The 51,410-nt window shown below is 40.5% G+C and overlaps 1 protein-coding gene across 1 annotated transcript; it reads left to right on the top strand.

Annotated features, from left to right (window-relative positions):
* Nucleotides 1-8,803: 8,803 nt before the first annotated feature.
* Nucleotides 8,804-49,583, top strand: CMTM8 (CKLF like MARVEL transmembrane domain containing 8). Its single transcript, XM_069860157.1, has 4 exons — nucleotides 8,804-9,003; nucleotides 40,666-40,839; nucleotides 44,844-44,960; nucleotides 47,698-49,583. Exons 1-4 carry the CDS (start codon nucleotides 8,836-8,838, stop codon nucleotides 47,779-47,781), a joined length of 543 nt encoding a protein of 180 aa, XP_069716258.1. The 5' UTR covers nucleotides 8,804-8,835; the 3' UTR covers nucleotides 47,782-49,583.
* Nucleotides 49,584-51,410: the final 1,827 nt, after the last annotated feature.

The following is a 51,410-nucleotide window of genomic DNA, read 5'->3' on the forward strand; positions in this document are numbered from 1 at the left end:
AAGACCATATATTTGATATATTTAGTAACTACTTTTTTGTTAACAATTATCTAGGTCTAGGAGACATTCTTTTTATTATATAGATATGTCTGTGTATCTATGTGTGTGTGTATCTGTACATATATTTATGTATATGTATATAAAAATATTTCTATATATACATATATTTATCTTTGTGTGTATATATATATATATAAAACCAGGTTTCTAATGTGCTGAGGAGATGAAGATTAAGCTGTCACACTACCTGACTTCATCTTCCTTCACAGTGTTTTAACGTATTGGTCAATTCCAGCTGAACGTCACAAAGAAAAAGAATACCAAAAGATGTCAAATTCTTGTAAATGCCAGGAAAATGTACTGAGGATAATGTCTTAGTAGAAAAAAAAAAAAGCGCTAAACAGAGTAGACTGACCTTACAAATACCCCCCACTGCAGTGAGTACTTCCAATGGAGTCTGAACATTCTCGAACATTAAGGTGAGCCAATCTCAAAGATCATGGGTAACAAAGCTTTTTAATTGTGGGGCTGATGGGGACAGCTGTGTTGTAACAGATCTCGTGTCAGAATTGTCTCATCCTTAGCACCACGCCAGACATTCACAAATATATGATAGACTTAATTCACCTCAGTATTAGTAATTAGAGTCACATCCATCTCAGAGCATCTTCTACTTACTCCAAATCTAATACTGCAAACCGCAGGGCTTTGCCAGTTCACATAATTTAAACATTTAGGTAATGAGGTTGCCCTCAGTAGAAAGGCTGTATTTTAGCTTCACTATGAGCATTTAGTAAAATCCCTCTTGGTGTGTTTTTTCTCATGGTTCAAAGAGCTTAGATAGCCCAAGTCCTATCAGCTCTTCTCCCAGTCTCCTAAAATCCCTGAATGAAAACCTTCCTTTCTTCTGAAATTCTCTTTTCCCTCACTGATCTAGCAAAGAAGCATTATCCACGCTCAGTAGCTAGTTAGTAGGGGGATAAATGACTTGACAGGATAAGCTTCTTCAAGACATGTCATAAATGGGATAAACCTTTGTTCTGAGGAAATCCCAGTCCCTCCCAAAGGCAGCCCATCACCCACCCCCTCACTGCTCCACAGACTGATACCACGCACCATTCTCACACAGCCCAAAGCCTGCAACTTTCAAAGTAAAGCAGGTGGAAATATTTAACAAAATTTGGCTTTCTGATTCCTTTAAAAATTCCAGCAAGTTTTGCTAGACAGGCAACAGAGAACACACTCTGTTCCCTGTAAATACATGCAGCCATAATAAGAAAAAATCTCCTATTTATTTTCCATTTCTCTTGCAAAAGTTGTTTTCAGGGACCTACAACAGAAGAATGCACTAAGTGTCTTGCACCACTGCAGCTATTTTTTCCATGCACTGATATAAGACATAACAGCTATCAGCAGCTTTGCATGCTGGTTTTGTGCATATCTGTAACACTGGTGGTATGAAAGCATCCAATAATTATTTGTAGTCATAAGCACTGTTTTCTATATTCTAAAGCACTGGTGCCGGCACCTCCATGTCCTGCTTTGAATTGAACCTGACTGTTTTGTGCTGGGAAGGTCTGTTTCTTCGGTTTTGTTTTGTTCAGGGCTAAGATTGTTCTATGAATACAAATAATGGGGTCATTGTGTTCTTTGTGTTTGTTGCAGTCTTTTGGCACGGGTCTGTTTGCAAAGACGTATTGCTGATTTGAAAATACTGATACCATATCACCCAGTTACCTGTAGATTTCAGACCATTATGTGGTTTAATGTGTTCCTCTGATAACATTTTGCTCTCCTTCTGTTGATGGATAGATGTCAAACGTTTCTATCCCATGCTAAGAGAATGGCTGTGCAAACCAGGACAAAGAGTGGCAAAACACCTGCCTTCAATTCTCTACCTTCTCCTTCCACTCCTGTGCTCTCCAAGACTTACGTCAGTGCCCTGTCAGGCTCCCAGCTCTCCTTTCCTGCACATCAGCCACTACAACAGAGCATGTATGCTCTGGTAGCTTACCTCAGCCATCTGCTGCCTTTCTCAGCAGATCCTGCAGGCAGCCCACTGGCCTTTTTTCTTTCTCTGGATGGGGATTTTCCACCCTGAAACCTTGCAGCCCACCTGCATAAAACCAATTCTCCCCGTACAGCACTTTCATTACCCAACCAGTGGCCAGAGACAGCCCAGCCAGTGAGATCTGTGAGATGCTTTATCCTGATGCCGCTCTGAGTGAGGTGCTGGGCATTGGTACTGCACGTACATTGTACAGCTGGGTGATTAGAGCATAAAGAAGATCGTAGCTTTGTGGAATTAATTGGAATTAACTTCCATGTTTCTCAAATCACTTGAGATATCTTTTGTCATGTTCTACATATACAGACAACAAAATTTAGCAATGTCAGCTTGGTAAAGAGTATATTTTAAACAAATCCATAGTTTTGAATTATAGCTTTAAAATGGAGAGTCTACTGCTTTATTTAATAAATTATTCAAATAGCGAATTGGGCTGTATTAAAAACTTTCAAACAACAAAGAGGTTTTTTTCAGTGTGAATTTGTCCATCTTCAGCTTTCAGCTATGGTATATGGTTAGGTTTTTGCCTGCCGGTTACTGTATGCCTTCTTTGTGCATATATGAGCAACAAGTAAAGTCACATCCTAATAATTTATCATAATCTAAGGTGCACTTTAGGTCTCGGGCATCTTTCAGGGTGTTGTATGAACCACACCATAGGTTAGTAAAGCCTGCAAGCACCAACAATCTGATGGCAGAAGTGATGAGGTGGCTATAAACTCATCACAGGTGGATGATGCTGCGATGAAACCATGGTGGAATTGTTCAGTTTTTCATTCATTATCTAAAAACATAGACAGCATTGACAATTGTTGAAGGTGTTTTCCTCCAGCTGTTTTGCATTGTGCTTGGGTTCTGTATAAACATTATCTGCTGGGATTTACATAAACACTTAGGCAAGCACCATCCTCAAGGCATAGAAACATACATGTCTTCAGTGGAAATGTTTGCATTCTCAAGTACTGCACGTTAGTATGTGTTTGTACCATAGAAATATTTAAAAGTCTCCAGAGGACTGGTGACCCCAGTGGAAGTATTTATGAATCTGCCTCAAGGACAGCCTGTTTGGTTACGCTCAGGGAAAGAATAAGATCCTTCCTCACATAACATGACACTGGACACTTGAATATTCAGGTGACTCGTGATTTGTAGGTGAGAAGGCATGGCCACCAGCTGCACTTGGAGCTGTGCTTGCATGCTCACAGTAGAGAAAGACAGCTGAGAAGCAGCCTGTGAAATACCATCTGGGCATATCCTTGTATATGCATTACAGATTTGAGGTCCCTGACCTCAAAACACAATAACCAAAACTCCCATTCTGAGAAGATTTGTACATAGATTTCACACTTCTCGCTATGAAGTCTTAATATGACTAGATGTGCTCTTTGCCTTGAAGTTAAGCATACGTGTATAGCCTGCAGGGCTGGTGTTCTAAGTACAAATCCGCTCTGGAGCAAGTAAGCAATTTTTCCTCAGCACAGTATCTAAGACACGTTTGTGTTTCAGGTCTGGGAGGAATTTTTAGATTCCCAGAGCAGATAAAACAGCTGGTGAAAGGCTAATGCACAGAAAATACATGGCTTACATACTTAGTGATTTCTTTTCTTAGCACAGTGTCTATCACCGAACAGTTTACTTAGTGTCACAATAATGGGTTTCAAAACAGAAAAAAAAAACCCAACCAATCTTAAAGCCAGTATGTTTCTGTTCATAGCATGAAGTTAATTCTCTGAATGGTGGCGCATATGTTCTAAGACAGCTTTTGGGCAGGTAAAACGTCTGTGTGCCAGGCCTTTTTCCACAGAACTAAAGTAAATGTTCTGTAAAGAAGGAAATATTTGTGAGAAAAGAAGTACAGAACATATACAGCTAAATTTTGCATTCTCCAGCATTAGGGGAGTAACTTATCTATCTTATTAGCAAATTCCACACTCTGTCATTACTTGAACTGTAGTTTCAATTGGTATTGATTTTATGTTTGTTAATTTTGAGGTGCCCAAGCTGCAAAACCAAACAAGCCTCATGTTCAGTAAACCCACATACAAACACAGATCCACAGATTTGCAGAATAACAGCCATTTTGAAAGTATGGGCATCTCTATTCTCTCTCTGTTGCAGCAACATTAGAAGATCCGAGTATCTCAACCAGAAAAACCATCTTTACTTTGCAAAACACCAGTTCACACTGAGTCACTCACCTTGATTTATCATCAGGCATGTCTACAGCTCATGTCACTACCCAAGTACAAATCAAGTATTTCTAGTTTGGGTTAGTATAAATCACCTTTTCTGTACAGCTGTAAGCTGCCAAAGAGTAATATATGTTATTAATTATTTACTTATATGCATTTGTTGCTCAAAGCCTACACTTCGCTGATTTCAAAAAGCTTTAAGCAAATATTCCAAACATTTTGTGATTTAATGCTAGCTAAAAATACTTCATCCTCAGATCAGCACATTGGGATGTCAAGGGTTACAATAGTTGTCCTGGACATCCGACATGAATTCTTCTTCCTTATGTATGAGCTGGGTTCCACGGAAAGTACAATTCCTTTCTTGCCCTTTTCAGAATAAGTTCCTTTAGCTTTCCTTAGCTGATAGGATGTTTAAAAACAGTAAGTTTTTGTTGTTGACCACAATCTGCTGATGACCAGTGAAAAATCTCAACCATTTTTCCTTTTATATGTTTACTTGTTTTACTTATCTCAAAAATACGTCTGAATACTTTGACATTTGAAAATTCTAGGATTTGGGAGGGGGAAAAGGAAGCTGTAGTTCAAAAAGAGAAAAACAGTTCAGGAAATTCCAGTCAGCTCTGCTCCTTGGGCCTGTGAGCCTACTTTAATTAGTGCTTCCAGTTGTCCAGACTGTTGCCAAGAAGGTAGTTTCAGAGAGCTTGATCAGTAACTTCAAATATGCTGATATCCCAGGATTTGAGAACCAAACCAGTTTAAATGGAAGAATCTGTTAATTAGATATCGAGACATTCAGGAAAAAGTCTCTTACTTAGAAACTTGGTGATACTTGTTTCAGCCATTCTGCTTTTACTCAAACAGTCACATTGAAAGGCTTCACCAAACTGTGTATTTTTTTTCTAATCGCAATTTACTTCTGATAGCAGTTGACAGAGGTAACAATCTTGACCGGTGTTTAAAAGCACCAGCAATCCTTCCCTTGAAAGGTTAATTTAAAATACAGAAAATGGGCCACCTTCTTCTCTCTTGGTAGTTCTGTAATAAAAGGTTGATTGTTCAAGCAGCAGCATTCAATTATTTTGCTTCTGATGCTATCTACATGTAAAAAAGTCTAGCTAAGCTCAGATGGTCCCTGCAGGCTTTCCCATTCTATCCTTAAGAGCAAGGATGGAAAACAAAAAACTAAAGCCTCGACTAACATTCAAAACCTGGGATGCTCAAATGATAGATGTGCTGACCAAAAGCAATGAAATTTACTGCTCAGATTGTCATGGTTGAAAGAGAAACAGCACTGATATCCAAAAGATTAGGGAGTGAAATAAATACAGAGCTTTACCATTATGCATCAAAGCTGCAACCACTGAATAACACCCTGGAAACAGGGTGAGAATATATATCCAATGTAAAATAAATCAGCTCTCAAAGGGAAAGTAATGTGAAACCATTTTGAAATTTGTATTCATTTTGCCCTTAGCATGAATTTTAGCCCTATATTTATTCACTGATGTTGTAGTTGGGAAACTTTGAAAAGACGAGAGCCTTTCAGAAGAGAAAATCAATGTTGTTACAATGGATCCCCGCTAACAGCAACAGGGGCACCTCAAAGCAGCTCTGGCATTGGAAGGAAGGTTGGCAGTGCTGCACAATCAGATAAAGCAGTTTTTATTCACAAGCCAGTTGAAGCAGGTCTCTAACCAGACCAGGGCACAGATGTGTCCTTTTCCTTTAAAATCATAACTCTTATTTAAGAGAAAGGGATAAAACAGGAAGAGAACCAGTACGGAAATGCTGGTAATTCTACAAGAAACATTTTTTTTTTGCCAGAAAGTGTAAAATTCATTGTTTGCAATCAAGATGTTGTTTTAAAAGGTCTGTGTGTGGTTTGCTAGTGGCTTCTTTTTTTTTTTCCTCATGAAGAAGGATATCTGCAAATCGTATGACACCCACTGACTGGGGTGGACGAGGTGCTAAGGGGCATGGTTTAGTGTTTGATAGGAACGGTTGGACTCGATGATCCGGTGGGTCTCTTCCAACCTGGTTATTCTATGATTCCATGATTCTATCTCATTCTGATGACCTGCACCTCATGTCTGCAAAACTCTGCCACGTTTTTTCTGCCATCTTAAACAAAAAAGTCACCCATGCCTGTGAGTATGAGGAGGCTCCACAAAGCCTGAGCCAAGACACACGTTCCAAGAAGCTCATGCAGCCTGTGCTGTGACTCACGCTGTGGTCAGAGGCACAATCATGCAAGAGAATCAGCTCCTCTGGGTAGCTCAACTTTCCCATATTTCTAGGAGAAATTCTCCCACCTTCCTCCCCCAGCTCCAGCTGATTCAATCCTGTGCTGAAAGGTAACACCACAAAATCCATCCTTTGTTAGCCAGCAGGAGAGCAGCAGTAAACAATTTGAGGACAATAGCCACCAGACATATGGAAAACACTTCATTTTTACTGAGCTACCACATGCAAATCTTTGCTAACAAGAATTCCTGAATGTTAAAAAACCACCAACCCATAACATGCTTGTTTGTTGTTGAAATGAGCATCCATTTTTGTGGAATGGAAGATCACTTTAGAAGCTCTTAAATGACCGGAAATGATTGTTTTCAAAAGGTGATACTTTAGGCTGAAAAAGTATAAAAAGATAGGTTAGGGAACAGCTTGACACTGTCAGGTAGAAGTCCAATAATGACCTCACACTTTCCACTTCCAGCAACTTTCACAGAATCACAGAATCTCTTAGGTTGAAAAAGACCTTTAAGGTCATCGAGTCCAACCATTAAGCTAACACTGCCAAGTCCACCACTAAAACATGATCCATAAAACTACATCTATTTTTCTTTTAAACAGCTTTTTCATAGAATCATAGAATAACCAGGTTGGAAGAGACCCACCAGATCATCGAGTCCAACCATTCGGTTGTTAGGCAGATCCCAGATGAACCCCAATTTCCAGCTCTGGCTGTGGTACCTCCTAGCCTCTTCGTCCCTGCCCACAGCACTTTGTGATGGGTCCTCCCGCACTAGTGTGCCACAGATGAGCAATGGCAGGGGACAATGACCATGTGTCTCCTGTCAACAACTGCTGTTCACAGAGCCAGGGGCAACAGTCTAGATGGATGACGATGGCAGGTGACAGGTTGGACTCCCCAGCTGTGCTCACCCACGAGGCTATGGCATGGTATCAGGAATAGTGTGGCCAGCAGGACCAGAGAAGTCATCCTTCCCCTGTACTCAGCACTGGTGAGGTCGCACCTCAAATACCATGTTCAGTTTGGGGGTGCCTTATTACAAAAAGGACATTGAGGCACTGGAGCGTGTCCAGAAAAGGGTAACAAAGCTGATGAAGGGACTGGAAAACAAGTCTTATGAGTACCAGCTGAGGGAGTTGGGATTGTTTAGCCTAGAGAAATGAGGCTGAGGGGACTCCTTATTGCTGTCTACAGCTACCTAAAAGGACATTGTAGGGAGAAAGCTGTTAGTTTCTTCTCCCAAGTAACAAGTTATAGGATGCAAGGAAACGCCCTCAAGTTGTACCGGGGAGGTTCAGATTACATATTAGGAAAAATTTCTTCACTGAAAGAGTTATCAGGCATTGGAATAGGTCACCCAGGGAAGTGGTTGAGTCACCATCCCTAGAGGTCTATAAAAGACAGGTAGATGAGGTGCTCAGAAATATGGTTGAGCAGTGGACAGGTACAGTTCAGCTCAATGATCCCAAAGGTCTTTTCCAACCAAACAATTCTACAGTTCCCTGTGGGTTTTTTCCACACAGGGGGAGCTGCAGGAGGGCTGGGCGCTCCAATTCCACTCACACGTCAGGGACGGCTGTTGGAGGGCTGGGTGCCCTGCTCCCAATCCCACCCCGGGGGGCAGTTGCGGGAGGGCTGGGTACCACAGTCCCAGCGTGGGGGCAGCTGCAGGAGGGCTGTTTGCCCCAATCCCACCCCAGGGGCACCTGAGGGAGGGCTGTTTGCCCCAATCCCACCCTGGGGGCACCTGAGGGAGGGCTGTTTGCCCCAATCCCACCCCGGGGACACCTGAGGGAGGGCTGTTTGCCCCAATCCCACCCCGGGGACACCTGAGGGAGAGCTGTTTGCCCCAATCCCACCCCCAGAGGCACCTGAGGGAGGGCTGTTTGCCCCAATCCCACCCCCAGAGGCACCTGAGGGAGGGCTGTTTGCCCCAATCCCACGTCAGGGGCAGCTGAGGGGGGGGCTGTTTGCCCCTGTCCCACCCTAGAAGCAGCTTCGGGAGGGCTGTTTGCCCCAATCCCACCCCCAGAGGCACCTGAGGGAGGGCTCTTTGCCCCAATCCCACTCCAGGGGCAGCTGAGGGAGGGCTGTTTGCCCCAGTCCCACCCTAGAAGCAGCTTTGGGAGGGCTCTTTGCCCCGTTCCCACCCCGGGAGCAGCTGAGGGAGGGCTGCCGGGATTCCGGGCGGGCGGCACGGCCCCGGAGCCGCCTCTCTCCGCCGGGACCACCCAGAGCCCCGTCTCCCCCGGCTCTCCCCGCCCTCCCCCTGCCCCTGGCGGGCTCGGCGCGGGCCGGTAGCGCGGGGCAGCCCCGCGATGGAGCCGCCGGGGCAGCCCCCGGAGCAGCCGCCGCGCCCGCGCTCCCACACGGTCACCACCACCAGCAGCTCCTTCACCGCCAACCTCTCGAGCAGCTCCAGCACCCTCGCCTACGACAGGGAGTTCCTGAGGACCCTGCCCGGGCTCCTCATGGTGACCGAGATCGTGAGTGACCGCGGGAAAGCGACGGGCTGGGGGGGCGAGGAGGGGCGGGGGGGGGTTGGATTAGAGCTGATGTAAAGCTTCATCTGACTACTTGTATTTACAGAATGTCCTTCTGAGAGCGCGTTTTCTTTTAAACGGTGCCTTTTCCAGACACTGTTCGTTCTTTGGAGTTGATAGCGTCTTGTGTGAAGTGTGATCTGTGCTGAACTTCTCTGGTTTTCTCTGTAAGCACCTCAGTTTGCAGCCGTTCTCTACCTCAAACGCACGGTCAGGCAGAGCTGGAGCCAGCTCCAAACTAGCAAGAGATTTGCCTGTTGTGAAGTTCATAATAACATTAAAATTAGACCTTGGAAAGTAACAGAATGTGTGTAAGATCTCTGGGGCATTCTATAAGGCCAATGGTATCTTGGCTTGTATCAGAAACGGCGTGACCAGCAGGTCCAGGGAGGTTATTCTCCCTCTGCACTTGGCACTGGTGAGACCGCTCCTCGAATACTGTGTTCAGTTCTGGGCCCCTCACCACAAGAAGGATGTTGAGGCTCTGGAGCGAGTCCAGAGAAGAGTAACAAAGCTGGTGAAGGGGCTGGAGAACAGGCCTTATGAGGAGCGGCTGAGAGAGCTGGGGTTGTTTAGCCTGGAGGAGGCTGAGGGGAGACCTCATTGCTCTCTACAACTACCTGAAAGGAGGTTGTAGAGAGGAGGGTGCTGGCCTCTTGTCCCAAGTGACAGGGGACAGGACAAGAGGGAATGGCCTCAAGCTCCACCAGGGGAGGTTTAAGCTGGACATTAGGAAAAAATTCTTCACAGAAAGGGTCATTGGGCACTGGAACAGGCTGCCCAGGGAGGTGGTTGAGTCACCTTCCCTGGAGGTGTTTAAGGCACAGGTGGACGAGGTGCTAAGGGGCATGGTTTAGTGATTGATAGGAATGGTTGGACTCGATGATCCGGTGGGTCTCTTCCAACCTGTTTATTCTATGATTCTATGATACACATCCACGTGAGTGGGAAATATATTCTGTACCCAGCTCTGGTCTCGCTGCGTGTGATTGATGGAGATTGCTCCCTTGTGTTGCCCAGGCCTCATAAATGATGCTCGCTTTCTGAAACGAGTCTTAGAGAGTTTATTTGCTCATATCACTCAGTTGATCACCTTGTGTGGCTTCCATGGGTCCGTACCGGCAGGTGAAGCAGCAGGAAAGGATGGCTTGGAAACAAGAGCAGCTCCGCCTTGGAAACTATCCACACGTGCCAAAGTGATACAGGGCACACATGGTTCTTTCAGTTCTCCCGTGGGATTTGCAGCATCATCAGCTCTCATAGCAGAATAATGAGTTTTGGCACATCAGGGACTGATTTTTGGAGGCATTTCTTTAACTACAGTGGTACTATAGGTTTATCATAGAATCATAGATGGAATCATAGAATCATCAGGTTGGAAGAGACCCACTGGATCATCGAGTCCAACCGTTCCTATCAAACAAGAATGGTTTGGGTTGGAAGGGACCTTAAAGACCATCCAGTTCCAACCCCCCTGCCCTGGGCAGGGACATCTCCCACCACACCAGGTGGCTCAAGGCCCCATCCAACCTGGCCTTGAACACCTCCAGGGATGGGGCAGCCACAGCTTCCCTGGGCAACCTGTGCCAGTGCCTCACTACGCTCATAGTGAAGAATTTCTTTCTAATGTCTAATCCACATCTTCCCCCTTCCAATTTAAAGCCATTGTATTTTATAGTGCACAAATGATGATAACATGACAGTTAATTAGGCAGCTTGTCTTTATTTTGTAGGTAAATTAAGTCATTTCCTTATGCTTCTAGCTAGTAGCTACATTGTGCAGAGCAGGGTATGAGCTAACATCTCTGGGGTTTGGTAGTGTTCTTATTTTTTGCAGGTATTTGATAAGGTGTAAACAAATGTCTAGAGGGTGAGGCGGTCTGAGCTTCAGTCTCAGTGCGAGCAGTGAACACGCAACACTGGGATGTTGAGCAATAGAAACTCACCATCTACACTTCAAAATAGTGTGTTTAAGTGTGCTCATCTACACTTCAAAACAGCATGTTTAAGTGTGCTCATCTACACTGTAGTTAAGTAGGGGCAACCAGCTCTTAAGTTCCTTTGGTTTTGCTTTTTGCTTTGGTGGTGCTGTAAGGATTAACTTATCTGACTAGATTAATTTTCAAGGCTTGAAAACATTGTGCTTCACCAAAGCAGTGGAATGACTGTTGGTTTTGCTAACTTCAAAGTGAAAATAACCAAGTGAAGCTTGAGGCTTACATGAGCTGGCAATGTGTACTTGCAGCCCAGAAGGCTAAATGTATCCTGGGCTGCATCAGAAGTGTGACAGCAGGTTGAGGGACGTGATTCTTACCCCTCTACTTTGCTCTCGTGACACCTCACCTGAAGTACTGCATTGTGTTCTGGAGTCCTCAAGAAAGGAAGGACATGGATCTCTTAGAGTGAGTCTAGAGGAGGGCCATGGAGATGATCAGAGGGCTGGGGCACCTCCCGTATGAGGACAGGCTGAGAGAGTTGGGGTTGTGCAGGTTTGAGAAGAGAACGCTCCAGGGAAATCTTAGAGCAGCCTTCCAGTACTTAAAGGGAGACCTACAGGAAAGCTTGGGAGGGTCTTTTTATCAGGGAGTGCAGTGACAGGACAAGGGGTAACAGTTTTAAGCTGAAAGAGGGAGATTTAAATTAGATATTAGGAAGAAATTTTTTACTGTGAGGGTGGTGAGGCACTGGAACAGGCTGCCCAGGGAAGTCATGAATGCAGCATCCCTGGAAGTGTTCAAGGCCAGGTTGGATGAGGCTTTGAGCAACCTGATCTAGTGGAAAGCATCCCCCTTCATGGCAGGGTGTTTGGAACTGGATGGTCTTTAAGGTCCCTTCTGACTCAAACCATTCTATGATTCTGTGACTTCTGGCAGGAACAGTGCCATTGGGTTGGCTGATGATGTGGGCGAATAGTGGTGAGGGTGTAAAGTCAGAGCCCACTACAAGCTGGTACCTTATATGCCAGCATAGTTGGTAGTTCTGGTGATCTTTAGTAGATAGGTGATCGTAGCCTTGATTGAGTTGTTAAATACAGGGCATGCTTCACTGTCAGGTAGATCTGTGAATAAAGAAGTCAGATTTTGAAAGAAAAGCTGCTTTCCTTTCCAGTCTTTTTCAGTTACTAATTACTACAGAATTATGAACCTTTCTTGTACTTTGTTTGAAGAGTGATCTCACTGTTAGAGAGGTGCCCAAGGCATTTCCCAAGCCCTGCTGGAATGTTGTATATTCAGCCTGGCTTTGAATACCGCATTAGCTGCACTTGCATTGAGCTACATGGCCACGGGGCATGGTCAGGCTCTTGCTGACTCTTTGTTGGAAGTGTGCTTTCTAGTTGTGTTGACAGGTGATGATATTTGTGTAGCTTACCTTTTTAAACAGGGCACTGATGGTTTTTAGTAGGACTTTGTTTTCTGATTCCTACAATAATTATAAAATCATTCTTCAGACACCGGTTTGAGATGCTAGAGTCCATTAATATTGACATTTAGAGTCAGCTTTGCTTTAAGTTTCACAAGCACTTGAGAACACATTTACCAGTTTCAGAAAGAACCTCAATGCTACCTGACTTTGAAGGCTATCGTGGAGATACATCTGCACTACAGGCTTCCATATATATGTATTTTTATTGATCAACAGTGTGAAGATTTGCAGTTCTTGGCCAACTCAAAGGACCGAACAGAAGTCTCTAATGTAGATGAACTTACACTGGTTTGTGATGATGTATTTGAGAGAACGGAGGACAATGTTTAATACGAAGCTGAAAGCAATAAGGCAAGCCCAACAGAAGTAGAGTACTAGCAGTGTCTTTGAGGAAATACTTCTGGTTCTTAACTGCACTCGTTTTCAAGCTGGTAGAGTAGCTGTTCTTTAAATATATATATGTGTGTGTGTGTGTTTGTCATTGGTTTTGGTCAGACCTTTCCAACTAGTTCTGTGTTTTCTTTTTTTTTTGGTGACAGAAAATGTGTTTTCAGAGAGCATGACTAGCTTTACACGAGATCACTATTTCAAAATTGACTGTGTATATTCAGTGGAAATGGAGCTGTGTGCCCTAAATCATAGAATCATAGAATAACCAGGTTGGAAGAGACCCACCGGATCATCGAGTCCAACCATTCCTATCAATCAGTAAACCATGCCCCTCAGCACCTCATCCACCCGTGCCTTAAACACCTCCAGGGATGGTGACTCAAGCACCTCCCTGGGCAGCCTGTTCCAGTGCCCAATGACCCTTTCTGTGAAAAATTTTTTCCTAATGTCCAGCTTAAACCTCCCCTGGCGGAGCTTGAGGCCATTCCCTCTTGTCCTGTCCCCTGTCACTTGGGACAAGAGGCCAGCACCCTCCTCTCTACAACCTCCTTTCAGGTAGTTGTAGAGAGCAATGAGGTCTCCCCTCAGCCTCCTCTTCTCCAGGCTGAACAACCCCAGCTCTCTCAGCCACTCCTCATAAGACCTGTTCTCCAGCCCCTTCCTGCCTTTTCTGATCATCCTATATGGATGTAAGTGGCGGCTTGCCTGCACTGATTGGCCATTCAGGATATTTCTGACCCTCAGTACTGATCCCTCTGCTCACAGCATGATCCTTCTGCTAAGGATTTGCAAACCTGTGACTGGTGTCTGAATTATGTGTCTGTATTTCAGTCTTGGAGGTTTGCAGCCTAACAGGCCACTTTCAGTGTAAGCATCAAGCTCTGAATTGTGGCAGCTGTGGTTAAGAGCATACCTTTGCTTCTGCTGCTCCTGCTATGGAGAAACCTGTGAGATGGACAGGGAGGAGGACTGTTTTTAGTAGTTATCACTGCAGCTACTCACCTGACAGGCTCCGTGTTCATTGGGATACGATGTTAAGGCTGAGCTAGGGTCGTTAGACAACACCACCGAGTGTTCCGAGAGTTTGCACTGTGGGGCTGCATAAATCCTTGATTATTCATGCTGTCAGTCAGCAACGTGCATGCGACCACAGGGAACGCGGCTTTGAAACTGGAGCTCTCTTCTCCGTATAGGCAAAGGGCAAATCTGTGTTACTCTTCAACCAAAGAGAATGGAAAAACACAAAGTTACCACATAAACTAAACCTTTTAGTCCCTTACATCAAGGACCTCGATCAGGTTTTGCTTTTATCTCCCTAATTTGGGTGCTGTGAAGATGAATTAACTGCTTCATGGTTTTCTATGCGTGCTCGTAACCAGCCTTCTTCTGTGCCAAGACTGTACTTTAGCGGCACAGAAAATTCAGCTTAACATCTCCTTTTAAAAGATTTTTTTCAGTGCTACAAAACACTGGTCTGCTATTAACTCAGTCTGCTGTTTCCAATTTGTTCAAAATGAGTTAGCTTTATAAAGATGGGTTTTATAATGGATCAGGTATTTTCTGTCCTTTATGTAGCTGCTTTAAAGCCTTTAAGTCTGCAATGAGGTTGACTGTGCATATTCAGGAGTAATGGAGTCACGTACCCAAACCTGGTTCAGCCTCATTTTGTAATGCCATTTGGTTTAGCGCTGCACGCGTCTAGTATGAATGAACACAGAACTGCAGCCTGAAGTGCAGGCTAAATTACCTGATGCTGACAGATTTCCATTGCCTTCTACATTTGCCTCTGTGACCAGAGAGCATGCGAGGTTTCCTGCCACTTACTGGGGAACAACTGGGGTCAGTTTATTTCAGTCCAAAGAGCAAAATAGAAAATGCCACTGGGTTTCTGAGAGAGGCTTTTGGGAACTGGCATATAAGACAGCTTTGGTATGTGGAAACTTATCGAAATTACTTATATAAAGAAGTAATGATTCTTGCAGAACAGGTCAAGGGCTTCTGCCTTAGGAGATATAGATTTACTGGCCTTAGTTATCCAGTGACTACTGACAATGAATTAATCTGTGTCTTCTCAGAATGACTTCTCTGTTCATAGAATATGGGTACAAATCATTGTAAGGCACACTGAGGTCTGTTGGTGAAAAGTAGTATGTGAGACATAAACAACGCTATATGAAGTCTTTAATTCAGATGTTGGTCACCTGAGTTGACACTGGAGTAAAAATATATCCTATAGAAGATAATTGATACTTATTCCTATAGTGTGCACATACAGACACACACTCTGGAGGATTTATATTTTCAAAAGAAGCAAGTGTAGCAATTTCCAGAGGTGTCTTCTGAGTGTTTTTTTTTCTGGACGATGATGGCCCAGAAAGACTATATATTTGTCTTTCTCGGAATTTTATGGCCAAGATAAATGGTGGCTAGTGATACCTTCTCAGAGCTTTAAATCAGCTTCTGAAGTCAAGCATTATGGATCACTTTGCAGAAGTGGAGAATTTTGTGGTTGCTATGGAGGTAGTTATAAAAATATTTACTTTCTAGCAGAATGGCATTGATTACTTCAGATCGTTGCCTCACATCAGTATGTTGCTAGATACAGCCTCTCATAAAACTTTCTGTACTAATTTTAAGGCTTGTGATAGCTATTTATCTTTAACAAAAACATATACTACATAGCTTGGAAAGTTATGCTGCTGCTGCAAGTAAAAGCTCGTGATGGTGTAAATTTTAGTAAATTGTAATTGCAGTTGCATTTCTTTGTGCATGTGGATTACTCTGAGTGAAATGCCCAGAATAAGATATGTTTTTGAAATAGGAGCCTGAGAGGAGGTTATTTACATTATTGGTACCACATAAAATTAGAGTTTGAAATTACATTTATGGACAATAAAAATAATTTTGGTCATTATTTAATTATTCTTCTAATGTGAGACCTTTGAAGGCTTAATTGAGAAAAGAAGTATTGTTGAATTTGTTTAGTCTGGTAGTGTGGTGAGCCTGAAAAATAGCAAATAGATGTTAAAAATTACAGCAGATTTAAGATATTGAGGTTACCAAAGCCAGAACAACTGAACATGTCCAAATGTTTTTTCAATAGGCTTTCCCCCCAAGAGAGATACATCAAAATCTACAGATACTCAGGTTTTGAATTAAGTTAGCAATAAAATCCTATATATGTTAAGAAAACCAGAAATAATACAGTGGGACCATCTACTTGTGACAAAGCTAAAAGACAAAAATTGTATTTAATTTTTTAAATCTCTCTTTGCATTTAGCTTTTTGTTTTAGTCTTATGCCCTCTCTGACTGCAGGTCAGAGTTTTGTGTATGGATCCCACGCTCCTCCTGCACCTGTACTTCTGGAATAGCCCTCAGAAACACAGAGGCAGTTTCATAAAGCCCCTTTTCTCACCTGAGTAGCAGCAAGACTTCTTCTAACAGGAACTGTAGAGATGTTTTTTTTCCTTCTTACAATGTGATTTTTACTCCAGTTGTGGCATGTCTTCTTTCATGAAGTTGACAACACTGAGGCACCTTCTGATGTGTTAAACGAGTGCTTTGCCTAGAGGAGATGTGTGTAAGCATGATCTTAAAATGATTCACTTTGAATTACTGAGTGAAAAGAAGTATCCTGTACTAGTCAGTCACTTCATACAGTAGCTTCATCTTCCTGGGCATGAATGAAAAAAAAACACATAATAGAAAGCCTAAGCTCTCTCCTTTTTTTTGAGCAGACAAAACTCTCATTGAAGTCAAGTTTCTCTGCTCCCTTTTTTAGATGCTGTTCTTAGTGTAACTGTCCTTCTTGTAGTGGATACACGCATCTATATGATTTTCATCTTCCCCTGGGATTATATTGTTATTTAAAATTCTGTTTCCTTAAAGGTCTTCAGTTTCCTGGACAAGATCAGGGTGTTTCCTTGGGAAGAGAGAACTGTTTAGAGGACACAGGAAAACAGAAGCTTTGGGAAGTGTTGGCTGCAATATGCTCCAAGTGCAGACAGAAAAAGTATTAGGGCTGACGTTCTAAGAGAGTGAAAATGCCTCTCAAACTAAACGCAAATATTTTACAAAAGGTCAAAAATGTAAAATATTCTCAATACCTCAAGGTTAAGGTGGAATATGTATGAAAAGTCATTATCTCTTCATGAGAAGAATGCTTTAAAGACATATTTAAACATCAGCTTTGTTCTTAGGTGGGTAGTGAATATAATTTCTTCTGCCTCACCCCTCCTAAACCCTAGAAAACAATTTCTTTCTTTTATACCTACAAAAATTCTTATGTAACCCATAGCTAGTTTTAAATAATATTTTTAGCCTCCAGTAGCATGTGTCTGTATGTTGGTGAAATGTGCAGTCCTCCCATTATTCTTAATGGAATAGGTACAACTTCCTTGGTGCTTAGCTCTAGCATGATGCTGTGGCTGGGTGTGTGACTCATGAGGATGGGTGCTGAGAGTAAAACCATCATAGCCTGAGGACAGCGGTTGAGGATATAGTTGGAAAGAGATAGGAATGCATCCCTGAAAACGTCCTTTTCCTAGCTATGCCAGCTGATTCAATATAAATCATAATGGAAACTGTGGAATATGTTTGGTGGTTGGTTTGTTTGCTTCGGTTGTTTTTTTTGTGTTGGTTTCGTGGTTGTTTGCTTCCTCCTACTGAAGTCCCATATCACTGTGTAATTGTACTATGGGAACTGAGTTGCTTGTGAAGGCAGTCGTATTGTCAGATACAGCAAACAATGGAGATACTTAATGCTGCATTTTGTCTAAGATGAACGCAAATCCTGGGCTTGGCTGTGTCCTTTTTCTCTGTGATTTCTGGTTTGTTGAGTTTTTTCCTCCCTCATGTACATCGGTTTTTTCCTCTTTCTACATTGGGATTCCAGCCTTCTCCTTGTAATGATTTATTACACGCTGTTAAGACCTCAAATCAGAGGATTTTAAAGTTGTGTGTGCCTGTGTAAAAAAAACATTTTCCATGCCAGGTATGATGAAGAGATGCATTTGCTGGCAGTATAGTAAGAACGTGAGCAGAGGAAGGATGAAGACAAAAAGGTTAATTGACTATGACTCTCACAGAACTCTTACAAAATCCTAAATAGTCCCCAAGTTTCTGACTTCAAATCTTAACCATTAATGAAATATTTCTTGCACAGCAAGAGCAGATGCCTTTCACTCCCTGCCCTGGGATGCTGCATACCTGGGGAGCCTGCAGATTTATCTGCTCTGTCCTATGTCCTGCATTGACTGTGTAGCAGCAGCAGGCAGGATTAGAGCAGCAGTGGCTCAAGAATTCTTCTTAAAAATGGAATTCTCAAACCCACAGAAAAATTTTCGTAGGGACGCTTAGCCCCTCTGAATAGTAAGCACAGTGGGAATTACAATGTACTGCCCTGATTTGGTGAATACCTTGTAGTTCAGCTTGCTGATCTTTCCTCTTCTCTCCTGGGAATAATAGCAAGACCATAGAGTCAGTTTCTAATGTTCCTGCTTTTACATATATAGAGATATATATGTATGTATTTTTTAGCTTGGCTTTTCTCTCGGATAAAGTACATACTGTAACAGTGTGATATTTCCGCACTGGCTCCTGTTTCAATTCCAGAAAAGCAGTAGAAAGTCTGTTCTCACAGAGAGGACCAAGCCCTCTTTTCTAGGGTCAAAGAGTGAATAGATTTTAACACCCATCAAACCTTTGGCAAGGTAGTTCTGCTCATGTGGCCTGAGCCTGTTCCATGGAAGCTGCTGGCACTCCTTCACTTGCCTCTGAAGGGCAGCTCAGGTGTAAGACTGGGAAAACTCCAGTGAAGGGGGGACTGAGTAAGGAAAAAATGAAGTCACAGCTTTCTATGGGAGTTAGGTTGGATCTAAGGAAAGTGTGGTGTTACGCTTATGTTAGTGAATTGAAAAAGACTGGGGTCTTGCTTCAGAATTCATTAATACTGAACCCAGGCTTTGCCAGGTCACTTTGCTACTCAGACTTGGATCAATCCTGGGTGTGACTGAGGTTTTGCCAAGTTAGAGCACAATATCGAGTGTTTACACTGTTCACTTTTGCAAGGTATGGGTCTGCAGAAGATGGTGATGCAAATACAAATTAGCTGAGACAAAATTCTTCAAAGCAAAATTCAACAAATTTGTATCATTAGAAGGATGCTGTGCCAGCAGTTTGTTCTGGGGAGTCACGATGTTTCTGGTCCAATATCACATGCACTAAAACCAGATTTTGTAGACCTGAGGTGGGCTAAGCAAGGTAACAATCAGCAATATGTTGTTAGTTATATCATAATTTAGTTACTAAGAGTAAAATATATTGAAAAATGCTAGGTAGGACTGGGAAAAGGCCATATGGGGAAAGCGGCTTCTCTGATCACACTTGGGTAATTGCTGCTTGTGTTTAGCTGATGGCCTGATGTGCACAGCTTGACAGGAAACCTGTCAAGAAGCTCTGCTTCATATCTGAAAACAAGACTGGTTTGTATCATCAGCTTTAAATGTGGCTGCTATGTCCAGGCCTGGATTTAAATATATTAAAGGTGACACTGTCTCACAAAGACTCCATTTATTTAGCTGTAGGCTGTACAGCCACAAGCAGGGCTCCTTTTTTTTTCCTTTGTGTATGTATATAGCGATAACATGAAAGAGTCCCTTTAATATGTATTTTAGCATTTGTTCTCTTCATTCAACAGTAGTGCTGTTCCCAAGGCTGTAGCTCCTGCAGCAGTTAATAGCTGAGTGTGGCAGTGCAGTTTTGAGCAGAGCATGACCAACTGTAGGAGGAATTTAAAAATGGAGACACAGAGAGTGTTGCAGGCAGGAATTAAGCATTGACAGGCAGGGGAACAGGCAAAAAGAGCCTCCAACAAAAGGAAATCCTCTGCAATGTATCTTTAAAATGACACTTCAACTGATAAAATCAGCTTTGGTTGTCTCTAACTGGAGGCAGCCACCCTAGGGCAGACTCTGAAAAGGATCAGGTGAGGGGAGGGTGAACCTGTGGTTGGATGCCTGCTGCTACTGCTATAGATTGGAAAGCGTAAACAAATAGATAATTGTCCTTTACAGGGTCAGAGCACAACTGTGATGCATGCTGGGGAGCATGGTGCTTTTATTCAATCCTTAGAGAGGAAAAAAAGCACCCCAAAATGACAGCATCTCCCTTGATTTGTATTTTATTTAATTTCTAAACCATGATGTACCTTGCTGCCAGTAACATCACGTGCTGTTTCAAAGAGCTTGTGTGTGTACAAGCACACAAAAAAACCATAAAAAAAAAAGTATGATAGCTGGAGGCCTTGGAAATTAAGAAGCATCAGAACTGATGTTCCCCCGGCAGTGTTGGTTTGATATTGAATCATGTGCAAACACCAGAATCTAGTGAAAACCTGTGTGATCAAATTATTTTTATCAAGAAACTTCTGTCATGGTCATTGCGCAGTAGAGCTTTTCTGGGAGTTACTGGGGTATTGTGCATACAGCACTGGAGGAAGGCATGCCATGAATAAGGAAAGGGTTTATTCAGCAAGCAAGGAAGGTCTTCTGGCTAATTGCTTCCTTGGGAAATCTGATTTTTGTCTTCTGCTTGCACTACTGTGTTCCTATAGGATGCTAGATAAGGCAAGTAAGCCTGGCATTTCAGTGTGCTCACTTTTATCTTTGCTTTCAGGATCTGCAGCTTTGGGTCTGAGATACAAAAGAAATGATTATTTGCAGGTGTAGCTGAAGTCAGTAGGAGCTGTGTTCCAAAGAGGCAAAATGCAGTGCCATGTTAAGTGGTCTGGTGACATTAAGCAAGAATTTTGACCTTAATTTTAGTGCACTGTCTGTACAATTGGGATACCATACTTCCTTATCTCACCGAGATGTGTTTAATAGTTTACCAATGACCCGTGAGAGAATTCAGATAACAAAGTATTTTCAAACAGCCCACATGGATACAAAACCCTGAGTTACAGGCTGGGAACAAGTCTGCAGGCTACATAAGCAAACAAGGAGAAGGCAAAATAGTGGAAGGCATTAGTTCTGAAGAAGGCTCTATGTTCTGTTGCTGCATGCAGGTGGTGGTCTGGAGAGGGTGAAAGTATGTGCTCATGTAAATACAGATTATACCATAATGTATACTTAACTAATGACAGAAATAAGGTTTGTGAAGAACTTTATTTCCAGCATTGTTGCATACTTAACAGAAAGTATTTCAAGCTACGTTTGTGCTTGTCTCTCTCCTGTACACTCTTCTGCATCTTTGTCGTAAGTCTTGTCTTTCAAACTCTTTTAGTTGTGGAGGGTTTTTTGTCCCTTCATTCCTTCAGGCCTTCCTTGCTCAGCAGCTCAGGGCAACTTGCTCACGGCCTGTTTTTGCAAAATCTTCATCCAGACTGACACAAATAATCAACATAGAAGAATAAAAATTTGGCAAAATGGAGTCTTTGGAGATGACGGTGTGAGGCAACTGAAAGAACGGGCTCTGCTCATTATGAGATATCCATCTTTAATGGTTTCAGAAAGCTGTAGGTGAAAAAAATTATGAAAAATACTGTAGTGTTTCAGAAGAATATTTGAAATATTATAGTTAATACAGTGATTTAGGAGGTTTTTGGGTGAATATTGTGATATGCTTTGTTCTTGCATTGAAGCAGGTGGTATGCTTTTGCCAGAGCCACAGGCATAGAGCAGGTTGAATGGACTTGTTTTTTTGTCAGACCTACCATAGCCTTGTCATGACCTCAATGAAAGATTTTTTTTAAAAAGGCCAAAAAGTTCCATAAAAGAAGTTTGATATACATGGAAAAGCAGAATCTCTGGGATTTCGGATTTATATTTTGAAGTTTCATCATTTGTATAAACCCTGTTCATTGGACTGTGAGATACTGTTGCAACAGTTATTTACTATGATGGATTGCCAGTTGGCCTCCACGATGAAAATATTTCTCCTTCCCTGTGGTATTACTAAGTTGTAGCACAGTACAACTAAATACAGTACTTGTGTTCTTCTGTTCTTCTCTAAATACACAAGAGTTTGGCTAATATCAGAGACTGGATGCCATGTAAAATTCCTGCTGGACAGAAAGATAGTTGTCATTGAGAAACTACTATATTTAGTTTCAGAAAACCACAATCCTTATTTTACTGTTTTGAGGAGATTCTTGCATTAATGACAGTTGACTTTAAAAGGCAGTGTTCAAGAGGAAAGTAATGACCTATTTAAAGAGATGGCTTATCTTGTGGTGTGTTTTCTATTTGAATTATGACCTTCACCTGAACACGCATAAGACCGGTTTAGAATATATTACACAGGCCTAAAGAACTGTAATTTAATAATGGGACTTACCAAGAGTGGAATAATTGTAAACGGGGAAAATTCTTTAAATATACCAAATGAAGCAATGAAGATGCAACTGGTAACATAAAAAGCTGTTTGTCTTCTCAGCAAAAAGTGTAGAAATCTTAGCTAGGAGAATAGTTTCCAAACATTTTGTTCAAACTTGCAGTTTCTTTCTAGACTTCAGCAATCATGAAACGTGAGCAGACACTTGTACAAGAATTTGACATTCTCTTTATGCAGTAACAGAGGACTATCTGGGAAATGTTTGCCTGAAGTAAGCAAGTCGAGATAATGTGTTAAAGGTGAGATGGGGTCTCCAAGAGTGCTTTACAAAGTGAAGTTAAAATTAAACAGAGTACATAGCAATAAATGAAATGGAATTCTTTAAGCCTGGTTACATCTAATTTTCACTTTCTTATTAAGCTGAACAGTGGAATGCTACCATCAAAAAAAAAAAAAACCAAACCCAAACCAACCCACATCTGAAGTAATTTTTGCTTTAAAACCCAAGCTTTATTTCAAAATGCCTCTTCAGTTTGTGTCTCCATTAAATAAAATAATAAAAAAAAAGGTAGAGAAGTGCATTTTAAAAGAATGCATGATTTTGACTGATGGTGTAAGATTTACATAGACAGTGTACACAAACCAGAAGATAAACCTGAGAAGAGGTGCAAATAGAGCCCAGAGGAGATGATAGGCGTGAAATCAGACTAAGATCTCATGTACACAAACAGTATTGTTGTGAAGAGAAGGTTATAATGGATTGGATTTTGATGCTATAAAACCTGTTGCAAATTTCCCATTGACTTAGGTCATCCTGACATATCCGCACATGAAATAAAAAGAACATGAAAGCCTACCTACTGAGAAAGCTATGCACGCTAATTGGCACTTATATTGTTCGTCAGGCTCTTTAAGATCAGCAGCTCCTTTCCGATAGTCATTTCCTATCCACTTGTGAGCCTTTGGTAAAGGGGCGGCTCTGTTGTTCCTTCCGTTCAGTGCTGAAGAAAAGTGTATGCCCAGACGTTTTCCCCATTTGTTTCATTTGCAACTCTGTGGATTAGACTAATAAAAGACATCACCTCCCGTAAGACCTTTCCTCTCCACTACCCCTGTGTGGGTGGAGTGCTTGGTGTTAAATTAGACTGAGATTAGGACGACTGTAATTAACACTTTTTGCCTCTTATTTTTGTGTTGACCTACTGTGCTGAAAGTGACTTGGGGAAAATTAAAAGCACAGTTAACCTACTTGTTACCAAGATTCCCCTCAATGTGCTACCAGTTTGTTTACCCATTTCATACATGCAGTTTCTGTGGCTTGAACAGAGTAGCTGATAAACGATAAAACCGGGAGCTGTGCAGATCCATTCCTCAAGCATGCCTTTTTGTAAAACAAATATCTAATTTACATACTTCTTTAAAGTTCCCTATAGTCATGTATCCCACAGTACAAGTAAGTATTTTATTTCACGGTGTTGCATTAGTCATTTTGTTACACCCACATTGTGGTAACTTCATGATACTGTTAAATCCTAGATGTCAAACCAACTCAACATAACAAATATCAATTCTTCAGTCCAACAAATGAGTCTGTCCTATGGCTGTCCTGCCTTATCACTGGATTACAAAATGACACATGCCTTCTCCTGCATCAAAGGCAAATTGCTGTGCATGCTGTGTTCTTCCTTTTCCCTTTGTGTGGACTAGCAAAGCTCCCACCTAGTGATGTCTTTCAGTGACCTAATTCCTTTCTGCTTTCTTGGTTTTACTTGCTGAGACCTGTGATATTGTTGGCAGTAAGAGGTTATGTTACATGCCTCTGTGTTCGAGTGCAGTTCTTGATAGCAAGCTTGAGTTTTCACTGTGTGTTTATTTGAGGATTTTGATATAGGAATAGTTGGTTGCTTGAAGAAAGGGGTTTCTGCAAAATACTACTTTTGTAGTCAGATTGTTTGAGTCCTCTAAAGAATTCTCCCTCTTTGATTTTAATTTTCCCTCTTTGATTTGAAACTAGTCGTATCATGCTTTGGAGGGAAAAAATGTACTGAATATCTCTGACTGAACACAGACTTTTTAAACAAAAAGCTGCAAAGACGGCCTTCCCTTCCCCCCTCAGTGGGAAAACAGGAACTTCTGAGCGGGAGGTAAATAGCTGAAATACTGAACAAAGAGTATTTGAACAAAGACTGGTAACACTTCTTAATTCTAGCTGCCCTATTGTTATTCTAGGAAAGAAAATACTGGGCAGAAGCAAGCTGTGATCCAAATCTGAAGAAAGAGAAAGGGAAGAGGTGTGGAAGTTAGCCAAGTAAATATAACTTAGTTGGTTGTGTATATTGTGGATTGTGTAATATAAACGGAACTACAGGAAAAGGCTTGGGATTTTCAGAAGAACCACTTGGGTGGGAAGGGACCCAGCTGCTCGGACAGAGCATGCCCTCAGCTGTAACATTCATCTCCTTGGCTTTTGTTACCTTACCTAGAGCTCCCCTCCTTGTAATTTCTGGGTGTGTGCTGCATCACTTGCTGCTAAAGAGTTGCAGCTCACATGCAGGTAGCCTTCAACAAAGTTGGTCACTGCATTTTTAGATGTTGGTACTGCCAGCTGCCTGCTGGGTCAGGTCACAGCTGCCTTCACTGAACCAGCAACTGACTCGGTCACGGTTCCCGTCACCTTAAACCATACTGAACTGTGACTTGAGTGCTGCACACGCAGTTGACTGGTAAGCAGTTGTAGATTTGGTGCTGAAGGCTGATGAGGTGACTGCTGTCTAATTTATCTGCTTTGCTCATTTGTCAATGGTTAATGGTGTAGTAGCCTTGTCCTCTTTTCATGAGACCATGCTCTAAGACAGAGCTGGTATCCTCATCTGCTGACTCACCTTCTGTAATGTGAGGGATGGCAGGAGGTTAGATGGGATGGAGAGCAAGCAGTGCTTATATTTTTAGACCCATATTTTGATCTCATGCTGAGAATATTTGCCTGAATCTTAAGACAAAATTCTAGCCTGTGCTAGGCCTGTGGGCATACTTTGTTAGGTAAGGGTCCTGTTGCAATAGGACAAGAGATAATGGTTTTAAAGTAAAAGAGGGTAGATTCAGGATAGATCTAAGTAAGATTTTTTTTTTTTTATGGTGAGGTTGGTAAAGGGCTTGCCTGGAGAGGTGGTAGATGCCCCATCCCTGGAAACATTCAAGATTACATTAGATGGGGCTCTGAGCAACCTGATTGATTTGAAGATTTTACTGCAGGGGAGGTTGGACTAGATGACCATTGATGGTCCCTTCCAGCACAATTTCATTATTCTATGATATATTTGGAGGTGATACCAGTTTTCAGGGTAACAACACACTTGTCTCCCAGAGGAAAGAGGAGCTAGAAGGAGAACATGTGGGAACTGCCTTTCCACTAGGAAGTGTAATTGCTTTAACACTTCTTTTTCAGGCATGGGATATTCACTAATCTGTAGTAATCTCTGTAGTCTGAAACAGCTCTGACATCTGTGAACTGTACTGGAAAATCAGCTTCAGAGGGAGAAATGACATTGGGTATGCTTGAAAACCCAAAATCTTATCAGCTGTGTTGTGGGGACAGCAGAGCTTAAGTGCATGCAGTGAGAGCAGCAGCTAAGAAGAGTTTGTTCCTGCTTGTTTCTAGATTTTTTTCTGTGTTTATGTATTACTACAGGAGGCAAGCACAGAAGGTCTGATTTCAGGCTGGTAGCTCTTAAACGCAGACAGCTGAAAAGGTCTCTGTGCCTTGCTGTTCAGTGCATTCACAGTTCAATATATGGTGATAACCCAGGCCAGTGGTTTGTTTACCTCGGATACACTGGGCAGTGGAGTGTGGTAATTCAAGAGCAGCTTTGTATGCAGTCATCCTTGCAGGGCAGCAACCTCTGGCAGAAAAGCAGAGCAGGCATCTGAGGGATGTTAAATAGTTTCTGCTCACTTATTTAAATCTGAATAAACTGATGTCTTCGGGCCCTGAAATACTGTTTCTTGATTAGAGACTTCTTTTTCCTTGCACTAGAAAGCTGACAGTTGGAGCCAGTTGTTCTGTTCTATGTTTACACAAGACCCGTTGAAGCAGTTGGAGAGCATTATACCCTGCCTCACAGACAGGCATGTATACTTAATTTATGACTTTGGTGGTTTGAATTTGAAGTGTTGGGTATCCCATGGAGCATTCTACTTTGTTCTCTTCTGCTGCATGCACCACTTGAGTATTTATTATGGAGAGTAGGCAGGCTGTGGGAAGTCCTTCAGGCTTGTGGACTTTTTTCTTCAGCACCTTAAAAATTCAGGTATGAAGCACTGTAACAAGGACTTCTCTAAAAGTATGATTGAGCTGCAGTGTCTTTCTGCATGCTCATCCTATTACTTTTCTTCCTTTGGCATTAATACTTTCACTTGCACAGAATTCTTCATCTTAAAGTTGCTTTTGTACCCTTAACTTCTTGGTAAGCATTAATTATGGGACAGTGGTAACACTTAAATAGTTCTCTATTAAAAACTTAATTCTGGATTAGCCCTGATCCTGATTCGTTCAAGATAAATGCTTTCTTCTACTGCCATGAAAGAAAAGAGAAAGATAAAAAGGAGTGGGGGAAAAAACAGCATAGCTTTTTATCAGGAGCAATGTTAGTATTTATGATTATCTCTCGTTCTGTTGTGTTTTGTCAACAATTTTAAATACAGCTCTTAGCACAAAGTTACCTTTGATATATCAATGACAGGCAGGAGTTTTCAGAAAAGGACGTGATCAGAAACTGACCTCAAACAAATTCAGATGAGAAGCGAGGCTGAGGTGTTTTTAACAGTGATAATAATAGGCATTATGGCAGCTTATTTAGAGACAAGATGAATCTTACCATTGCAAAGATGGTAAGATGTCCATATGCTAGGATGTCATCTCTTTCCACAAAGCATGTGGTATATTGTAATCTTTATATCATTGCCCACTTGGCCAAAATGGGCTTTTCTGACACAAATGCCTGCAGAAAAGCCTGTGCAAATGTTAAATATTTATAGGCATGCTTTTCGTTCTTGTTAATGCAAAATGTATTCAGGAAAGAAAACAATTTTGCCAGAGAAGGGAAAAGATTTTTCAGTGAGGTACTCCTACAACATGTGGATCGATTTTTGTAAAATCCTTAATCTTCACCTAAAACCATGGATAATGGTTCCTGGGGTTGAACTTTTATATTTGGGACTCAACGTAGAAATAGTCAAGAGGTACAATAAGCTTCTGAATAGGCAAACAAAAACAAATCTGAATGCAGGGGTTTTTTTCTTATGTCTTCTGTTTGTTAGGCAAGGGGAAGAGTTACAGCTTTTGGCAGCCAGAGGGTTTTATCTCACAGCAAACAAAAATTCTGTGTTTAAATGGATGCAGAATGCAGCAGTGTCCTTTCTTAGCAAATATAATGTCTTTGATTTTTACATTGCATCGTATCTGGCTTTACGACTGTGTGTCCTAACTACAGAGCAAAATAAAAGTTATTCCCAAACAAGTAATAAGCTTTCTAAATTAATGTTACAGCTAAGATTTGTGAAACAATGCTGTGTCTGCTAATTATAGGCATCTCTATTTACATGGCCTAACAGGAAGATGGTGGAGTAAAAATAGCAACAAAGAGCCAGTGACATTATTAATAAAGCAGCTGTGTACAGCATTGTTCTCTTGAAGAACATAGACACCAGTTAAACAAAGTGGACTACATAAATAATCAGTCATAATTCATAAGTAACCATTGTTAGGAATTCTCTTTTAAAAATAGTTCAACTTATTAACGTACAAATTGATGGCAGAGTGACTTCTTTTGTGGGTGTGTGTATTTTGCATGCACACATGCACCAAATGTTAAAAGTAGCTTACAGAAATCATTGCCATTTATTGAGTAGCTGGTATTTTTCTACCCTTAGGAACCGAATCCCTTCAGGGAAGATAGGAGAAATGAAGATAGAGTGCTATAAAACTTCTTTCAAAGGAAAAGTTTGTGTGTAGATAGACGAGACAAGATCAAGGTAGAAGAACATGTAGAAAACTCAAAACATCTTTTCACTTATATGAATTTATAAGAATAAATGAGCAAACCCTTCCTACCATCATGTTCCATTAAGAAATAATGGTGGCTGTAGTAATAAAAATAATAATAAATAGCCTCACTGGAGTCAGACATGTGCAGCCAACCATATATGGCCCTGTATTTTCTGGCCTCAGAATCCACTTCTGAGCTTTTCCACTTTAAATAACAGAAGAAAAAGTAAGAAGAGATTACAGAGTTGACTATTAACTTCACTAATCCCATTCTTTTTCTAATTTTTCTGTGCAAGGGGAATCATTTCCTCAGAATGCACTTCTAAAGTATCAAAGACAGCCATGTATTCAGTGTATACAGCAGTATAAACCTATGCACTCACAGTCTGTATGTGTGCTTTATAAAGGAGAAATCTTACTCGGAGCACAAGGGCTATGCCACAGTCTTTACCTCCAGAAATGCATCTCTACTACTTGATCGAAAGCCTGTGACCCTTCTCAGAAAAACTCCTGTATATTTGTGAACTGGTCACCACATTTGCACAAACAAAAAGTAGTATGTTAAACTTGTCATTTGCCCCACCCAAGAAATGCTCACCCCAAACTCCTAAACTGGGAGGGAACAGACCCTATACCACGGTTAAACTGCAACCGGACTCCTGAAACCCTTTCTGCCTAGAGAAAAGATACTAAATTTATAATCTGTAGAAATTCTTGTTAAGTGTAAAGAGAGGAATTTTATTCCTTTGTCCAAACCTCAGCTTCAGATCTCAAAATAAGAATTCAAAAAGCTTACCAGTATGGTTTTCCTTTTTTTTTAATTTACGTTGCAGCAAAGAAGCACTGCAAGCCCTTTAAAGTCCTTTCATCACGTAGCTGATGTTCCCTGCTAATATAAGCGCTCAAATATGCACGTAATTTTGTAGTATGAAGATCTTCTAAAATTGAAATCAATGAAATCATACAACACTGCATCAATTTGATAATAGGACATATCAGAAATCAATGCAATGAATTATCATTGCATCTCATGTGGGTCATATAAGATGTAATTTTGCTCAGGGACATGGTTTAATGGTTTAGTGGTTGATAGGAATGATTGGACTTAATGATCCTGGAGGTCTTTTCCAACCTAGTGATTCTGTGATTCTGTACTGACTGTTCAGGGGCAGGACTATTTATAAAGGACTAACTTGTGAATGTTACTTCTTAAAGAAATCGGCTACAACTTTTACTCAGAGCTCCAAAATGCATTACTATTTTAATGTTAAAATAAAAATAACCTTGTCTTGATGATTTATAGCCAAAGTTTTAAAATGAATAAAAGATCAAGGTATGGAATTTGTGTGCTGCTTTTAAAACTGAAGATGTTTGTATCAAATCTTCAAGTTTTTTTTTCCCCAAACCCCCTACCTCTACAGGCTGCACAAAAGCAACTGCTAGGAAACAAATAAGTATTCTGTGCCTTGTGTGTCTCTGTGCGACTATTTTGCTTTGTCATTGTCTGCTTTAATATTCATGCTCGAAATCAGCATTAAGTGACATTTTCCTCAGAAAGTAACTGAAAAGGCAGATTATTTTGTGTTTGGACCTAACATGCTCTTACTTTATGTTTTTCTTTCTCTGCTGCTGAAGAGCAAAATGTAGCAGGAATTCTAGTGAGTAACTCCCAGCTCCATGATACTGTGATGTTTGTGGTAGCACTCCTCCCATCACCATCAGGAAACTAGAGGGGGTAAATTTGAAATTAACAACATTGCTGCACAATAGCAAGGTGTATCCTTTTGGGAAATCCTAAGTGGTGGGAGTAATTCCTGCCACAACCAGACCTTGCTGAGGTGAAAGGAGAAGGGGGCAGCAGCATTCCTTTTATTTGCATCCCTTATGGTTGCCAGATAAGAGGCCAGGCAGTCTCCTTGCATTGAGGTCACATTTTGAGACTACATGCTGTGGATGTCTTTGCCTTCCAACTGTTTCACCAAGTGCCCTTTGGAGGCAAGTGCTTTTTAGGGCAGGCTGTTTGACTTTGGTGGTGTTTTGCGCCACCCTTCTTTATTTTTACATTAAACTATGGACCCGATGGAGCCGCTGATAGCCATAACCCGTGCGTTCCCAGTCAGCTGCAGCAGCTCTGAGGCTGGTTGCAGGTCTGCATCCTGACTGACCTGGGATGGGCTCATGGCACTGCCCTTTTGTCAGATGATAGAACACTATGGGCAAAGATGAGGCTGTGTCCTCTGCTGTGACTATGTAGATAAAATGATAGCTAGCACTGTGTTACCACAGGCATGTAAGTTAATATACATGTAGTGCACAGTAATGTGTATAAACGTCTCTATGTGTGCAGATCTGCAGGCAAAGCATGAGCATTAAGTTAGAATTCACAGGGATCAGTAAACAGTAGTGCACTCCCGAATGCAGCCCTCAAAAAACATAAAGCATTTAATGTGGAAAGTGCCCTGGGAGAAGGACCAATCTTTATGCTTTGTACACATTTTAATGACCTGTTAATCATCAACCACTGCTCTGCCAAGAAGATAGATTTTATGATGATATAATTCAAGCTGGTTTCTTCACCATTGCTTGAGATTATTCCTTGTAATTCTACTTTAGAAACAAATGGTATATTGATGTGGCACATGGTCATCCCATCTTGTTCTATTAATGCTTTTGTATCTCGCAGTACTTAGTTGCCAGGGTCTCCTGCAAGAAAGTAAGGCAAATTGAAACCAGAAGCTAGTAACAGTGGTTGTAATGGATCTGGTCAGTGGTCTGTTTAATCTGGTATTCAGTCTCTGGTAATGACTGATATTGAAAACTTAGGGAGGAGCATAAGAAGGAACACATATGTCAAGATCTTTCTCTGTTGTAGGTTGCATCTTGACTGTCTTATATGTAGGTATCGTATAGAGACAGGGCTGACCTGTTTTCTAGTAGTGTGCATGATGTTTCCTGTGGCAATGAATTCTGTAATTTGGTTATGCATTGTTTTTTTTCTTCTTCTTGATTTCTTTTACTACTGCTTTCTTTTGTTTTTCAACTTTATGCCTGATAATTTAGCTGGATGCTTCTTGTGTTGCAAGTCCTAACCCAGTCCTTGTTCCCTTCTTTATGCCACTTGCCATTCTGCAGACTATTGTTATATTCTCCTTCGTTCGTCAATAGAAAATTTGACTCATGTTTTTTTCCAACCTTTATGTTATTTTCTCTCAGGAGCTACTCTCTGCATAATCCAACTGAATAATTTCAGAAATGGGAGAAAGGAATGAAATTAAGACACTCGGTGTGTGGGTACACCATTGATTTACAAAGCATTGTGATATCGTCTGTTTGGTGGAGTTGTTTATTATTTTATTCTTTTCCTAACAGTTTCTAGTCTTCCATTGTGATGTTTTTGATCACGTGGAACAATATTTATCACTCAAGCAGAGTCTTATTTCTTGTTTACCATCTGAATATCAACTGCCCTACCTCTAGGGCTTTTTTTTTCTGTGAAAACTTCCTGAGAAACTGTAAGAAATAAACTCTTCTATAGTGATTTCACAATTTTGATGGAGATGGGATATCTGTGTGTTCCAGAAAATATCTCTTGATCTTTTAATTAAAGCTACCTCCTTTCAGTCTATGTTACTGGTGTTAGCTCTGGTCTCACACATTCCACGCATATTTCTCAGGTGAAGCAACATTTGAGCATTGTAATACATGGTTGGGATGGACAGCACAGCTTCCTCGCTCTCTCCCACCCTCCAAGTTGTTTTTCTCAGCTGTCAGTTGCAGTGAGCCAGAGCACCATATCGTAGGAGACTCCTCATGGATGAACTGCAGTGTGGTCAGAGGAATCAATAGTGGAGGCTAGAGAAGGACCTTTGTGATTTATTCTTCTTAGTAGGCAGTAGACTCGTTAAGGTAGCATAAAGCTAGGAGTTGCTACTGTGTTTTGCTCAGGTACTATTGTCTTCATGCCTAGGCAGCAGTATTGCAATATCCATTCTGATAAAAAAAAAAAATGTATTTCCTGCTTGCGTGCCAGACATTAACTACCTCTGCTCTTCCTAATGAGACTTCATACCTTCTTGGGCACTCCGGCAAGTTGTCTCTGCCTCTTGGCGTGCATCCATTTGTAAGTGCAAGCAATACCTTTATTTACACATGCCGTGGCCAGTTCAGTACATCCTCGCTGTATGGATGATCTGGATAATGAGTGTTATGGTCGGAACATCAGGACTAGCCCTTCTGTACTGGCTCAGGCATGGGTAGATCTGGTTCCCATTTTTAAGGCAAAGGTGCTCTTGTACTCTTTCCTGGGGTACTGAAGCAGGTGTTAGGAAGACCTCCCTGCTCCACGGAGCTGTGGGAAAGGCACTGGAGGTCTGTCAGCTGTTGAAGGACTTGGTCTGAATTCTCACTCCAGAACAGGTGTATTCTCTGTTGAATGAAGTTGACCCATTTCAAGCCTGGGTCAGGAAGTTTTTCTGTGTGGCTTGTAATAGGATTTAGGCTAAACTCTTGAGCAAGAGTTCAGCCTTCGGTGAAGGAGTGTTTCTGGAGCAAGCAGCACATGCTACTTCTAGTAGTTTTCTTTCTTAGCAAATTGATCATGAAAAACAACTCTGTGGGGTAGTTCTCTGAAGTGATAGTATTGCCAGTAATTCGAGCCCTTGAGTTTGATCTGAGGGATGAGGGGTGCTTGCTGATGCTGCCATGGAGCCAAGAGCATGACAGAAAGTTTGAAGACTGGTGGGAGGATTCAGTGCTGAAACTGGTTGCTTGAAAATAATTTAAAAGGTATTCATACAATTTTTAGAAATTCTGTGAAAGTAGAAGAGACTGAATTTGGCAGTTTTATTACAAATAGAAATGTTTTCAAAGGTAGGAGGGGTGATTCTGTAGCTGCCATTCAGGTTGATACTAAGAGTTGTACTGTGTAAATGATGAAATACACCATTGATGTGGCCATTATGACCACTGGCATGTTTGCTAGAGATGCAAAGCCCTGGAAAGTATCAGCAAAAACGGTAGCCTTTTCTTTTTTCTGATATACCACCTGGAAAACTATGCAGAATTCAAAGGAATTTTTTCCCGTGTTCCTGTAGAGCCTGAGTTCTCTTCCATTGGACTGTCTTACCAGAAGACAGTGTGGGAGAGTCACAGAGCTTTCCTCCGCCAAGGAGCTCTTAGCAAAATAAATGCTTCCAACTGCTAATGGCACCAAATGCTTGAGGGGGGGAAGTGGTATACAGTATTGTTGGTGATGAGGAGGAAGATGGTAGTAGTTGGCTGATGTCAACTCATAATATTTTGGTTTGAAAAAGTGTTTGAAACTGGAAAAGAGACGCAGTCGGCTAAGGCAATGTATTGATTACTGCAGAGTACATTAATGTGGTCCTCGAAATTTCAGAGGCACTTAAGTAAGGATCTTTGTATCTGTTAAAAAAAAGAGGTAGCTGAAAGGTGATTTTGGATTTCTTCGTCTTTGTATCTTTACTAAGTGTTATTAGAAATCTTATTTAAGTTTGATTCCTTCCTGTCTTAAAAGCTAAGTTTTAAAACATGTTTATCACCTTTTCCCTGACTGCACCGCAAATAAGATTTTTCTGGTTTTCTATTTTAGTCTGAATTGATATTTGATTTATTTATCTGGTACTTGGTTTTCCTCCATGGACATTAAAATACAGTTTTCTAAACAATAGGAAAGGGGTTTGTGGGTTTGGTTGTTTTTTATTTTATATTATGCTTTTTTGGTTTTGGTGGGATTTGTTTTTGAAGTAAAACAAATAAGTGATCCTTATTTTGAGCAGTTTGTGGATGAACCTTTGTTTGATGATCTAGCTAAATGATCTTTAAGGTCACTTCCAACCCAAACCATTCTATGATGTTGCTGTTGTACCCAGTATGGAAGCAAACATAGCAAAGTTGCTTTGTGCAGATATTCTAACTCAGCATGACCCTTGTGAAAGATTTCTGTAGAGAGATATATATACACACAAACACAAATATATATATTTGTATTCAAATCATAGAATAGTTTGGATTGGAAGGGACCTTAAAGATCGTCTATGTGTATATATATATATATATAAAAATATTTCGAGCGTTCCCTTTCAATTTGTAGGGGTTTGGCGCTGTTTGCAGATTGTTCCTGTGATGTTTTCAGATGGGCCCCCTGAATCCTGCGCCAGCGGCCCCTTCCAAAGCGTTTTCCTAAACAAAAGTGATGGCTGTGGTCCCCCCAGTGGCAGCAGAAGGAAATTGTGTGTCACTTGGTGTGAGAGAGCTCAAAAACTCCCGTTTAAAGACATTATTTAAGGGCAGCACAAACATTTATTCCCATTAGCCGTAGCTGGAGGAAAAAAAATACATTCAGTATCTGTCAAATATAAGACAATTAAATCTGCATGTTCTTCTGACTGACTGTTCTGGGCATGCCTTACCGGAACATTAGAGGAGGAATGCCCTTCCCACCCCCCTCACCCCTTTTTTTCTCTTTAAATACCTCCTTCCACCTCCAGATACTTTGATTCACAGTATAAGGTCCTGCATTGTGGTGTGTGATTCATGCTGTGACAGGTTTGGAAGAATGTTAATCTTATAAATTGCTTACAGACACCCAAGGGGCAGTTGACTGATCAACGTCAAATAAGGAGAGGAGAACCCCAGTAGTGCTGGTCTGGCTGCCCTTAGGTATCCTTGCTTACTCTCTTCATGCCTGATGAAAAGCATCTCCAACCTTGTCTTCCCAAGGGCCATGAAAGGTGAGACAAGAAAGGAGGGAGCAGGCATGAGAAATGTTTGTACTTTCCCTGCCTGCAGGAGATCTCCTGGCTTGTTTTTTTTTTTTGCCTGCAGAAAGTTGCTAAGGGAAGAAAAGGATGGAGGTTGAGACATTCATTGTCTGCTTGTGCTGCTGATGAGGTAGCTCTTAACTTGTGATTTAGTAGTGAAATAATGATGTGCAATAATTCAGAGTGGTCTCTCTTTCTTCTAGTCATAAATCTCCTTTCTTGGGATGGAGAAGCAAGATCTCTTGCTTTCTGTTTGCTGGATTCTGTCCATGTTTAGGTGGCTTGAATACTGCGGACAGCTACTCCTACAAATGCATAACTCTTCTAGACGCCTTCTCCCACCTTTTCCATCTGAGAACTGGAATGATCCTAGGAAGCATCTCTAGGATAAAGAATAGGAAAAGCTTCAGTCAAACATGTTAAACAGGTTGTTGGGTTGGCTTTTTTTCCATGAAACTAGATGAGGTTTTTCTCCCTGTCAGTTCTGCCGCAATGAAATTTCTTTTTCCTTTGAAAGGGATGCATAAACATTTTTAACTGTGTTGCAGTTAATCAGTCAAGATGAATGCTGCAGAATTTGTAACGCTAGGATCGCTGGAGAGGAGTCTCTATATCATAGGCTTTTAAAATACAGTTTGCAAGTACAAATTTAATTCTGCAGTTTGCTTCAAAAAGCAAAACTGGATGCATGGATTCAAGCTCACATCTGCTTTCATACCTGCTGATTTGTACCAGCAACATGAGAAGAGATGTCTCTCACCCACTAGGCAACAAGCCTTTTTTTTTTTTTTTTTGAAGTGACTAAATAGTCCAATACTTTTGAAGTTCTTGGCACTGCAGAAAAATTATGACACACATTTAAGGGTTTGAATATGCAATTAAGCATCTAATTATAAACCTGCACACTCAATAATATTGGACTTTGCTACAAAGTTATTTCCTTTTTATGGTATTTGCCAACTGCTGATGTATGCATTAGTACATTTGACATATTAATGCATTCTAGTAATGGAGGTACCTGATCAAGCAGCAGCCAAATGATCACAAAATAGATGTCCAAGGTGAAATAGGAGACTGTAACAAACAAGGGAAACTACTTGCCTTTGTCATATATTGAGGAGTGAAAACCTGAAATCCCTTTCTCCCATCTGACCTGAAAAACTGGACTCAGTTGGTAGAGCCTTTGTAGTCTTGGCATCCCCTCTCATTGACTACCACATGCATTATTTTCTTCAGTCATCTTGATGCCTTTCCTCCCTTTGTCAGAGTCATTTCTGATAGGATTATGGTATGTTCCTGTAATTCTAATTAACCGTATTCTGACTTGCTCATAAATTAAAATCAAATGCTTGGCTATTCATAATACACTAACAGAGCTGGTTATAACAAGATTCAGGCCTTTCCCAGTTACTGAGTGGAGCTTTCTCCCTTGACTTTCAGCTGACTGAAGCAGTGAAGGCAGCTGTGTACTGTCTGTTCATGCTGAATTACTGTGGGCAGATATTGCAGTTCCTAGTCTTTACTTTATGATATCACATATCTATCACTCACTTGCCAGATTCTGTACACTAGATGCTCATTGAGATGGCATTTGAATATAGTCCAGTTATTCCCAGTGGGGAAGTTTATTATCAAATCATCAGGAAAAGCATCATTCTTGGCTCCAGCAGATACACAAGTGTCATCCAGTTTGTACTGATCTGTTGAACAGCAAACATGTAATGTAAGGGACAGTCAGAATATTACGAGACAGACTTTTAACACTACAGAAGCATTTAACATGCTGAGAAGACAAGCTAATCATGAAAGACTTGTCTAGATGTCTGTGTTCCTTTGACTCCTTCAGTATTTTTGTAGAAGCTGACGGCCAGTGTGAACTTTAAATCAATTTATTGCATATGTTTACATAGGCAATAAAACCATTTGCCATATCATTTAACTACACACAGAGTGAATTGTTGACCATGAGCTGATCTGACCTTTTCAGGTCTAATCAAGAAACCTGAAATATTATTTCAGCCTGTCAGCTCCAGTAATATGCAGGAAGAGTATCTGGATCTAACTGAAAATGTCAGATGCGCTCTAATATGCAACCCATCAAAGTTACAATGCATGTGAACCAAGCTTAAGAATATAAATCTGTAACATCGATGGTGAATCTCAATTGCTTAGATAAGTTGTTCTGCCATTGATACAGGCTAGCTAAAAACATACATTAAAAGTAATTGTTCAGAATGCATGTGATATGTGCAGCTGCCTAAATATTAAAACGACCTTGAAAGAGAAGTAGGAACACCAGATTAGAATATTACTCAAAAAAAAACAATCAAAGAATCATAGAATGGTTTGGATTGGAAGGGACCTTTAAAGCCCATCCAGTTTCAGCCCCTTGCCATGGGCAGGGACACCTCTGACCAGACCAGGCTGCTCAAAGCCCCATCCAACCTGGCCTTGAACACCTTCAGGGAGGGGGCAGCCACAACTTCCCTGGGCAACCTGTGCCAGTGCCTCACCACCCTCATCACGAAGCGTTTCTTCCTAATATCTAATCTTAATTTTCCCCCTTCCAATTTAAAGCCATTCCCCCTCATCCTGTCACTCCATGCCCTTGTAAATAGTCCCTCCCCAGCTTTCCTGCAGCCCCTTGAGGTACTGAAAAGCTGCTGCAATGTCTCCCAAGAGCCTTCTCTTCTTGGAGTTGTTGGCTGAACAGCCCCAACTCTCTCAGCTTGTCCTTGTGTGGGAGGTGCTCCAGCCTCTAATCATCTTCATGGCCCTCCTCTGGACCTATTCCAACAGTTCCGTGTCCTTCTTGTGTTGGAGATTCCAGAACTGGACACAGTACTCCAGGTCGGGTCTCAGGAGAACAGAGTAAAGGGGGAGAATCCCTTCCCACGACCTGCTGGCCACACGTCTTTTGATGCAGCCGAGGATACAGCTGGCCAGTGAGAATGTCAATGCTCTTATTAATGTCTTGCTAGCTTCGCTGCGTGGTAATGTAAGATTAGTGGTCGTAAGTAAGATCAAATTTTTCCCTTTGAATGTTAGTAATTTGCTGCTTACGAAGTTTTTACTGTTTCCATAAATAATCCATTATAGAAGCAGAGGTGTCTTTATCAATCTTATTTGTGTTGAATTTAGTATTAAGCATTTTTTGTAGTCCTGTGCTTTTAATGAAAAAGCCTACTTCTACTTCTAAAAGATTTCTGAAAACCAACACTATTGTCTGTAGGTTGTGGTGTTTAAAGATATTTAATTTCTTTGTTTTCTTAGTCTCATCTTCGAAGTTTCTGTTCATGGTACTTTACTAGATATTCAGATCTAGGATAGATCTGTCATTAGTAATTATTTATCAAGCATGAGACCAGTTATTAATTGGTGTAACTTTTGGATGATTAATTTAAAATTTGAACTAAAGTGGATGGTCATAATTAAAAGCAACTTTGTATCCTAAAAAAAAAACCCCAGTATTTTGTTAGCTAAACAGTCTATCAAGATTGTTTAATCTTAAGGCAGTTGTTACACTAAAATTGAGTTGGTTTTAATCTAATCGTGGGTAGCTCGTGCAATTTGAGGCATTATTAACTGAATTGCTACTATCAGTAAAATGTTGTTGGAACTAGAATTAAAATGAGCTACGGGAAGCATTGCTGGAGCGATAACTTTGCATTAAAGAGTAGTGTATATTTTAAACTACACAGATACTGCAGTTTGAACTGTTGTTGCGAGGCAATGCTGCCCTCTCCTGGTATGCTGTGGAAAGTAGGGGTTTTTATCCAAATCTGAGGAAGTTCTAGGAATTCTTCTGATTGGAGAGAAATTGCTGAATTGCTGCAAATTGTCGAAAAAGTGCTGTTTAAAAGGTCATTATGTGCCTTCTCTATTACAAGACAATAAAAAGTGGAAAAGACAATTATGTGGCATTTTTGTGTATTAATGGTGCAGGTGTGGATGAATGTAGAAATAATGTTCAGGAATATACCATAAACACTCAAGACCACAGGCTGAGGGACGAATTAAGTTTGGGTGGCAGTTTGAAGGATGAATTGAAGACAAAATAAACAGATACTAGGCAGCCGCTGAAAGCTAGCGGGACCAATTACAATGAAGTTTTGTTTATCGGTATGGTTTTGTCTTCTGTGTAATGTTTAGAGATTTTATCATTAATGTTTAAATGTTTGATTGTGCTGTGCAAAAGTAAGTGGGATCATGCCCAATGTCTTGCATGGGAACAGGATTAGCTATTGTGCCAATGAAACTATAGCCAAACCATCATCTCCTGTCAGGGGCTGCTGATTACAGATACCACTGTAGGCTCAGGAATTCCCTCCACTGCACATTCTTGAGAGGCGAGGAAGGTAGTCCAGGGAAATATTACTATTGCACTGTCTATTCTTAATATATTTCTTCAGACATCCGTTATTAACCATTGCTGGAAACAGAATATTGGAGTAGAAGATTCTTCAGATTGTCCAGTTATGGCTGTTGTCTGTTAAATAAGTGTGTTGCTATTTACTTTAATTTTGTTTTACTTCCACTTCTCACTGCTGTGCAATTTCTCCATAGTCCTGACAGCAGAAAGAGATGAGCCTTGTTTCAAATATAAGACTCTTAGTTCCCACATCTGACTTAGTAAAATATGTGTGGTGGGGTTTGGGGCTTGCTTTGTTTGTTTTTAAGGTATAAAATATCCTTTTCATTTTATAATTAAGATTTTTCTAATTGCTGGACAACTTAGAAAAACACAACTTTTCATCCCATGGCCTATGACTTGACTTCTGTTTTGTTTGCTCCTCATCCCTTTTTAATGCATTGGACATCACCTAACACTAGAGAAAACTGAAGAGAGTATGTTAAAATCTCTGGTTCGTGTATTCCTTCATCTTAGATGTGAACAGATTACTAGATTCAGGATCAGGAGGGAGGTTTCTCCCCAGACTGGTTCGCATGGGAGTTTTGCTTGAGTGTGAGTTCTTGTCTACTACTTAGGGTCAGGTCACTTGGAAGAGGTTTTAAGAACTGTGGAATATAATGACATTCCCAGCCTGACCTGCTTTGGTCTGGCAACGTGTTACAGCAGTGGTGGCTGTTGATATTTCACTGCTACTTTTTATAGTAGGGTCCTGGGAGCTGTTTTGTCTATGGTGCCTGCCAGTCTACAGAGCAAGTGTGGACCGTTTTGAACCAGACCCCAACTACTAATGTTGTCTACCTGTAAATGTGGCAGATGGGACCCGAAGATCCCAGTGGTCCTTCACAGGCTTCTGTTTCTACAGTGACTTCACTGACTGCAAAATAGTAGTATTTGCCTTCATGCATGTTGCAAGTAGGCTATAATAAGCAATCCTTTTGAGAGCTAGTTGTAAAACCACAGCAAGTACGGCTCCATAATAGTTGAAAACCAGCTAAATCAGTGCTGAGGCACCTCATTTTGTCTTTCTCTTTGTGACATCCTGCCACAGCAAAACCAGTTTTATACGTTCTTCTTTTTTTGTTAGATGAATATTCTCTCAATGTAGTACCCCAACTCAACTCAAATGGTTTTGTGAATGGCAGTGGTGTTGTTCTTTGACCTCGAACAAATGTATGAAGACTGTTTAACAGTTCTCTTTCTTCTCCATAACTTTTGTAGGTGTTGGGGTTGCTGGTGTGGACCCTGATTGCTGGAACAGAATACTTCTTATATCCAGCCTTTGGCTGGGTAATGTTTGTAGCCGTGTTCTACTGGGTTCTAACCGTCTTCTTTCTGATTATCTACATGACAATGACCTACACCAGGATCCCCCAGGTGCCATGGACCACAGTGGTAAATACACCCATGCTTTGTTGTTTCAGGTTTGCTGGGTAAATAAAATATTGATGTATTCTATGGGTGTAAATAACCAGCTGTACTTGTGCTTTTTGCAGATTTTTCACTGATTACTATGTGGCTGCGTACCTGCAGTGTTTAACCTTCATACTACCCAGACACTGTTAAAATGCTTTTCCTATGTTGTTTCACCATTTTGTTCAGCAGTTGATATAGTGACTTGATTTTTAATAATGTGCGTGTGACTGATAGTTATGCACAGTTGCCTCTTTTTCTCCCTGTAGTGATTACATCCCATGAAAAATAAGTCTGCTGCTGCCTCTGATCTAGCAGAACTGTCCATATGGCTTAAACAGCAGAAAACCCTAGTTGAATCAACACCACGAATTGGGGGTGGGTCCCTGGCTCGTAAAACATGAGTCTTCCTCCACTAAAGTGAAAGTGGCTCAGAGGTAGCAACAGTCTGACAAGCTCTATATGGACTGTTGTGAAAGCGATGATGAAAATTAATGTGTTATATATGTAAAATACATGCCATGTAGTCCTTTGCTTTTAGCTTAAGACTTAATGCAAATCAGATGAACAGCTAATGTAATTACAGAAAAAAAATCATATGCACTTGAAATTCAGATCCAGTTTTTGTGGTTTGAACAAACTGAGCTAAGCTGTACCTCTTAACAGTATATTTTTACATGATTTTCATAACAAGCTGGCATTCAGATTAATAGGTCATAAAAATCATTGTCTTCTCAGCCAACTGGCTATTTGTGACCCATCCAAGAATTATTGTAAATTTTAGCCTTACATTTGTCTGATACAGCTGATACAGTGAAATACTGTTTTGGTTTGGGTTTTTTTTTTGGGTTTTCTTTTTGCTAGCTAAAGATTTATTGACTAGAATTCTGTTGGTTTTATGATCTAATATACTTGACTTCTTTGTTGCAAACAGCTTGTTATCAGCTATGCTGTGTACATGACTAAAATTGAATATTCTTTTCTTCTAGTCTTCCCATTTGCTGCTGTAATAAATAGCCAGGTACAGCAATTACTAATAAGAACAACCAGGATTATGTTCAGATAGCTTCTCTGTTTTCAAATTTCATGACCGGCAATTACCATTAAGGCTATAACACTGCTGTAGAAATGTTGGATTATTTCAATTACAGCAGTAATGTGTCTGGGTACATTTAAAGGTGTGGGTTGGTTTTTTTTTTCTCTCTGCTGCATTAGATGTAAGTACAGTACATTCAAAGGGAAAACATCTTTGTATCCATTTGGACACAGCTTTAGCCTTTATCCTTATTCCATTGGTTGAACACTGTTATTAGGCAACAGCTACACAGAAATTAGTTGCCCCTGTCTGTCTGGTAGACAAGCTGAGGTATTTGGTTCGCTTTTACTTCACATTGAGTGCATTTCTTGCTCTGAGTCCCACACATTGTAGGTAAAATCACATAAATGTAGGTCCAAAGGTAGTCTCCTTTTATAATAAAGCATAATATGAAGAGACAATAAACGCAAAATAAATAAAAGGTGCTGGCATTCCAGCTCGTTTTGCCCTAAGGTATTTAAAGAGCTGTTGGGAACGGCCTGTGAATTAGACCTGCCACTCCTGGCTGGCCAACATTGGGTCTCTTTTCAGAGAGATGTTGTTAATGTATTCATTCAAAAATGCATGACGCACACCTTTTCAATGAGGGAGGTTACACCCACCTTCCCCCCATTCTCTGAAGTATCCTGAATTTCAGACTCTGCTGGTTATTACTCTGCCTCCTTAGGCAACAGCTCAGACTGTGCCTATTGTATGCAGTATGCAAAATTACATCTGGACTTCTCTGTCATAAATTCACTTTTTGCAGGTTAAGCGTATTACCAAATTGCTTAAGATGCAGTTGCTTTTACTGCAAATTAACCCAAAGGACAAGCTTCAAGACTGACTCTTCTTAATAGTGAAAGTTCTTTGCTAAAACAATCAATGGAAGCATTTAAAATCTGGTAAATCTGGATTTAAGAAGCAGATGGTAATTTAGCATGAACCATTTGGCTTGAGTAATATATTGGCAGTAAAGGCCCAATCAGCTTGCATTGCATTCCATCTTCCCCAACAGTGTTATTTCCCAGAGCAGCACTTCTCAAAAATTATGTGCTTTTTTTCTTTTCTACATGACAAGATATTGCAGGGATTTGTAGCTTTCCAGGGTAATTGAGTCTTTTTGGAATAGGAAATCTAAAAATAACAAGTACTCTAGGCAATCAAATTTGGAGTTTGCAAATGGGTGCTTTACAGAAGTTCACCTGAACCTGCCAATTGTTAGCATTTTATCTCAAAATTGACTGTTTGATGTTTTATTACTGTAATGACCAGACAAAACAAGGGAGATGAGTGGAGATAATACCTTTTATTAGATCAGCTGATAGAGGTGAGATAAACTCCAGTCACTTATAAGTGTATGAATCAATCCTGAAGTGCCAGGCCTTGAACTATCTGAGTGCTGAGACACTGCCCATGATTGGACATGAAAAGGTGGGTAAGTGGCTCTTTTCCAAATGTCCTGAAGCTGCAAGGAGGATGTGTGTGTCCTTCAGCCTGCTCTGATACTGTAAGAAAACTTTTTCCTGGGAAGTAGCATATAGGCAGTGGTGACCTGAAGACTGGCAGATGACAGCACAACATGCTGCTCTCTGGAGGGGCTTGCAGTTAAGAAAGCTTAAGAAAGTTAAGAAAGCTTGTGTTTGGGGTATTGAGGAAGTTTTGAACCCTGTGTGTCATGGGAATGTGCAGCAGTGGACCAAACTATGCTGAGTCTGAAGTAAACTCTGCCAGAACCAAATGTCCTGGAGAGGGATGCGAGGAGCTTCCATACCAACCACTTCAAGCTGTGGATCCGTGCTTTGGTGCACTAGGGAATTGCTGATGTGGATACAGCTGTTGTCGCTGCCTTCTAAACTTCTCTTCCTGGGCTGCAGCTAGCTCTCCTTTTCAATTCTGCTAGAGTCAGTGACTAGTGAATTCAGTAGTGAATAATTGGCGTGTATTCACTAGCATCCACTGGGTCACACCATGAAGATTAATAAGTTGGAGCTGCATCAGTATAGCAACATTTAGAGACAACTGGGGCAACAGAGATAAAGATTATGATATTTGTAACACACACCAGAGTGCAAACATGAGTCCAGAAGCTGAAGGGCGTGTACAACATCAGGACCTGTTCTAAATTGTTTTACTAATTCCTGCAGTTGTAATTAGGCGCAAAGCATATCACGGGCACTAATGAACTAAAAGTATATTTTACAGCCAAATTCAAATGCTTTAAACAAGTAGCAGGATGGAGTTCTGGGGGATTTTAAAAAAAATAAGAGTGAACTTCCTATAGCCATGACCAAGTGGTGAGTAAGTAAAGGACAAGGTATTATAAGTGCTTCTGAAAAAAAACCCATACCTTTTTATCTTTCATCTTCTCAGACTTCCATTCTCGCTTCTGTTCCTTTTCTCTCTCACATGAAAAACCCAAACTGTTCTTGTTTCCCTGTAGTGCTGTGTGAGATCAATGTTATCTGCTTTGCTTTTTACTTAGTAATGAAAATAATGTAGGCACCCTGAGACATTAAGTCTGCTTCTTGGAAGAGAAAACACAACATTTGCCATGGATGATTTTTGGTGACCCTTGTAGTCCATTCAGACTGTTCTCCTCCTTGGTTTTATCTGCTTATTTTGAAAAAAATCACAGCACACTAACTTAAAGACTCATTCTGACTTAGTGTGATAGAGAGAACAGTTTGGCCAAAATTTGCTTTAATGTTTATGGATCTATCAAATAAGCAGTTACATTTTAAACTTACAGATGGAAGCTTGAAAGAAGGTAAAAATAGTCAAGAATCACATTTCTTGTGTACATTGCATATGTATGTTATATTTCAGAAGAGAACTTTATAATGTTGGAAAAGAAAAGAAGTAATAAATGCACATGTGTATTAATGACTTATGTTTGGTTTTTCAACAGGGTCTATGTTTTAATGGAAGTGCCTTCATTTTGTACCTCATTGCTGCCATCGTAGATGCAACTTCAGTTACCAAAGAACTGGACAGTCACAATTACAACAGCTGGGCAGCTTCTTCAGTGAGTTCGTTTTTTGTTTAAATCGGTTGTATGTCAAATCAAGTTACATCAAAAGCAGACTTACTGGAAGAGTGGGTTGAAATACATATGTTCTGAAGTCTGAAAAGCTCATGTAGAATATAGAATATGGAAGCTCATGCACAAAAACCTATAGGTAGCTGTAATTCAGTTCACAGGTTTTGGAGGTGACTAGAAATTTCTCCAGATGACAGGCTCATCAGAAAAGGCTGTAATGTTTTTAAGATCATATTGCTTTTCCCCTACCTTGCCCTCATTAACTAATAGCTCTGTGGCAGAGGTTATAGCCTGCACATCAGAGTAGACAAAACAGATTGGGTGAGCACCAAATCACCTCAGTGTACTTGGACAACTTTAAAAGCAGTTTAAACTACCTTGGGTAACTTTGCACGCATCTGGATTAGGTGCATTCAGCGTTTTTGTGGGCTGAGACATACACACAGTGCCTCTGGGAAGGTCCTGAAGGGGAATTGCAGTCTCTACAGTGATCTTCCTGTTACAGCCTCAACTCCTGATAATCTTTCTTCTGAGTAGGGGAGCAATGCCTGAAAAATCCTATAACTTCCTAGTGTTTTTAAGTGGATGCAAGTCATTAATTAGTCTGACCTTGCTGTCTTACTACTTAAATTTGGAAATCAAAAGCAGTCAGTCATTGTGGGTGAAAAACAACTTTTTTTTTAAAGAGCCTTGTCACTTTCTGACTAGCTGAATGCATTCTCATAGCTAAGTTGAGGGAGTTCTAAAAGAACTTTTTACATGTGGCAACAGTAGTCAAATTCAAATGTATAGGGTTATACCAATATATATTACAGCTGCTTTGCTGGCTGTGTTTCTGCAGTTGTACTCTCTAGACTGCTCACAAATCCTGTTTGAAGCTTATTGTATATGGTCATGAACATAGAGATTTGAACACCCTCTTCTCTGTTTTGATCTTGGGCAACTGGGTAACTATGTCCCTGTCATTTCACTGGTGATCAGGATCTTCTCCTCTTGGCAGTTTGTGACTATTGATCTGTTACTCAGCCACTGCTGTTGAGAGGAACTTGCTTGCTGCTAGATCCCATGCTGATGCAGGTTTTATGCAAAATGCATGAATGCTCAGTTTCTCATGGGATGTTTGGAATCTCTTCTAATACGTCTTAATAGTGTTTGCATAATGCACTGTCAAACTACTGAATGTAGATTCTTGCTTTCTGAACCTATTAAGTGTTTAATGGATGGATGTTTGTGAGAAATTAGCAAAGCATCTATCCCCCCAATGGTTGTTCTCTATTAGAAAGATTTTAGCTGGTGCTTTTTATTTTGTAAGAAACAGATTTATTGGAAAAGGAGAATGCTACAATTGTCTATTGTTACAATATTTTATGTCATCCTGTACAACTTTTGGTGCCACAAATTAAATTTGTTAGACCTGACTTACCAAGAGCCCTCTGTTGGAGGGCTTAGATTTAATGCCAGTATGCAGAACCCTGCTCTCAGAGCTCTCATTGCCCACCCAGGCCGATGAAGGTATATAAACAAGAAACATTGGTAGAATCATAACATGTTTTAAAGCTGGAGGGGACCTCAGGAGGTCATCTGGTCCCACTCTCTCTCTCTGTAAAGCAAGGCTAACATGTTTCAGGCTACCAGGGCCTTATCCACCTGATTTTTAAGTATTTCCAAGGATGGCTATTCCACAGCGCCTCTGGGCCTCTGTTGCTGTGTTTGAGTAGTGTTATGGTGATATATTTTCCTAATATCTAATTGAAATTTCCCTTCTTGTAATTTACGATTGTTCCCTCTTGTCCTATCACTGCTCACCTCCAGGAAAAGTAGTGTTAATCCTATTTGCAGTGTCAGCTTTATTTAGTTCAGTTACCAACACAAAGCATTCTGGTCTTATCATAAGACCATTTTGAACATTGTCTATTTTGAACGCCAAGCAGTGATTAGCAGGAACTTAGCCACTGGCACTGGATTGGACTTCACCAGTACAACTGAAATAGTTCACAGCTGTTCTTGGGTTTCTGTGTGCATATGCTGCAAGGTCTGTAAAAACAACTCTGCTGTAGTTTTAATCTTTAAACAGAAAGTAAATGTAGCCTGCTACAGAAGGCTTATCCTGTAATCGCTTTCTGACAAAGTAATGATATCTCAGCATGGTTGCTGTCACTGTTACTTGCCCTGAGGAATGCTTTTATTCATCAGTAGAGAACTTCTGGAATCGATAACCTAATCAATAACTGCTCTTTGAGAACGTGTCTGCATTTGAATCCAAGTTTTCTCTGTAAACAAGCTATTCTGATGCACAGCCTGCGAACTGAGGTACAGATGGGCTGTAGGCAATTCCTGGAACACAGCAGCAGCACAGGAGTGTTGGTTTGAGCTCATGCTGTCCCTGCCCCTCAGTCCTGCAATTGATGTTACAACCAGCAAGACTAGGATTGGTGGGAGTCCAGTCTGTAAAATCTGTACTGAGGCGCTATAATGTGGAGATGCAAGTGGAAATATGCCATATTTTGTCTGCTTCTGGGCCCCTGTTTCTGTGCATAATATAAGCTTACTTAAACAGCATTGCCGGTGATGGTCACACAAATACAAGGAGGTGAAACAGTGCCGTTCTAGTCAGCCTGATATTTTGCATTTTTCCAAATCCTGTAACTATTTTTTGATAGAAATTACAGTGCTCTCAAATATATATTGTTTTGTAATGTATTTTTCCTCCCTCTCTCTACAGTTCTTTGCCTTCGTGGTTACCTCCTGCTATGCTGGAAATACGTATTTTAGCTTTATATCGTGGCGATCAAGAACCTTGCAGTAAATATTTTGTTAAAATGAATTCTGTAGTATAAAATACCTTCAGGTTTATATTTCTTTGACAAAAGCTTGGAAGATGGACGGGGTCTTTTTGAGCATTTCTGTTAGCATTGACACAAAATTAAGCTGAGATTAAAATGATTATTTATAATACAGTATCATCTTCAGAGATGTCTAACACTGACTTTGTACTGTATAATAAAATTTCTTACTGCTTCTTTTAGAATTAACATGGTATTTTTCTAGACATTGTATAGATATTATTACTGAAACTAATAAATCTTTCTCAATGTGCCAATATTGTAAATGTAACTTTTTAAATGTCAATGCTATACTTTTGATAGTGAATGCTGCAAATCAAAACTATGATTGATATTGTCTCATTATTATGTATAGAAAGTGACTTTGTGAAGGAAAAAAAGACCCCAAACTTTAAAAATAAATATATAAATGACCCAACTGTGCATGTTTTGTAAATTGGGAGTAGAAGGTTGCTTTTTTTAATTTGTTTTGCGGAGTAGAATGTATACTACTAAGAATGCTGATGATCTTGTCTGTTTGCATATTCTAACAACTTCTCACAATCCTGAGATTGCTTTTGGAACATGTTACTGTAGGTCTGAAGCTCGCAGAAGGAACATTGTACCTGAAACACTTTATCTCAACAGGTTTCTCAAATCCAGCAGGCTCTGAGGTGTAAGTCTAGACAGCATTCCCTTAGTGCTCAGTGTTTAAGCCACTCAGAATATCACTTAAAAGTAATAGATTTTGTTTCTCAGGGGACTGTATTTTTCTCTTTTCCCATCAGATTAGGCCATTAATCTGTCCTAATTAAAATCTGGGCTTTTAAAACTTATTAAATTATGTAAAGATTAAATCCATACAAGAATTGTCAAGAGGCCAGTGATAGAAACAAAGAATTTCCTCCCTCCTATACTGTGTGCTGGCATCATCTGTGAGCTGATAGTTTCGCAAATGAACGTTTTAATTTGACGATTATATTTAAATAGCTTTGAGTCAAGCAGAACTATGACAGAAGTATGACTTTCAAAAAAGGTAGCTTTGAAAATAACTTTCAAATACAGAACCTATGCAGTTTTTTCCAGGAAATATATGATGACTGTAAGGTCATTATTTTGTGATACTATTTGAAATTTTCTTCATTTAAAACTACTGGCAAATCTTTTATTCCTGGATTAAGAAGATTTGGACTCTTCTAGTCTTCAAAAACTTAGCTGGACGATTGTATGGAGTAGTAGTGAAATCTTACTGGTTCAGAAAACTTCCTTATTTATCCCTGTAACTAAATGGTGTGTGCTTACTAATGCGCATGCCCTGCAGCAAACATTTATCAGCAGCCAGCTAATTCTGTTTTCTGTCACATTGTCTTGTTCTTGATTATCTGTCAAAGTCACAAGATTTCAGTGTAAGGGAAGCCAAGATATTATTTAAAAACCTATATTTATCTGCAAGTTGCATCTGGCCTGCACAACAAAGGTCAGGCTGTCTGCTGCTTGCTAAAATTATCCAGTTGTGAGAAGGAAGAAGGGTACCTTCTATGCATTTTATCTACGCGGATAAAATGTGTCACTAAAATCCCGTGTGCTCTTTTCCATTGCTGGAAAAAAATAATCAAAGGCATAAAAATGATCCAAATGTCAACTGATTGAATGTGACTAAAAATAAAGCCAGAATTAAAATCTCATAAATAAAAATGCTTTAGTAGTAGAAATTCAAAATAATGTGTCTATGTTTGCACAAATGTTTCATAATTTTGAGGTAACTGCGATGGTCTGGTCTAAGGTTATAATCTAGCAACGTTTTGTGGAGAGAGGTTGTAAGAGGGAGTTTCATCCAGTTTACAAAAAAAGTATCAAGGAAGTTAAAAGGTGTGTTACAAAATAGCTGCTACATGTTAGCAAAACTTGTTAGCAAAACCACCCTGTTAGCAGCTAGGGCATGATTCTGGCAAAATACCTACAACCTCTCTGGGTTTTCAGCCCTGATCCTCAAGGGAAGAGGTATGGAATGTCCAGAGGCAATCTGTGAGTAGAATACCTAATCCTGAATTTAAAAAAACATGTGCTGTGCAGAAATTTGCTTTGTGCTTGGCCTTGCTTTTTTCACAAACCATAACTTGCTTGCCTTGCTCTTTCCCTTTAGAATGATAATTATCTTACCTCCCATACTTGCTCTTATCCGTCACATTTCTCATCTGTTCCCCGTGTACTGACTGTCTGAATATTTAGTTAATATTAGAGGAACCAGTACAAGCTGAGAATTACTTCTGAAGTTTGCTCCTCCTATTTCAGGCCAGAAGAAGGGCATAAGCACCCAAAAGGTTATCTGTTTCTTCCAGCACATTAGTCTTAAATACTGACTTAAGACTAAAAACACTGACTTACACCTTTGTACATTCTAATGTTGATAAAGAAGATAAGGTAGCTGTGTTTTATCATTCAATGATTTAAAGCAAGATTTGTGACTGCAGGCATTGCTTAGTGCTCAGAAGATTGAAAGAACAACTGCTATGCAATGAAATTGGTGAAATTCATCATACAGATATTTAGAAGAATACACAAAATGCTAATCAACTTGCAGAATAAAGGTATTTGACATTATAAATAACTTTTGTCAGACAAACACTCTCTGAAAAATCTAAGTCACCCACATACATATGGATACTGGATGTCAAGTTATAGCCATCCAGTTTCATTTATTAAGTTGTCAGTACCTCTTATCATCGTAATACATAATGCATTTTACAAGATGCAAGTAAGTAGCATGAGAACTGTAATCAAACCTTCAAATGCAACAGTGGTTTACAGAGGATGGCTATGTTTCTGCTTTGAAAATATGACTTGTTCTACTTGTATTAATTTAAAGATATTTATATTTAATGGGCTGACCTCAGCTTAGCAGGGTCCCACTCATATACACGCTTTTAAAAGAAGTTAAGAATTAAAGAAGCTGACTCAGCGGGTAAGAAAAATTTCATAATAGGAAATAGAGAAATGCTAGAGCCTTCCTCCATGGGGCTTGCAAGAAACCTATAAATGTGCATGCCTCTGGACTAGAACTGTAAGAAGAAGAAAAAAAAGAAGTAGCTGTTTTAAAAAAAAACTAAAAGCAAAGCTCTTCCTTAACCACTAGCATTTTACTGTTGTGCAGGTTGGCGATGTAGCTTTGATATCTAACGACATGAGATAAAATTTGATGGGACAGATAATATCTTTTATTGCAACTACTGGCTGGCTTAGTAGCAGCCAAAAACTATGTAGTGCTTAGTCCATTACAGGCCACTGCCTACACCTGCAAACCGTGTCTTGCTCTTGTGAATTTCTAACATTAGCCTTTGATTTGTGTTGGAAATATCTGGTCTTACTTGTCCTCTCTCCTTAGACAATTTCAGTTGCTGAAGGAGCTATTGTGTACTAAGTATGATCAGAATGTGCATCCTAACTGCAGAACAGCAGCAGGAGATGGGGGTTGCTCCTCCAATGAGTATAAAAGGGGCACTTGCCCAACTCCTGGGCTGGTTATTACTTCACTTCTCAGAAAGCAAAACAAGTTATTTTTAAACTTGAGGAAACATATAGCTTCCTTTACTGAGTTCTGTTAGTGTCTCTGTGC

The sequence above is a fragment of the Phaenicophaeus curvirostris genome, chromosome 6 (genome assembly GCF_032191515.1).
Source record: "Phaenicophaeus curvirostris isolate KB17595 chromosome 6, BPBGC_Pcur_1.0, whole genome shotgun sequence".
Classification (NCBI taxonomy): Eukaryota; Metazoa; Chordata; class Aves; order Cuculiformes; family Cuculidae; genus Phaenicophaeus; species Phaenicophaeus curvirostris.

What these genes read in the sequence shown, in the direction of transcription:
- CMTM8 (XM_069860157.1), top strand. Translation starts at nt 8,836, where the DNA reads ATGGAGCCGCCGGGGCAGCCCCCGGAGCAGCCGCCGCGCCCGCGCTCC. An exon ending in AGGTGCCATGGACCACAGTG is followed by an intron (nt 40,840 to 44,843) that starts GTAAATACACCC and finishes GTTTTTCAACAG; the next exon opens with GGTCTATGTTTTAATGGAAG. An exon ending in ACAGCTGGGCAGCTTCTTCA is followed by an intron (nt 44,961 to 47,697) that starts GTGAGTTCGTTT and finishes CTCTCTCTACAG; the next exon opens with TTCTTTGCCTTCGTGGTTAC.